Raw genomic sequence first — 72,089 nt, forward strand, 5'->3', positions numbered from 1 at the left:
AACTGAATCATTTGCTGTTCTTGTTATGCTAATTAGTTTTTAAAAGTAATAATGTTGTTCGAATTTACTGTCTTCCAAATGTACTTTTTAGATGATAACGTCAAAATATAATAAAACATCATATTTAAGGGTCATAACTTATATATAAATTCTCAATTGACGAGTTCAATCATCATCTTGTATGGGGGTCTTATAAATATCTCGTCCTTTAATTTTAGTATTCTTCAATTTCTTTTTCTTTCCTTTTTTCTTTGGGTATTCTGAAAATTCTAATGCATTATTTTACTATTAAATTTGTCTGCAACTGTATATTACTCTGTGCAGCTTTCATTTCTGTAATCAGTATTGTAGTACCTAATTCTTTATTATCCACAGATATTTTCTATACTTTCCATCCCCATACTCTATTCTTTATTTTTCTTCTATTAAAGTTTTCGTATTTGGTTTTGTTTTGGTATGAAAACATAAGCAATTTTTTTGTTTAGCTTTCCTTTCAATTCACCACTCGGCACCAAATAATTGCAAGTTCACACTCAATCTTGTTTTTTTCGAACGTCACTAGTTCACTAGTGAGCCTTTTTAACGTAACGCGCATCTGGTGTCGCAGGCACTTGTCTCTAATTTTTTTCCTATACACTTTAATATAACACGGTATATATTAAGGTATATAGGAATTTTTTTTTCAGAGACAAGTGCCTGTGTCTGGTGTACACATTTTTAATCCTGGACTCGAGATATCAGAGGCGGATTTAGGGGGGCAGGGGGCCCGGGCCCCCCTTTTGAAAAAAATTTGGTTGCTTATATAGGGAATCACTGAAGCGTGACTATAGCGGCCCCCTCTTAGGCAGTCAGTGGGCTCCCACTTATGAAAATTTTTAGATCCGCCAGTGGATATGATATGATATGATGGGTCTGAGACTACCAGTTGTATATTGATATATATATTAAACTCAAGTTATTATTAGTCTCAGGATGGGTTTATTTCTAGATACCTTGTAATGGTCCGCAAGCTCAATCAGAAATTAAAGGTCTTATATTTTTCAATTTTTACCTTGCATACGTTACAAAAATTAATTATCCACGTATCTTATTATTATCCAATATATTGGTCCCAACATTATAAATAATTTCCCGCGTAAAAGTTAATTCGACATGAGTATTGTCCCTTGCTTCAAGCATACACACTTCCTGTTGGTTCACATGGCGACAGATACACAGTAGAAAAGAACGGAAGGAATCTCAAACAATTAAAGGGAATAACAACGATAAATGGACGACTAAAGACATCAAACGAACATTATAATAATCTGTTTACAAAGTTAAAACTGTTAAACGATCTGTTTTATTGCCATAATCTAACGCAAATATGAGTTTTAAGGAGATTAAATATGAGCCTCGTCAAGATTGGCAACAAACCTCGACTGGCGTCGGACATCATCACAGACCTGGCTATTATTTCCCTGATTCAGAATTCCAGGTATACTGTCACCATAAATTAACTTAAGGGTTATGTTAAGTATTGTAAATTCGGCACTGACAGGGAATAGAGATTGATTGGTTGTTGTTTGGCCCTCATTTACTTTCGAGTTTAGGGGATAGGTTTAGGCTAGATTATATTTAGTAAATCTCTACATGTATATAAGGTTGGTTCCCTTAGAATATCTGTGATTGACGTGTAGAGATTTTAAATAGGCTTTTTTACACAATGTCAACGTAGAAGAGTGCCATTGTTACATGTATGTCTTATGAGCGGTGTTCCTGAGAGTGTTCTTGAATGTCTCTACTACAGAATCAGCATGCACATCCTTATTTGATAGTTGGTTCCAACTGATGATTTTTTCCACACAGAATGAGTGGTTATATTGTGGCTTATTCATGTTATTAATAAAATATGAAACAATATTATTACTCTATCGATCAGTGCGTCTACATACATTTGTATTTGTCTTTCAGGGCACTTTCCTAAGCAGAATATGGGATTACTTAAAATTAAATAAGATAATAATTTGTCAATTTTAATCTGAGTATTGCTGATAATTGATACATTGTTGCATGATCATCAGATAAATGTACAATGTTAGTTAGTTAGTTATCACATTCCACTTTTTAAAAACATGTTCTGTTTGTATAAATACATAATGTATAAGACTTCAAATATAAACTTTTTTATATTTTAAAGTAATAGATTTTTTATTTTATTTCAGACATTAATAAGAGAACCACTTCCTCCTCCACTTGCCAAGCAGGATGAAGTCACTAGAGATCAACACTTTGAGACCACCACTGGGAAAGCTCACGATAACAAATATCCATATGGACCATTTCATAATACTGTCCATACTAAAGCTCCAGGTCACTGGAAAGTCAACTATATCAAAGATTTAGCAGAAAAGGTACTTATTTGGGTTAGAATTAATATTAATAAGAAGCCTGGCTTACCGAAACAATTACACTTTATAAACATTTATATACTATCTTTATTTAAAAAAAACGATGTTAGGTGAAGTTCAGTCTTGACTTTTAGAAGACGCCTAAGCTATGTTAAGAAACAAATATTGGTAGATTTATTTTATATGAAAAAACTACTTAAATGTGTTTAAGATCATTTAAATATATTTTTTTGGTATTGACAAGATGTGAGAACTGAGAGGTATACATTGTACATTAATGAGACAACAAGTTAGCATACAAATAACACAAAAAAGGCATAAAATAAGATCTAAAATTCAACATACATTTTTGTAACAAAAATTACATGCATTCACTTTCTGTTGCTTATTGAACTCAATCACTTTGTCATTTTAGTTGGATAAAGGAGGTTGGAGGAAGCCTCTGTCTGCTGGCAATCAGATGTCAGAGACTAAAGAGGAGTACAGAAACAAAGCAGGAGTAAGACAAAAATACCATTTTGATGATGCAGCTGGTCTGAACATCCCACAGACATACAATCAGTGGGATCATCATGTGGAAGGACCTTCAAAGGTAACTTCTGACTTAAAATAGTATCATTTTTATGCCCCACCTACGATAGTAGAGGGGCATTATGTTTCTGGTCTGTGCGTCTGTTCGTTCGTCCGTCTGTCCCGCTTCAGGTTAAAGTTTTTGGTCAAGGTACAAAATGTAGTTTTTGATGAAGTTGAAGTCCAATCGACTTCAAACTTAGTATACATGTTCACTATGATATGATCTTTCTAATTTTAATGCCAAATTAGAGGGTTTACCCCAATTTCACGGTCCACTGAACATAGAAAATGATAGTGCGAGTGGGGCATTCGTGTACTGGGGACACATTCTTGTTATTTTCATTTATGAAAAAAGTATGCATATAAGAGGAAAAATTGTCACAATATGAATTTGAAATAGTAAAACTACATGTAGCTGTTAAGTTGCATAATGCATTTTCATAAATGTTATCACGAAAGTGGTGAATATTTTCATTTAAAAGGGTACAAAGGACTAAAAATAAGGATTATGATGATAATGGATGGAAGTTCAATGATATGTCCAGTGACAATTAGTTTTATGCATATTCAGGAATACACAACACACTAATAGACCACTTTCGAGTTCATCTGTCATTGGAAAAAACTCATCAATTATGCACGCCTTTATGACGTCATTTACCAGATAGAAGGGATCACCTGTATCCCTGCACTATTATGTTCATCAAGCGTCTAAGTGATCATCATTGTGCAGGATGATCTAGAAATAATGTTTGTTTTGTAAGTACTTAATCACAATTTCCTAATGACAGCAGTGCTGATTGACAATTATGAGAATTAAATTTGCCGAATAATTCATGCAATATAGCATTACAATTTTTCCTCCACTTACTCAACATTAGAACGGAAGTGTCGATGGTCCTAATGGCACGAATGAGGTTAGCTAAAACCAGAGTTTGACGGAAATGTATCGAATTCGAAACTTGTCTATTTTAACATGTACAATCTTTGAGGTAACATCGATTTGTGCATTAATCTAAATTCAGGATAAATGACTGACATATATACACACATATTGTGATGATGATATATTTATACCATTATCCAGTTTTAATATAATAAGATGATACTATTAATACCGTAGTTTTAAATTTAGGAAAAAAATGATCCAATTTAAATTATATTTCTTTTAAAATTAAAATATTTGTTCCTTTTCCAATTAGTATGGTCAAGGATCCACACAGAATCCAAAACTCCAGGCAAAACCATTCTATGTGAGAGACCAGGGTGTGCTTACACTAATGGACCCTTACCTCACAACAACACAAAAGGACCACAGATCATTTAAACCAGATGAATTGAAAAAATACCCGAAGAAAGATGTAGCCACTTACTGGGATTGTGAGGACTATCCTAAAGCATGGGGACATGGAAATAAAAACAAGTAAGATATATGATAGTAGCTTAAAGTTGCAGTGACATAATGGATTTCTTAAACAATGCTTTATGAGGTCTATTTTTATGCTTTCATAAATATTTACCAGGAACTGAGCCTTTTATTGTTACCAATGACTGTCATTCTGTCCTTCCTTTAAAAGTAAATTTACATTTTTGGATTATCTATCTTTCAATGAATTCAAGGGCCCTTTAAATATGTCAGGTGAAGGAGATACATGTATATCAAGTTGTCCTGGTCTGCATAATGCATTTGGAGATAATAGATTAGTGGGATGTCAGATGGGAGACAACTCTTAAATTCCTCATAGAAATATTCTTGACAGAAAAATAAGAATTGTTCTAATTTGTCTCAAAATTGCCTTTTTTGTATTCTCACATGTCTCATGTATTTCTTCAATCATTACTATAATTTATAATGTTATGTTTTATTTATTAATTTACATCATCTTTCAGTCCAGTACCAAAGGATAATGTACGTAGAGAACAGTTACCCATGATTGATCCCACATGGTTTAAATCAAGGACAAAAATACCTCGCCAGCCTAAATCTTTACTGCCAGTGCCACATGGAGGCCTCAAGTCACTGTACACAGAATCGTTTATCCAACCAACAGATGTTAAAGCTAAAGAAAACTTCTATTGTCCTGTAGATACTCCATGGGTCCTTCCACGTAAGTTTAACTGCATAATTGAAATTAATTTTATGTTTTTTATCATTCTCAATAAAAACTGGCCACCATGAAATAGCCAAGCACTGAGTGAAAGAAGAAAAATCAATAAAACAAAAACCATCTATCAATCAGTTTAACTGATGTAATATTTGCAGGATATGAAGCAGTGAACCCATACAATAGGATTATAATGCTTTGTTGATAGTATAAAGATTTCATAATTTTGAACAAATAATTGATTCAGTGTCAAATTTGCATTAAATGTCTTTATGGTTTTGAAAAGTTAAAAAAGTTGTTATGGAGTACATATGTATGTACCTGGTATCTATGAATTCCTGTATTATAAACACAAATTTAGCAGCATCATGTTACATAGCTGCAGAACCGTAGCTCTTAGGTCCTTATGTTATTTTTTGACTATTTGCGGATCTATGGTCCGCAAAATAAAAATAAAATAAAAAAGGACCATAAGAGTTACAGTTTCGCAGCTACATGTTACATAACATTCAACTAATTTAGTAATATAGATTTGTAATTGATTTTGAAAATAAATAAATAATGTGAAGGTAAATTAGAGTACTCTACTTATCATGTTCTGGTTGATGTCATAATAATAATTATTTATATATATATTTGTTAAATAGTGAGAACCTCAACAGTAATATGCATAATGTTCTAATCAAATGTTTATCTGGTTTCCAGTATATTTTTTTAATATTATCTTTAATCTATTTATAGCACCAGGAACTAAATCTGTGATGACAGCACCAAAAATGTACAACACAGAATACCAAAATGTTGGCAGTGGAAATCCAATTACTGTGTAAAGAAACCACTTGATAATAAACACTATATTGGAGATTTGATTTGTTTGAGAAAGTAAAATCATGATAAATTTCAATCATGGATTATTAAGATGGCCTGATTAATTCATATTAAGTGCAATCAATGTGTATATCAGGCTATATTTAAAACAATAAGACAATATTTGCCATAGCATGATTGGACATTGAACAGTTGATAAATAAATTCATAAGAATCAATCATAAAATAACAATTGAAAGAAAGTTTAAACAAGAATCTTTTATCAGTATTTTTATTAAGTTTTCTATGTATTTGTCAGGCTATGGCAACCAAATTAAAATTTATAATGGCATGTATAATCATGTATATGAATCAGAAAAACAATCTAAGGTTTAATCATGTTAACAACTCTAAATTTAGTTTACTATTCAGCAAGACTATCTTGAACACTTTTTACTTTGTTTGTATTTTTTTCGAGCAAGCATCCTGTGATATAAATGCTTTTTATGAATTTTATATATATATATATTGTTGTCTTTTAATTTCATTGTTTTCTATCATCTTACATCATATTTTAGACAATTTTAATTCTTTCTATATTGCATTTTAGAGCAACATATTGCTTTATTAGCTGATGTGTTGTTAAGTTTTAGATAAATCTATAGTCGGACAGATTATTTAGCTGTCTGTGTCACTTCATGTTTTATGCCTTTGTATCATCGATAAACTGTTTTCAACTTGAGACAAATTGAAATATTTGTGAAGAAATAAAAAGAAATAAAGTATTATTGATTTTGTTGTTAATTTGTATGACAAGATGTAAATTGTTCAGAGATATTTGGTTCCCTTGAAGTCTTAGATGTGGTTATTTACTATAGTTAAAGAAAGCGAGGTAGACTCTTGTTGTGTAGATTTTATTTGTCCACTTTAGACCTTTGCTTGAAAGTAGCCTGTCATTGTTTCAATTGTTTTATAATGCCCTGCACCTGATTTATTCAATACATAAAGATAGTATTATTGAAACCTAACAAAAAATTCATCTTAAGACATGCTAAAAGGCTATCTTGAACTTACAATACACAAGTATATAACAATATAGCAAACTTTTAATGTTACCCTCTGATGAAATTAAACATGTTATGACATAGGAACCAAAAATCAAACATTTAAAAGACAATTACAGAACATTCAGTTTATACAAATTAAACACATAATAAAAAGAGTGATAGAACAGATTGCTACCCTGATAAAACGTCTTCAGTTGAGGTCAACCCAAAAACCTGACAGTTAGTCCAATTGCTGAGGTTTGACGAATTAGATTTTTTTTGGAAATCAAAACAACTCACTTTTATCAGTTTTAACCAGATGCTCTGCAGGGCACAGCTTTATACGACCGCATAGGTTGAACCCTGAACGGTTGGGGCAAGTATGGACACAACATTCAAGCTGGATTCAGCTCTAAATTTGGATTGTGATTAAAAAGTTGACACAGCATAGGTTTTGGACACAGAATGAATGTGGTCTAATGAACTTAAAATATTTTTTTTGTCTTTGAGCAATCACTATGCTGTTGAATATTAATCCTCTCAAAAAAATATTTGAAGAAATTTTCTTTTTATTTATGAAATCTGAAATGAGAAAAATTAACCCCCCCCCCCCCCCCTACCATTTTTTTTTCACATCCCCCTTTCCCTTTTTTCAAAACTGATCTCAATTCAAATTTCTAATGGAGTTTGCAACAATAACTACTCATTTAAATACATCATAAAATATTAATATGTAACAAAAAGTGCTTGTTATCACTGAATGGTAAAGAGTGTTTTAATTTATCAGTTGGTAGTAAAAGTGAATATACATTGTGTATTGTATAAAACAATGATTTAAGTTGATTCAACTACTATTCTGGACAAAGAAAGATAACTCCAATCAATTGAAAATTTCTTGCTATTGCACAATATTGTGCAATTAGATATTTCTTGCTATTGCGCAATACTGTGCAATTGAAAATATTTGCTATTGCACAATACTGTGCAATTGAAGATTTCTTGCTATTGCACAAAACTGTGCAATTGAACATTTTTTGCTATTGCACAATACTGTGCAATTGAAGATTTCTTGCTATTGCTGAATACTGTGCAATTGAAAATTTCTTGCTATTGCACAATACTTAATATAATAATTTTGGATCCTGATTTGAACCAACTTGAAAACTGGGCCCATAATCAAAAATCTAAGTACATGATTAAATTCAGCATATCAAAAAGCCAAAGAATTCAATTTTTATTAAAATCAAACTTAAGTTTAATTTGGACCCTTTGGTATTTAATGTAGACCAATTTGAAAACGGGACTAAAAATTAAGAATCTACATACACAGTTAGATTTGGCATATCAAAGAACCCCAATTATTCAATTTTTGATGAAATCAAACAAAGTTTAATTTTGGACCCCGATTTGGACCAACTTGAAAACTGGGCCAATAATCAAAAATCTAAGTACATTTTTAGATTCAGCATATCAAAGAACCCCAAGGATTCAATTTTTGTTAAAATCAAACTAAGTTTAATTTTGGACTCTTTGGACCTTAATGTAGACCAATTGGAAAACGGGACCAAAAAATTAAGAATCTACATACACAGTTAGATCCGGCATATCAAAGAACCCCAACTATTCAATTTTTGATGAAATCAAACAAAGTTCAATTTTGGACCCTTTGGGCCCCTTATTCCTAAAAACTTTAACTTAACTTCCAATAGTCCAAATATTTGACCATAAAAACATAGCAGTGAGTACGCTAGCACAGCACTATATATATACGGAGCCCGGATAGGGAGAGGGATCGGTACGTCGTGTCACGGTGCTTGTACTAACTGTGTACTAAATACTCAGCAAAAAAAGAAAATTATAAAAGCTTATTTGCTAGTTCTACAACATTTATCACTCATGTTTTACACGGACTTTATGAAGATAACAATAAATACATAGATATGTCAAGTCACTTAGATATTAAATTACAATCCTAGTTATGACCCCTTAATGTTATTCCAACTCTTGAACTAATTCATAAACTTACTAGTCTTCTGTGCACGATTTTATCATTTTTTTCGCAAAAATTTCGTATATTCGTCATTTTTTTTTCAATCGGTCATTAATAGTTATCCCATGATGACGCGGTGTGTCAGTGTAAGATCACTCCGATGGCCGGAGGCCAGAGGGTGATCTAACACTGACACACCAAGTCCGAGTGGGATAACTATTTTACATCCCAGCTGTTTTAGATTAGACGAAAAACCATTTACAATTCATAAAATCTAGTTTAGAACGCCACACAACCATTATAATATACTTTATACATTACCAGATGATTTATACCCTTTTTGACCCCCCGAACACGATGAGTAGATATCAAACAATGTCAACTCGTCCCACTGGCCAATCGGCCCAACCTATATCGCCACTTTATGAAAAAAATCGCCCCACTTTTGTTTACCGACTCGCCCCACTTTTGAAAAAGTGTATAATCAAACTTAACAATCTCTGCAACTCACTTATTAACGAAAAGGGTTTAAACCCCACTGAATAAAGGTCTGCCAACTCGCTCCACTTATAAAAAACATTTTGCTTCCTTTAAGTATGTTAAATTACTGATAGTTCGTATCCAGTCGTCCTGGTGTAGTGGATGTGTCGTAGCTTGATATGCTAAAGGTCTTGAGTTCGAATCCCAGCATATACACTGGATTTTTTCTACGTGAATTTTGATAGATAGTCGTTTCCGTGTAATTGTATATTTAATTATAAGTTTTATAGTGGATTTGACATTCCCGCCAAAATGTTACAGAACAAAGGAAAGCATGCATAACAAAGAAACTCAAACTAGGGTGATCTGGTAGGGGTGATCCGGCTCAGATCACCCCTGTTAGAACAAAGGAGCTGGGATGTAAGCGTTGTTGTGAAAATATGACAGGTAATTAAAGTTCGTGTTTTGAAGCTGAAGTTTAAATATAAACGATTGTCACCTGTTTGTCAACAATCAACAAAAAGCATGAATATTGAGCATGTATTTAACATGTACAATCAGATAATAGTTTATTTTAAGGACATTCATGCGTATTGCGATCACCGGATTTTTACGAGATGGGTCACACTGAGGTCACTTTGCATACGGAAAATATGTCGGGGAATTGCTTCCTGGAAGGAAGCAATGAAAATAAAGTAAAATTCTTTTAAATATGAACAAATTAAAGAATTTTCTTAAGAAAAAAGTATATGTACATAATGAAAACTATCCATTCAGTTATAAAAAAAAAAAGCATATGCATTATTTTTTTTTAATTTGAGGTTTCTTAAGACTTTTTAAGAAATGAGCCCGAGCGAAATTATTTTCTCTGTGTCAAAATATTACAATTTTTTATTGTATAGGCAGCGCACGGTAGGTTGTCTCTTGAGTATGCATCTCCACGTAAAAAAATGTGTGTTTTCGCTACTTTGAAAATATTTTTAATTGTTCCGAATGGTGTGATAATTTTCAAAATAGGGGATATCTAGTCTTACCGTACAAGACTAAGTTTAGTATTAATGTCCCAAACTTGCCCCCCCATTCTGCTTATTTCCTGCTACACGATGTCTTTTCCCAGTGAATATAGGGTTTTTGTATGGACAGTTTTGACATACTACATATAGAATACAGGGGCGGAACCTGGATTTTGCAAAGTGGGGCGAAGTTTTTTAAATTCGCCGAGCGAAGCGAGGCGAACAAATTTTTTGGACCTTTTTTTGGCTAAAAAACATAAAATAAGTGTAAAATGCACTTTTTAAACGGTTCTTGACGTGGGGCATGTATATTTAATAGTTGCTGTTAAGTGTAAGAGTTGGACATTTTTGATGTTGTATTCTCCCCGTAAATTGTCTATCATAAAATTATAGTATGGGTCAAAAGCTATGAACTGATATATTTGATGTGGGACTTGTCAGTAAAAAATAGACATGGAAAATTCTCGCTTGTTGTATGTTAAGTTAGTTTAAACAATATTTATTCAGATAAATCGACATTAAACATATTATACAATGAAATAATATTAAGGATTCAGAAACAAGCAATTTGCTTTTACAAATCTGTCTCCCTGTTAAGTTAGCATAAACTCACAGATTTCTTGTTGTAAACAAGATACACGCCGCGCTATTCGATGAATTTTACAATACGAGCGACACGAGTTAAAAAAGACAAACAAGCAATTTTTATACAAATGTTTGGTTGATATGTTTTACCCAACACAATTGAAAATTAACCAAAGGCTATGAATGAGTCTGAAACGACAACGAATTTGTGAATGACGGTCGACAAATGGAGACATAAAGGCCACACCAGCAGGCAGGTTGCAGTCTGATCTTGATAAAAGTATTCGATATAGAATGAAATTCAAAACAGTGTGGCTGTGGCCATTGATTGACACTTTAAAATCATCCATTGACTGGGACAATTTACGTGAACGTGTGTCTGTAACGACCACTGTTCATGACGTACCTACGATAGACATTTAAACTGTGGGGTCACCAAAGGTTTCTTAACGCCTTTAATTATAAAATAATTCGAAAAATTAATCAGGAATAACCTTTATATTTTGATTTATACAATTGATATAAATCAAAACATCGTGTTATTCCTGATTACTTTTTCGAATTACTTTCTTAAGGTGTTGAGGACCTTTGGTGGACCCATAGTTTAAGTGTCTTTAAAAAGTACATAGTGAGCAGTGGTCGTTACATAAAAACGTTCACCTAAATTGTCCCAGTCAATGGATGAATTTAATGTGGCAATCAATGGCCACAGCCACACTGTTATGAATTTCATTCTATCAGTTCATGCAAACCCCCGTCCCGAAAAAAATACGCCCGTTTTTTATTTATTATGTTCATTTATATTCTGTTGGAAATTTTCGTTTCTATTAGCCAAAAAGTGGACAAGATTATTGTTTTCAATCTAAATACGGCCAGACTCTCAGATCTCAGACTGCCTCCTCAAACAATGGCTCGAACCTTCCACTTTAAATCTATCCAGAGCTTATACTGACTGGGGATAATTATTCAGCTATGTTATTTTAAGATAGGCGCGGGCGTTTGGGGTTAAACATAATTTCGTAGGTAAATAATTTTAATGTGGAACTTTTTTCATGAGATTATAATAGAGTATAACTTTTTTTGGTTGAATTGTGAAATAGAAGTCAATACGTTCTTGCTCACTCCTTTGTCGCTTTGAAGGTGTCATGATTTTTCATGCTCAGAATTGCAAATGTGTTCCTGTAATTTGAATTTCAAAATGACTGAGTGACGTTTTTTCGACGAACTGGTCAACTCAACCATACCGAATAACTCTACTGTGATGTGACTGCCATATAAATATAAGTTAGAGGTTTAGCGCTATAAAACCAGGTTCAATCCATCATTTTCTACATTTGAAAATGCCTGAACCAAGTCAGGAATATGACAGTTGTTGTCCATTCGTTTGATGTGTTTTATCATTTGAATTTGTCATTTGATTAGGGACTTTCCGTTTTGAACTTTCCTCGGAGTTCAGTATTTTGTAGTTTTACTAAAACAAATCTGTATATGAAAAGAAATGTCTCATAAAAATTAAATACACGGGAAATGGCAAAGTTTACGAAGGCTAGTCTAAGTCCAAGCAAAAAGGGGGGCGTACGCCACTACACGCAGTTACTGACAGCTTGTTCAAAGCCAATAACAACTTATAAAAAAATCAAGCATCTAAGACTAAATTCTTACCAAGATTTCTGTAAATCAGTGTTGATTGAGACCCACTGGAAAGAAATGCACCACTATTATTCTGTGTAACAGATTGTCATTGTTGCGTCAACCAGATTGATTTCTTGTTTTACTTCATTTGAATTTTAAAAGTGTAAGAAAAATTGATTTCTTGTCCAAAATTACCGGGTGTTGCACTTATAAACATTTCTTCCTGTTTTTAAAACATGCTAAATGTTTATAATTACATGATTGTGTAAATTTACATTCAAACATTAGATGAATTGCATTTATTTCAAACGTTCCAGAAAACATGCTCATATTCGAATAAGCTGACAATAATTCAAGTGAAACAGGGATGGGGATATACAAAGTACTGTAAAAGAAAAGTTAGAGTATCTATACTAATAAACGAAAAGACCTAATTTTGTGTGTCGCTTCTCTTCCTTCTACAATGAATTAATCATCATGCCTCTGCGTTCTATATAGGTATAGTCGCATTTGTCATCTTTTCTTATGATTATTCAGTTTGTGTTATTTGGGAGGAAATCGAAAATAAAGGTGTCAAACCACCAATTAAAAATCCCTATCTGTTCAACCGAATCTTGCAATTTTCACAGCTATCTTAATATTTTACCTTAAGTTTCAAGGAAACCAGGTATATCCTGAATTGTACATGTATCACCTTTCTACATGCCAATTTTCAACCAATGTTTAAAGTCTTATATGAAATTTCTGATCTTGAAAACACAGGTACTACCAAAATAACTCCCTGTTTTCTGGAAATCTTAAATTAGTGTACTATGAAGCGCATTAATCCTGAATTTTTAACGCAAACTCATAGACCAGTGAATTTTGACTCAAAATCGTCTAAATATATTTCCCTTTCACCAGAAGTTTCATTTCTGCATATTTGTTGGTTAGTTTAAGTAAACAATGACATCAAAAGTACTATTTTGTGTCAGAGTTCAATATACTGTCGAGACCGCACTGTTTTCCTCATCACAATTATGTAGAAATAGTGGTGAGCTACAGTGATCAACAGTTTTCACACTTGTTTTAACTGGTCGGCAGATATCCAAACTCAAACACCTGATTTTCGTTTTGAAGGTCGTCTTCATGACTGTTTTCATATTCATTTTCAAAATCCTGTAGCATTTATTCAATTTTAGCAAACAAGTTCATTCTCCTAGAAGATACATACTTTCCGTCAGATTTACCGTTGTCCCATTGAAAAGTCGCCGGTTGAAATTTTAACATTGCAAAATCTGGTCAAAGGGACGTAATTCGTACAAAACGTCGCAACATTTCGCGGAATCCGCTAGACGGCGTTCATTTACTGTTACTTGACCTTAATAAAGGAATCCAAAGAGCAAAAAAAAAAATATATAGGTCATCGTGCTTGTTTTCGAGATATGAGCCATTGAAATTTTAGCGGAAAATATTTTCTCTTGACTTTTCATAGCTTTATCATTGTCAAGTTAAAGTTCTCAAAAACTGTTAAGGCGAAGTGTACGTAATTAAACTACACAATGGATTTTTTAAAAATTTTACATGTAGATTCTGCTTGTAAAAATAATTCGGAAAATAAAATAAAAAAAGGGGGTAACCGTTTTCGTTTTTGAGATACGAGCTGTTGAAGTTAACAGTATCATACACCAAAATTACAAAGGATATATAGGAAAAATCGTGAAATTCGGCAGGAATTGTTACATTTCAAAGATTTTCTATTATATTAGACAATCGATTTTTTTTTAAATTTATGAGACGATTCTAAAATGTCTGAGGAATCGATTGGTGCAAAGAAAGTCCTTAGCAACCGTGCTACTTTTCAAGCTATACACTGTTAAAGTTGAATCTTGAGTGTAAAAAAAACAAAAAACAACGACAACGTTATTGACGTCGCAGCAACAGTTACGACGCTTCATATAGTTCTATACTTGTATGAAATATATACAGTTTTGTTGGAGTTCGTGTTGCTCGGTCTTTAGTTCTTTATGTTACGTTTTGTGTATTATTGTATTGTATTTGTCTATTATATTCGGGTGCGTGCGGAGATCGCCAAGCTAGAAATCGGTTGACATTTTTTCCATCATAAACTAGAACTATTTTTTACCTTAATTGGTGCCTTATTTTTGTTAAAATCTAAACACTGCGACGTGTTTTCAAAATCTTTGTTCCCATAAAACTTCATTTTATCAAGGTCTCTTCTCAGAATATCAGCCATCTGTCTGACACAGGATAACAAATCAATATTTAAGTAAATTTAAGTTGTGTGGTAATTCTTAGTACATTTGGGTAAATTAATCTTATCTTTGTGCCGCATAATCATCTCTATAATTCAACAAATCCCTGAGCCACGACATTATATATTTTATGCATCGCAAGCGCTTCTTTTTATCACAATCCAGACCGGCTAGTAACCGTTGTATAACTTTACACGTCTGAAGACGAATATTTGAGTGAAACATGTTTGTATGATTTTTATTTCTGGAAATCAATCTGAAATCTACAACAGTCCTTTTCCGAAAGTCGGGCTGGACCTTTACTTTTATGTGCATTCGGGATTTACACAAATTGTAACCCGAATAATTCAGTCGTATTATTCAGCTGATGTACGCATGCTACATTTCTCGTGTGGGAGAAAATCGGACATGGAAAGGGCTTGAATTATTCGAGTTACTCAAATTGAAACTCGGGAATATATTTCTAGCTGTTCGGAATTCGCGGAAACAAATGATTTTTTTCGGCATTACGGTATTGAATCAATATGAGTCAGGGGCGTAACTAGGTATTCAGTCAACTGTGTACACATGACATTCGATAATTATAGAGTTTTGACAACTTCACCGGCTTTCATCTACAGATAACATTGTTTATTAATTTTTTTTTAATAAAACAACAAAATGTGAAAAAATTATGTGTAGGCACGTGCGTAAAGTGCCTAACGGCAGCTACGCCCCTGTCCAGAGATACCAATTATTTCTTTTAACAAATTCGAATACCAGTCAGTTTATAGGACTTCAGTTTGAAATAGGGGCGGCAATCTATTCATTTTATCCAATCAATTGGGGGAGGGGTCAACATTGATAGTCAAAAAGCCTTGAAATATTCGATAAAAAACGTTGAATGTAAATTATATGAACTCCAAAGTCTCATATTATAAGACTAGCAAACCACAGGCTTCTCAATTCTTGTATGATCATGAACTAGGTAAAAACCTAGAGCTTACCGAGTGTGAGATCCTCATGGATAATCATCGAGGTAGTTAAACACCCCTTGCAGTAAACTTGGGTTAAATTAAAAAAAAAAAAAAATCGAAATGTAATAGTCTGAACACATTTCACCTCTCATTCCACTAAATATAATATTAAATTGCAGTTACAAGTTTCACAAAACTTCCCGGACCTCTTTTCTTTAACATAATAGAGGGAGGAGGGAAGGTGGGATCCAGATCCCGAAATCCCGGGCTTAAAAACACAAAATCCCGAGGTCCCGAATTTAAAAAAATTTAAATCCTGACTACCCGAAATTCGGAAATAGAATTCCCGGATCCCGAAAAGGTCAATCCCGAAATCCCGAGCTTAAAAATCACCCGATCCCGGAGTTCCGATAAAGGTCCTACCCCCACCCCCCCCCCCCCTGTAATTCTATATTCTATTCATTCATAATCTTGAATTGAGACTTGATACTTCAAAATTACATTCTCTAATTTTGAATGATGCACACAGGCACAATAAAAGAAAACAGATTTAGCTATATCTCTCTTCGAAATTGGAATTTGTGAAAGAAGAAATGACATGTTATATTTTATCTTACATGTGTACTTTCAATTTCAATATGGTTCTAAATTTAGATTTAGTTTTCCCATAAATTGCGGACGGAATAGAAGACACCTGTTTATTTTCTGCACATGTAGAAAAAGTTGAAAACTGGGAGTTGAATGACATAATTTTTACTTATTTTAAGATAAATATTAGAGTGAGACAACTTTTAAGTTACTGAGTAATTTTAGGGCCTAATTTGTTTATTTTTTGTTTGTTTTCCGTCTTTGTTCTTTCGAATGGTAAGTTTTGCACTAGTGGCCAAATTATTCTCTTGGTATAGTCTGATTTCTTATATGAATATAAATCATGTCGTTAAATTTTCAATTACACAAAATACGAACTTTTCAACGTCTTTTTAAATTAAACAATTAAATCCACACGTCTTTCATTAATTATTTGTAACAGGCTATTATAAAACTTTACGTTGAGTACTGTGTTTTTCGTTCAAGACTACGGTTTTTTTTTAAAACGATATTGTTGGGTCAATTCAGGTTTCATTTTAATTAATTTGATATCAATAGAAGAAAAATTGTTACATGTTTATTTGTTTATTTGTTTATAATTTTGTTGTGAGGCGTTTTTTTCTTTCTGTTGATATCATAAACACGAAATGCCTTCTCCTACGCGTCTAAAACAAAAAAAAAAAAAACAGTGTTTTTAAGTCAGGCTCCACACAGAACAACGTACAGAATGCTGTGATTTCTAATTGGAGTTATTTAGATAATTTCTATGAGGTTTAAGACAGCACAGGCGTGCTTGTTGGATTCATTATAGACCGCAGAAAGTAGTTTCTCTTTCGTGTGTCCTTTCTTGGAGTAAGGGAGATAACTTGCGTAACTAACGACGAACGTTTTTAATCCCGTATTCCGCTAGAGGCGTGCAATTACGTACACTTCGCCTTAAAAAGTAATTAAAATTTTATAAGACTTTAATTTACAGATTATCGGTTTATCATTATACATGTTAAAGAATTTCAAAAAGAAAAATGGGGGTCACCGGGCAAATTTGTTCAAGGCATTCAAATGGATAAAACCAGAGGATTCTGAAAATCTGACAAAAAATCCAAAACCTGACAAGCCACCTTCCTTAACAGCTGTATCATGATACGTGATGTATCTGTAATTTTCCGAATTTTTGATCGATAGTGAACCGTTTCAGTATTTTTCTTTAATTTTTTTTCGTGTAGCCGCGTCCGTCTCAGTGTTATTCAGTTTTTGTACGAGAACACATATTACAATATTCAAATTTATTTAGGGGCTCAATGAAGCAGAGGAAGTTCCCTTTTTCTTGGAATCTTTTATGATATCGGAAATTCGTTACCGGCTGAATCAGCTGTTGGATCATTTTTGTTATTGTCTCCCGATCTTACGAGAGTATTATGTTCAATACTTTAGTAGATAAACACTCCCATTCGTTGTAGCAAGAACTTTCTATACTAAGTATATACTATTATAGAAAGTCCCTGGTTGTAGTTATATACAAAATGTACATGTCTGTTCAGCTTTCAATAATATTGAAATTCAAGGTTCTCGATAAAAAAAAATCTTGCGTTCTATGATCTTGCTTTACGATATGTATTTTTTAACTTACCAGTTTGATTTCTAACAAAAAAAATTTAAATACAGATAATAATTGTTTGCATAAACATTGCTTCCAGGATCCAGCAATACTGATGTTTCTTTAAGTAATGAAATCGAACGAAAACGGGTAATTTTTAGCCACTGATTTTATTGAGAAAAAAATCAGCGGTCATTATTAAATGTATTTAATGTTAATAATTATAGGTCAAAGTACGGCCTTCAAGACGGAGCCTTGGCTCACCCCGAACAGCAATCTCAGCTTAAGTTGTTCTTGCTTAAAAATTGCTTCCAGGCTCAAATAATACTAATAAATATAATAATAGTACCCGTCCACGTCCACTTGTATTTTAGTCCATCTGATGAATTTTAGTCCATCTGATGAGTTAAGCCTTTTTCAACTGATTTTTATAGTTCGTTCATATGTTATGTTTGACACTGTCCCAGGTTAAAAAGAGGGGATCCCGCTATCATGCTTAAACCCGCCAAATGTATGTATGTGCCTGTCCCATGTCGGCCTGTAATTCAGGGGTTGTCGTTGCATATTTGTTTTTTGTTCAATTTTTACATAAATCAGTTCGTTAGTTTTCTCGTTTGAAATGTTTTACATTGTCATTTTGGGGCCTTTTATAGATGACTATGCGGTATGGGCTTTGCTCATTGCTGATCGAAGGACGTACTGTGACCCATAACTGTTAATTTCTTTGTTATTTTTGGTCTCTTATTGAGAGTTGTCTCATTGGCAATCACACCACATCTTTTATCTATTTTATGCTTTCCTAATGCCCTGATGACTATTATATTTTTTGGATGATACAATAACAAATGAACCGCATAGCGTTATAAAATATGAAATAAAAATATGCATATACTTTTTACATTTCCATAATTGATTGTTGTTTTGCCAGTGGGTTTCTCCTTGACAAAAAAACAACCTAGACACACACAAGAAACTTTCACAATGCTTAACACAATTTATACCTGTTCATAAATAACATTCAAAGATACTTATAATTTCTAGTAAAAAAGTCCCAATGAATGTAACTGTTTTTTTTTTTTTTGTATGACTTCATCATTCTTCAACAATAGCAAAAACAGACCGTGCATGAAAAAAACAACCTCCGCCAGTCAATTTTCTAATAAAATCAAAGCAAAAAATTTCTTAAAACTAGATTGGACACTTATCATGCTTACCTCACTAAACCTCATTACTATACTAACAAAAAAACTGATAATTATTCCAAAATATGATGGTATGAATGTTCTTCCTGGTTTTGAAAGAACGATTCTTTTTATAGACATGAACGCGGCTGTCAAAGAGAGCACCCCTTTTCCATTATTATCTTAAGTCTACGTTACGTTTACGTTACGTTTGCAATCACCTTTGTGAAACACTAGCAGGTAAAATCTTACGCTTAACATAAGTTTAATCGTAAACGTAAGTCGTACGAATCTTTGTGAAACGATAGCCTGACCTCAACTCCCAAAATCAATCCCAACCTTCCTTTTGTGGTCATAAACCTTGTGTTTAAATTTCATTGATTTCTATTTACTTATACTAAAGTTATTGTGCGAAAACCAAGAATAATGCTTATTTGGGCCCTTTTTTGGCCCCTTATTCCTAAACTGTTTGAACTAAAACTCCCAAAATCAATCCCAACCTTCCTTTTGTGGTCATAAACCTTGTGTCAAAATTTCATAGATTTCTATTTACTTTAACTAAAGTTATAGTGCGAAAACCAAGAAAATGCTTATTTGGGCCCTTTTTGGCCCCTAATTCCTAAAATTTTGGGACCAAAACTCCCAAAATCAATCCCAACCTTCCTTTTGTGGTTATAAACCTTGTGTTAAAATTTCATAGATTTCTATTCACTTTTACTAAAGTTAGAGTGTGAAAACTAAAAGTATTCGGACGACGACGACAACGTGATAGCAATATACGACGAAAAATTAAAATTTTTGCGGTCGTATAAAAATGTTGTTTTAGTAAAACAAACAAACAAACAAACAAATATTTTATTTGCCAATCACGGCGCCCAGAATGAGCAGAATAATTATAATATAATTTTCAAACATAATGTAAAGTAAATTCAAAATAGGTTAAACAAAGTACATAATATGATTGATTTTGATTTAGTTGATTGATATAATATTAAAGAAAATGAAGTAGGCAATTTGTAAATAATAAACATATATAATACAATATGACCAATAGTCTGTTATTCTGGTCCCTTTATTGGACAGCACACCTCGTAGTATATACTAATAATTTATCAAATGTAAAAGAAATAACTTATGTAAATGCATATTTGATCATACATAATTTTATATAGAGAAATCTAATTTAATATTGTATTTCTGTTTATATTTAAAACCTCTAATAACTGACAAATTATTATCAAAATGTTTTTATCTTCATTTCCCATTAGCCAAATAAAAAGAGATTTGTTATCAAGTTTTGAAATATTTTTATTTTTACTATATATTTTGCTTAGAAAGGGATTTCTAACATTATCCAGAGTTTTACATGTTAAAAGAAAATGCATCTCATCTTCTATTTCCTCATTACAGAGTTTGCATATTCTATTTTCTAGTTTAATATTAAAATAGAACGAAATTCATAACAGTGTGGTCGACAGTATTAACGTTTATTAGTAATTGTACTGAAAAGTTTACCTTTAACTTGTTTGTCGTGGGCGATGATTTTATGCTCACTCAGTCTATCGGAGGCCTTCAAGTGGGGATTTAAATAATCATTTGTTACACATTTTGATACATAAAATGAAACTTTCTTTTCACATATCATGTAAGGAATTTATTTTAAATAATTGTTATACCATCACTTACAACAGTTTCACTTTTAAGAATATTAATGTCCAGAGCTGATATCAATAAATAATAATAATAAAAAAAAGTTTATTCATGGTAAAAAAAAACAAACTTTTAAGTTAATAGGGACCCGCGTTATTTCAGAAAATATCTTATTGATTAAGAGAACAAAAACTTCTACGTTGTCATCATTTAAGAGTGGCCTTCTATTTATTCAATGCTAACCATGTGGGCTTTGTTTTTTTTATATATACCATAAATCGATTCGTTCATTCAGATATTTGTCAGTTTGCCTTGGCTCTTCAAGTCCAACACACAACTTCTCACGAAATTGGTATTTTTCTTACAAAAATTACATCCATGTGATGTATTCTTTTCATGGAGAATGAATGTTGCACCTTATTTTATTTGTTATCGTTTTTTTTGTGTGTATCATTGACGTATAAGACAACCTGAATCTTCTTTATTCAAATTTAAAACATACGAGATGGCAATTATGACACAAAATAACTAAATTAAACTTACAGCAGAAGAAAGATAATGAACATCGCTTTTATAGTCTTCTAAATATCGAAGACGCGTGGTCTTTTTAAAAATGATGTAAATTTATAAAGGAAACAACAAACAAAATAGTTCGAATATTTATATTGGAAAAAGTAACGGTGTGTAAATCATAACAATTATTTTATTTCAATGAAAATCAAACTGTTGAATTTTTTCCGCTGCGAGCAAATTTTTAATTTTGGTCGCATTTTGAAAATCAATCTTGTATTCTTGTTGGAAGCTGCACTGTGTAGTTTATACCCGTTTTTTTCAATGCCACACAAATCCAACACAGACAAAAAAAAAAAATGGTAGGTTCAAGAAATAATTGATGCAAACTATACTTTATTGTAGTTTTAACATGGGTAGGCATTATATTCGTGATTATTTTTGCCCGAGCGATATCGAAAAACTATTATAAAAAGTGTCCTAGTTCAGTGAAAATGTACGTCATACTTATTTCCTAAACAAATAAATAAACAAACATTAATTAACATACAACACTACCAAAGGCCAGAGACTCCTTACTTGTATGATTTTGTAAAAAAATGCATCTTTTTAAAACAGTCGAAAACAAAATTGTCTGTCCAATGGAAAAGTCGAAGCCCAAAATAGATGAACAGTGCATAATATAGAAACATAGAAGCTGGTTGCAAAAGTTGACGACAAGATCTATTTTATAACTTGAGTATGTCCTAATACTATTAACCTGAAATAAATATATTTATAGCAATTCCCTTGATACGAAAGATCTACATGTTGCCTTGGGCTTTTTTTTTCTTTTTTTTTGCTCTTTGGTTGGGTTTTTGTCTCAATGACAATTCAATTTTCATTCTTATCATAGATATAACTGCATGTTAAAATAAGAACATGAAGTGTGATAGACAATCAGACACATTCTTTCCAGGGACCAACAGGCGTTATCAAGCTATAGGTCCCCGTATGGCCTTCGACCATTAGCAAAATACACACTTTATAGAATGAAAGCTCCAAGAGGTCTTGGGATGAAAAAAACAAACATAAAAGATGAGCGAGAAAAAAAATATGGATACCGCATGGAAATTGGAAAATGGTCCGCAACATTAATTTAGTCAACTCACTTAGTTGAAATTAAAGACCTGGCGAATTTTAGCCTTTTGCAATGGATGTGATGTATGTTTTAAAAAAAATCATGGTTTGTTTGGACATTTTTATAAATCAAGTCTTGTTTTTAAATTATTTGCAAGTAAGTTTTAATTCATGAACAAATAATCACTCACAGAAAGACGTCAAATCCATCAACAAAAGAAAAAAATTAATAGACGACCGACAACGCACAGAATATCATGTATGTGTTCCGGACCATATGAGTATTTGGACCATACGCATATATCATGACCATAAGGGTATACTAATATGGTCCAACCATACACGTATGGTCCAAATACTCATAAGGTCCGGAACATATTTTATTTGCGATCACAAATACACGAAGACGTCCATTTCTATGTAAATTGGGTCGATTTTTTTATATAGATAAGATGAATGCGTTTCTGTTGCCAAGTGTTTTTCACAAGTATAGTAGCAGTATAGCAGAACGGTTTAAGTTTCCTATATACACCAAATGATACATTTTGCCAATACAATAACGTAAATGCATGCAAATTTCACAAGGTTTAATCCAAATAGCTTTCTTACTATCCAAAAACTTTCAAGTACGAAAAAGACAGGGCAGAAGTATATTTTGTCTTTATGTTTCGTATTTGCACAACTTTTGAAAGTGGATTATGCATTCGTTCTAAAACAAAATTAGACCAGATAAAAGTTAAAAGATTACATAACTCGACAATCGCAATTGTTAAATCCGAAAAAGATAATCAATCAATACATGCATTCAGTAAGTCATTCTTTTTTCTGAAAGAACATGGCTTTGCGATATCTTATTATGAAAATTGATTGTCGAAACATAACAAAAACACAAGTAAAGGAAGTTTAATTAATCAATATAAATCAAAACACAAATTCCTGATTAGTATTTCGAATTATTTTATATAGGCGTTGAGAACCTTTCACTGTGCTTAAACGGCTGTGGGTAACTTAAGTTACCCACAGCCCAAGATGGAGCCGCCTGGCTTCGGTTAGGAAGTTTGCTCCTATATAATTACAATACCATGAATACAAAAGAAATGTTCGGTAATTAAAAAGTGAAATAAATCTTTTAGGGAAACTCTGCAATGTAAAACGTGGCTTGTTACTTCAAAATAAACGATTACAGCACGATTTGCCAAATCACTGATGATGTCCGTAACTTCAAAACAACTTGTCCGTAACTTTTTTCCTTATACCAATAAGGATGTCCGTAACTTCAGCATGATGTCAGTAACTTTCAAAAAATCTTTATTCATGGATGTAATTATTTAAAAAAAGAAATGATAAATAACAATAATACCGAACTCCTAGGAATATTCAAACTGGAAGTTCTTAATCATGTTTTTGGAATGGCAAAGCCATAAGTTCAATTTAACACTCCAAATGAATGGAAAACAACGGTCATATTCCTGCCTTGGTACAGACATTAAAAAGTAAAATTACAAAAATACTGAACTCTGAAGAAAATTCAAAAAGGAAAGTCCCTTATCAAATGGAAAAATCCAAAGCTCAACCAAATGGATAACAACTGCGATTTTTCTGATGGTACAGGTATTTTCTTATGTAGAAAATTGTACTGTACGGCAAAATTAATGTATCTTACATTCTACTGGCTTTATAAATAGATTGTTAACTGCTTAAGTTTTAGATGATAAATCATGACATGCAGGTTATAAATCTCACCATTTCCATCTGTAGAAATTACATTAATAGTGAACATATGAAAATCACCTTAAGAGAACAAGTTCGGAGGTCAATCCTTAGCAGAAATACATAGATGAATCAGCCCAAACCTCTAAAGAAGATAGGTATGATTTGATACCCGATCTTATTGAATCCCTGAGGTCAATGAAACTTTTAGAATATTTTAAATCTACCTTTATTGCTATAATAAACTGACCCCTGATCAACAATATAGCCTTCCATCTTCTCCGTAGATATTGGCATTTTTTTTCTCACAATCAGCAACGTCCATTTAAAGGAAAGGATATCAATTTTTTTCCGCGGCTACACAGGCCAAGGACTCATCAATGAACAATCTATTAAGCTAGAGGAATGTTAGATTAATTTCGCCGTACCGTCAGGTCCCGTTTTATCCCGGGAACAATTTTTAAAAATTTAACGGAAAATCCGTGACACTCTGGTTTGCTGTTTTCTCTTGTTTAGTTTGAAGCATATCGTTATTGTATAAATCTATGTAATAATTAAGGGGTTTGATAGTGTTTATTGTCCTTTAAGTGTTGAAATTGTTAATCTTACAATTTTGAAAAAAAAAGTTACCCACATCCGAAAATAAAGTTACGGACACTCTGATTATTTTTGACTTATAAGTTACGGACTTCTTATGCACTTTTTAAATATTGGCCCTGCGCTAAAGTGAAGTCAAAATTAAAAAAATTGTAGTGATGGTAAGTGATTTCTTTATTCAAAAATCCTATCAATATTTAAACAGATCATGAAAAACGCTGCCAAAGGTAGATTTCGTATCAACTATCATCTCAACAAATTTAGAGTCCGCCATATTGGGCTGTGGGTAACTTAAGTTACCCACGGCCGTTTAAGCACAGTGACCTTTGGTGACCCCACTGTTTAAATGTTTATATTAAGGACGTCGTGAGCAATGGGCGTTATAGACGAACGTTCACCTAATCTGTCCCAGTCAATGGGATATTAAAGTGCGCCAATCAATGTCCATACCCACACTGTTATGAATTCGATACTAACGACCTTTTTCTATTTCAAGTTTGTGAGCTCCAATTCTAAATCTTGTTAAAACACATCTTTGAATATATGGTAATTTCAATAAGTAAGGCTCAAAATTAAAATTTGGTTTAAATAATCGATAAGTTCTAAGTTTATTTCCAGAGGTCTTATTTTGTCTTTTATCATTAAATAATTCTTTCTTCCATATGCTGCAATACTTTAAATATAATTTCTTTTTCACCATATTTCTAATGTTTATTTTAGATGAGAGCACCTGATACTCTTTTAAATCAAGTAATTTTAAGATAGCATCAATACTACTAGCCCAACAATTCTTCCCAGCTTTAGATAATGTATTTGAGAGAGAGTATGCATTTGTTAATAAAATATTATTTTTAATATGAATTCTTTTCCAATATTTAATCATGTTTGTTAAAATATCTATCATTAGAGAATAACGACCTAATTCGCCAACTATGGCTAAATTTGTTGCGTGCTTATTCACTCCTAATGTAAATCTGCAGAATTTTAGATGCACTTTTTCATTTTTTAGATCTTTACATAATCTATAGAAATAATTAAGTTCTGTGTCATTATTTAACTTTTTTGAATTAAAACAGCCCCATATTTCTGAACCATATAATAATACAGGTTTCACTGTGTGATCAAAAATGTGCATTAGAGTGGAGATATTAGGTTTATAATTAGTAAAATATTTTGTATATTTAAAGAATGCTTTTAAGCCTTTTTTATATAACATGTTTTTGGCTTCTGAAAAGCTGCCAGATGCACTAAAAGTTACGCCAAGATAAGTATAATGTTGGGTACTTTGGATGTACGTGTCTTTATATGAAAGCTGTGCATCTTTAATACGGCCAGATGTATTAAAAACTACAGACTTTGTTTTTTTTAAATTAACTTCTAACCCCCAATTTTGACAATAAATTTCCAGCTTATTTAATGCATTCTGTAAGCCTTTTTTAGATTCAGAAAGCAGTACAAGATCGTCAGCATAAAGAAGACAATTTAATGAAACATTTGATAGCAATACTGGGTCACAGGTTTCATCTAATAAAGATTTAAAATCATTTATAAATATTTTAAAGAGACTTGGGCTAAGATTATCTCCTTGTCTTACTCCAATATATGATCTAAAGTCTGAAGTTAACATGTTTCGTGTTTTTATACATAGTATGTTATTAGAATACATACTTTTGATTATATTATGAAAATGAGTTCCTACTCCAATTTTACTAAGTTTATAAAACAGTCCTGTGTGATTAACCGTATCAAAAGCTCTTCTAAAGTCAACAAAACATGTGTATAATGGTTTTGAACCTTTTTGTGTGTGTTTATCTATTAGAGTTTTTAAGACAAAAAGATGATCACTAGTCATTTTACCTTTAGAGAAACCAATTTGTTCTTGGGATATAATGCCATGCTTTTCTAAATATTTTTCTAATCTATTATTTAATATTCTAGTAAACAACTTTCCAATATTACTAATTATTGTATATGATTTATGCATATTTAAATTAGCCTGCAACATGAAACAATTGATTTTAATCTGATGATTCAAGTTCAATCACTCGGGTACAACAAACTTTAAAACAAAAACAAAAAAAAATCAAAAGGGAAATCATCCATGCCAGTCAAAAGGGAGATAACATTTACCAATCAAAAGAGAGTTAACTTTTAAAAAATTAACAGCATAAACTTTAAAACACAATTTTAATAGTTCATGTACATTCAGAACAACATTTAGCATTAATAACAACAATTACTTTTATTAGTGGTTCCAAATAAAGTGTAAATTCAGCTATAACTTTAATTGCTACTAAAAGAAGGAAGCAATAAAAATATAACTGTTTTTATCTGCCATTATTCAACATCAAATCAACCATTAACATATCATAACTAAGGAGTGCAGTAGACTTCATAATAACATGGTGAAATCAATGTTTGGTTCATACATTAAAAAAATAATACAATAGATATTTCTAAAATAGTGATTTTATTGCAGATAATCAAATTTGAATTGTATAAGTAACAGAATAACCTTCAGTTTTAATGCGTTAATTAGTTGGCAAATATCAGACTGAGTTGAACTTTATTTATGTCTGTCTAATCTCCAATTGTCAGCAGTAACTTTCAACTACAGTAATGTTTTTAACTAAAAATAAAATTGAATATATCAAAGAGAATTATGGATGACCCCATAATAAGAATTCCTATCACAGATCTATATCACAAACTTTTTCTTCATCAAACATGTTAAAAGTACATTCATATAAATCTCTTTTTTCTAAGAGTCAAAATCCAATCATTCATAAACAGCTTTAATTCTTCTGATGCTTCAGGAACATTGTCTTTATTTTCATCTATATAATTCTTCAACCTTTAAAGAGACAATTTAACTGGTTATTCATAAATTTTAAGTAGTGTCCCAGCTGAGGGACGCCTCCGGGTGCGGGAATTTCTCGCTAAATTGAAGACCTGTTGGTGACCCTCTGCTGTTGTTTTTTATTTGGTCGGGTTGTTGTCTCTTTGACACATTCTCCATTTCCATTCTCAATTTTATTTAAAAAGGCCAACAACTAAACTCGTACAGGGCTTGATGATTTAATCAGACATCAAATTTTGTGGTCTGAAAATGTTTTTCTAACCAAAATTTGTAAAACACATTTATTGTATTTTGTGTAAATAACATTTTTTGTTGACTTCCAGGCAATATATGTTCATAATTTTTATATAAATTTTCTTGGGTGTATTTATATGAGGGAAGCCTCAAGTGTTACAAGTCTTGACAATATATACTGGTATTTGCTTTATTTTTCTACTGAAAGTCATTAAAATAAATCATTGCTCATTCTGGTCAGGGAGAAAGCAAACAAATCATATTTTTTTCTATGAATTAAAAAAAAAATCTTCTTTACTTTAAAATACAATTACCTATTGATTTCATCCAGAACAAATTGTATTGGTGGTATATTTTCCATTGACTTTAGTGACATTAATAGATTTCTCTCTAGAGAGTCATTTAGTCTGAACACTTGTAGATCTTCTTTGTCAACAACATTCCTAAAAATCAAAAGAATGTAAAGAAATTCAGATCTTCATCACACAAGTTAAATAGTAATCTAGTTTTCAGTAGTTGTTGTTTGTTGATGGGGTTCATAAATGTTTCTGGATTCTTGTTTTTTTTATATAGATTAGACTGTTGTTTTTCTAGTTTGAATGGTTTTACACGTCACTTTTAGGGCCCTTTGTAGCTTGCCGTTCAGTGTGAGCAAAGGCTATGTGTTGAAGACCGTACTTTGACCCATAATTATATACTTTTACAAATTGTGACTTGGATGAGAGAGTTGTCTCATTGGCACTCATACCACATTTTCTCATATCTATATATTATAAAAAAACACTACCACTTTACAGATCCAGATATTTTGCAGGTAACCTTTTTTGAAAACTCCTTTTTTTAAATATTTTAATCTATAAAAACAAATACTGATGCCATAACAAAGGCAACTGAATCTTCTAACCTACATGAAGGTCACCTTGGAAATAGAGGAAACTTGCCTCATAAGAAAGATGACCTTTACATTCATGTTAAAATTGACTATAGGTATCACTACAGCTGGGCAAGACAGTGACCTGACAAGAAATGTTTTGTTTAATAGAGGCAACCTTTATGGCAGGTTTGACTGTATAAGGAGACATAATTAACCAGGTGCTCTGCAGGGCACAGCTTTATACGACGACAGAGGTCGAACCCTGAACAGTTAGGGCAAGTATGGACAAAAATAGCTTGATAAAGCTCTAAGTTTGAACTGTGATCAAATTTTAGACATAATATGGGTTACTTACACAATACAAATGTCAAGATCTAATAAATCTATTGCAAAATATTGTGCAATTAAAGATTTCTGCTTCAAACTTTTCAAAAATTTGAAATTTGAGAAATTTGGAAAAACAATATTGAAAACTACTACAACCCTCCTTTGTTTTGCAATTAGCCCAAACCTGACATTTCTTTAAACATAATTTACAAGTAGTGTAAGGGAGGTAAATCTGAACATGCCCAACATTGATTGTTAAATGTTTTTGAATTACCTCCCTTACACTGATTTTAAATTGTCTTTTGACCAGAAAACCTAGTTTTCCCCCTTTTTTTGCCCCTAATTCGAAAACATTTTGAGCCATAACCCTCCAAAGTCAATATTAACCATCCCTTCATGATATGGACACTTGTGGTATAATTTCAGAGAGATTCATACACTTAAATACAAGTTATTGTTTGAAAACTACTAAAATGCTTATTTTGGGTCCCTAATTCCACAACTATTGGGACCATAACCCCTAAAATCAATCCCAACCTTCCTTTAGTGGTATTGAACCTTCTGGTAAAAAAGTTATAAAGATCCATCCACTAAAACTAAAGCTATTGTCCGGAAACTAAATGCATCTTCGGACAACGACGCAGACGTCACTGACAACATGATACCATTTATGATGCAAATTTTTTTTGCAGTCGTATAAAATAATAGCAGTGTTAACTTCATATTGTAAAAGAATGATGGCTCCAATGAAATGAAGCTGTATACATACTTTGCATTCTGTAAGAGTCGAATAATTATGTATCCCAATTTTGATTCTCTTTCTGTCATCTGAAGATCATATGGTTTATCTTTGGTCCATTTCTCAAACAATTTTAGTCCTTTATTTCCTAAAGCATCTCGTAAATATTTATCTAGACATAAACTGAAACAAAAAGTCAATTAGAAACAACTTGCTATATTTAAACATAAATCTAAAATAAAAGTGTGTTAGAATCACAAATAAAAAGCACTCATACATTGTCACATTTTTTTCATAAGAAAATGAAAACTATTTCTAGAAATTTGTCCTTTGCTTATTGGAGGAAATTGTCTCATTTACAAATATAAACCACATCCCTTTATTTCTTTGCATTATATTTTTTTACAGACATTTCTACTATTTGTATGGTTTAATTTGGAAATAGTTCCAAAATTAGACAAATGTTACAATATTTATGGTCAATTTCTTTCCTCCGAGGATTATAATATAGAATTCTACTTTTCCATTCACAATAACTGATAAGATGAAACACTCCCATGTGAAATGTCACAGAATTTCTTTTGGTTTACTTGTTTGAATTGTTTCCCCTTTTGTTTTGTCAAGGTTTTTTTTATAACATACTATACTGTATGGGGGGTTTGATCATTGTTAAAGGCTGTACAGTGACCTATAGATGCATCATGCTAATCATTTGGTTTCTGACGGAGAGTTGTCTCATTGGCCATCAAACCACTACTCCTTAATTTCATAAGGATATGTGAAATTAATTTGAAGACACTAAAATCCTTTGGCAGTGAAAGTCCAACCATAGATGTGAATTCTACACGTTGGAGCAATCAATCTAGAACAAATTCACAAGATGCTTTTATGGCACACTCAATTTTTTCCTGTAGTTCTCCCAGGAACTAAGAACCTGTTGCATACCTGTTTAAAAATAAATTCCTTTTGGATAAAAGTTGTTTGAAAGTGTCAGAAGATCCAACATATGACGATTCTTGTAAAAATAAAGTCTCTACACATCTATGATCTCCTGCTAATAGTAACTCGCCATATCTGTAAACTTCATGTACTGTATAGTCTAAAGTCTCTCTCTCACTACTCTGTAAAAGATTAATAAAATATCAAAACAAGTAACCTTGTTTGCTAATAAATAGGAACGTGATGCATAATTATATGTCATCTATAACATGTACTTTGTACAGATATTTTTAGTTTGAATATTTTTGAATCATTTATATTGACATCCATGTACGGCAAAAAAATATAATGCCAAAATATTTTCTTAGCTTCAAAATGAAAGCCATGTTAAGTATTACTAACAATTTAGCATTTTTCAATACTTGCATCTCATGCACATGTATTATATAATTTAAAATCTGCTTTTAAAATTAAGGATCAACATATTAGAAGTTCTATTTCAAGATGGTATAAAATTTCAACAACAAAAAAGAAGATGTATTATTATGATTGTTTATGAGAAAACTATCCGCAAGAGATCTTAGACTCTTAGTAGTTAGCAAATATAGGTTACTGTACGACCGTCAAGTTAAATTTCTGATAAGATATCAACAACCATTGAAAGGAAAGCCTTTTTTTTTTATCTAGTATACAGTCTACTAAAAATTAAGTACTATCATTGTTTTTAAAATGTATATATACACTAAGGAGGTTGTAACTCAAGAATTTATGAAACCATCATGTGATAAAATATTTGACACTTCTATTCATACAATACCTTAACAGTTTGAGGAGGTTGTTTATCAAACCCCAGTAATGACTTTGTATCAGCTTGGTATATAACAAACATGTCCATATCACTTTTCTCTGTATCTAAGTTGTACCTTCAAAGTATAATATTGTATGATTACATCATGTACAATCAATATCAAAATGATAATAATCAAAACCCCTAATGGACAAAACATTTTGATCAGGGTAGAAAGATTTTTTGTCTGAAAAAAAAGTTAAACATATCATATATTTTTTCATTTTATGTTTTGCGTCTTTGTGGATAGGTTTCTTTTTTGGGGTCAGGTATCAATTTAAACAGACATGCCGTGCTTTAGTCTTTTTACACTTTTGGAAGATCACTGCCTGGTACAAAAAAAGTCATAATGGTCATATCCCCTTACATGGCCAGTGCCATAATTTATTTGTTTAATATTTTATCTAATACAAAATATTCTATCCAATACAAAATCTATAGAAATTTTCATTCTTGATTGTATAAACAGCATAGAATACTTGTTCCTTAATGTTAAAAGAAATGTATGAAATATGGTAAAATATATAGCTTTATTCAAACGTCTGAAAATATACCTCTGACTTCCAAAAGGACATGCCAATAAAATATACCTCTGACTTCCAAAAGGACATGCCAATAAAATATACCTCTGACTTCCAAAAGGACATGCCAATAAAACTGTGCCTAATTCATTCTCAACCTTCTTTACCAACTGTGACCAATTTTCCGTAAAGTTTTCTGTATTACTTGCAGGTCTCATGAAGGGTGGTGGGAGTCTGCTTTCATGTAGTTTTACTTTTTCTTCTTGTTTTATTTTTAACTTTTTATAATAATCATCCATTTGTTTACAAAGTTCTTGGCCAGTTTCCTTATCAATTTCATGCCAATTCCTGGCTTTATTTAGTGGTGTTTTATCAATACAATAAAAGTTTGCAGTTTTTTGGAATGGAAGGCATTGTTCTCCAAATTGAGATGAGTATTCGGTCATCCATTTCAAATTGAAATAAAACCATGGTGACAGATCATCATCTTTTTTAGAATTATCGGTATTTTGTATTTCTTTTCCGCCAGCGCCATCGTCTGATTTCTCTGAATCAACATCAAGTTCTTTATCGCTATTTGCATCCATCATGTCCATTTTTGGTTCAGAATGCATCTCAACATATCCATGCCAACCATGGCAATTATTTACACTGAATATGATTATAACATTTGAAGTTTGAAACGCTGATGACAATATTTCTCTAGGCTGAATATGGGAGGTAACTCTGTTTCTGCAGGCCCATCTACTGTTGTTGATACAAGTCTGTAGTGATTTTATATTTGCACACTTGGCAATAAAATATCTAATTTTGTCCTTTACTTCCATGACTTCCATCTTTCATTATCCATAAGCTAAATTAGAAAGAAAAAAATACCAATATAGTGGTTTTTATGAGTCATATAAACACAGGCATCAGTTTTTGACAACAATTAACTGTTGAACATGTTGAAAATTTGTACTCAATAAAAACAAATTCATAATATTTATAAAAAAGAAGATGTGGTATGATTGCCAATGAGACAATTCTCCACAAGAGACAAAAATAACACAGAAATTAACAACTATTGGTCACTGTATGTCCTTCAACAATGAGCAAAGCCCATACCTCACAGTCAGCTATAAAAGGCCCTGAAATGACAATTTAAAACAATTCAAACAAGAAAACTTATGGCCTTATTTATGTATAAAGAAAAGAACAAAAAGGTAACACATAAACAAATGACAACACCTGAATTACAGGCTCCTGACTTAACACATTTGAAAATATGATGAAATTATAAATGAATAAAATATTTTATTTATTTACCAACCACTTTCATCCATATGTGTAATACGTACTAAAAACAACATTGCAAAGTAAAATACATAAACATTATATAATATTTTTTTTTCATTTTTCCACAAATAACCTGTTCCTTCATACATGTCATAAGAGCTTCAAACCTTTGTTTTGTTGTAAATCTTCTTCTTGATTACAGAAACCAGAACATGCAGAATGGGAGTGTTTATAAGCAATTGACCTTCTATACTTCATTCTAAGAGACTTTGTTATTTAAGTGGTTTACATGTTTTGTACAGACAACTATATCATGTATATAGCTATCAGTAGGTTTTTAGACCTCATAATTTCATAATTTCAATACTTTTATTGTGTTATTTTTGTTATTAGCTTACTCTCAAGAAGTTTAGCTAGCCTATACATTTAAAACTATTGCCTTGCTTTATACAAGTCCAAAAGAAAAGTCATACATTGTACCTTGTTGTAGTCCTTATCTTGAACGGCTATTTTATTTGTTTTAGCAATGAAGCCTAATTTTTTGCTTTGACAAGGCAAGCATTAGGCTTAAATTAAAATATTGTTTGTTTGCAGTTTACCGACCGACCCTTGAAAATCCTCCCGACTGTGAAAATTTTATTGCTTTAAATTTGAAGAATTTTTTTTTAATACTTCTATTGACGCGATCCGGACCTTTGGGTCCTTTCTGGAAATGATTTAAAGTCTGGGTCAATTACGCATTTCAAGTTCGGTTTTTCTTAGCTTCCCGTCAAGCGTTCATGTGACCTTTTAATGATAAAGCACATGGAAATTGTTTACAGGTATCCATGAAGTCACGGAGGAGTACTTTACGCTGTCGTCTCGTGTCAATTTTAAGACAAATAACAAACAAAAAAGTTTATTAGTAAACTGTTTATACAGATTCAGGCACATGTAATGATGTGTGATGATATCATCAACGATGATGCAGCAGATATTCATAACTGACACGATAACCATTCTGTCTCAAACAAATCGGGTTCAGAATCTGTGGAGCCTGACTTTATGGAACCAATTTCAGTGGTTAAATAATTCGACATCAGCTTGAAGTATGGCATATTTTCTACAAATCGTTGTGAAGACGACAAAGATGAAACCACTCCTCCGTGACTTAAATCTTCATGGATATCTGTAAACAGGCCTGTACGGAGTAAGGGCTCATTTGAAATTTTAATGGATATAGATCATGCCAAATCAATAAGAAGCAACCCTAACTACACAAAGATGTAGAGAAAATGAATGGTTAGCTTGAAAAATAAATATACTCTCTCTATATTAAATCTATCTTCGATTGCAATGAGTATGCTCCTTTAGGATAAGGGGGGCTGCCCCACTCATTGCAATTATTCTCTTTCTTACAATATTAAATATACCCAAACTGTGTGGCCTGTGTGAATTCAATTAAAACATGTCCTTAGGAGCTATGCTGCCATTTTTTTTATGCATTAAAAACATTTCAGTACAGACCATTTACTTTTAATGGGGTGCTATGGATTTCACCCCAAACTTTAGATTTCTTTGGTTTTCATTAAAGCCTGGCAAAAATATAACCTTATCACATATAATTAAATATTGTTAGAAATATGAAAACAGTCGGATGTCTTAATACTTTTTTTTTCAAGTTGCCTTTTTTTCAATTGAGGAAGATTCAAGGGTTATTTTTTTCTATTAAAAATACACTCTTTAATAATTGTCTTATAAATCTATAATATATACATTTTTCTGATGAAAATACTCTACTCATGAAAATATTCTAGTCAAGAAGCATACATGTCTGAATATATTTCTTTAAAACAGTTCTAGTCATAATGACATTCCTTGTTTATAAGTGTTCCAGTATTTAATAATTATACCATATTTTATGTCATAAATGGACACTATGTTAAAGTTTCAGTTTTGGTTAAAAAGTTTTTTATCTGAAAATGCCTGTTCATTTGATGTTGGTTTTCAGCATGTCCAGTGTTTGTTGTTTTAAAATGTTTTTTTTTCTTCACAAGAAACTTGGTTTAGTGTATGTAACTGCTTGTTTAAACTGTATTTTGGCTGATAAAATAAAATATTTTTCCTACCTACCGACCCTTCAGTCTGAAGGTACAGTCGGAAAACTGCAAACAAACATATTTTTAAGGTTGGCCTTATCATGATTATATTTAAAAGCCTTTCAATACATCATAATTAATTGGACTATGGATGTTTTTTTTATAAAGTCTATATTGATTTTTTGTTTGCACTTTTGGCAAATTAAAATACCTAGTTTAATTTGTCCTATACTATACATTTGTGAGGGGTGTAAAGGAGGGGTTATCTGCACAGAAGTAAGTGAAATTAAATTACCATTTCACGATAAATGAACAATTTAAAATTTCTTGCACATTGATCATGTTGATCTTTTTACCGATTTCACAAAACAAAGTGAATAACGAATATTTTTGACGGCTGCACATGAAATAAAAATGGCAAATCACGTTGCAAGAAAATAACCTGTTACCTACCTCATTTGTATATATGGTCCAGGAACACAGTTATAGTGTTTTCATTTTTGTTGTCCTGTAATATAGCCCCCTAGAGTGGACAGTGTGTTTGCCAATTTTTTTTTTATAGTTATACCTCTTCCAAATTTATTTCTTCATCATGTTCATCTTTTATGCCTCAATAGCATGTAGGGGGATGAAATTACACTGTAAAACAAATTGGGTCATGAATTTTAAAGTGAAGTAGTGATTTGCTCCAGCTGAAAAAAGCTGAAACATGTTAAAAATTAGTATTTAAGAAGCTGTCAAAAGTTCAAGACCTCCTTAAGCATGTTAAGATAAAACTGTAAATATTTTGATTTAGAGCTGACAAAACTGCTATAATTTTGATATAATTTGTCCCAACAGTTATACTAAAGTTAGTCCGAGATTAGAGTAATATCGGACTATACAACAGTCAACACACTGTATGACTAAAAATATTATACAATTGAAAAAGCACAGGTTGGATTTATACTATTTTCATTTATTGTCTCAATGAAATGCACTGCGAAATAACTGTGTTCTCGGGCCATGTATAACTTATAAGGGATCTTCTAAGCATCCAGCATACCCACTGGCACTTGTTCCGGTCACAGACTATATGCAGATTATAAGGGGGGGGGGGGGGGGGGGTAAACTAGTACAAAAACGTCACGGATACAAGTGAATTACCTGCATTTAAAAGTGTGAAATGTTATATACAAAAAGCAGATTTAAGGCACTCATTTTCTGCTATTACTTACAAAAGACGGTTAATTGATACACACTATAAAAATATTTGTGGTGAAATAATTGGGAGTCTAGTATGTATAGGGGAGAGCAACGAGTATATCTACGGTCAATCTTCTTTTCTGTATCTTCCTCTTGCACACGAGGAGCACATCTAAAAATAAAAGCCACACAGTCATTCCCAAAAAATGGGTACAATTCGAAAGTAGACACTGTTAAAAAATAAATTTCAACTGAGCAGAGAGAGAGTGTTGTTTTCTTCTGTGTCTATATCTAGTCTGTCATTTTTTAAATTTTTACTTACACCATTTTAGTTGTTTTCTAGTTTTAGCATTTTTTGTAAGACAAGGTAAGTATGAACGTATCGGAGGTTAGTGTTGTATAAAGTCATCTTAAAAATTGAATTAGAGAAAAACACAAGATTTAAATCCAACCTCATGTGAAATGGGTTACATTTACCACCATAGCAAACTGATTTATACGTATTATTCTGTATATATTGAAAGCAAATACCAATTTTAAGGTCTGAATTAATATAGTGTTTAAAAAATAATTCAAATAAGTAGTTTTCATAACTTATTTAGTAATGAATTTAAACTAATGAAATGTTATGCTGTATAATATTTTAGTTTCATAATACAGCTTTCCAGGAAAAACCCTATTATTTATGTTTTGAATCACTTTTATGTATTTTTTATGCTTGTATTAATCCACACCCCCATCTTTGTTACGGAGGTTGATATCAAACCAGTATCTGAATGCTGATACATAGTAACACTTAACTCTTTAATGCTAGCTTTTCTTAACAATTTATTGACATTACAAACTAAAAAACTGTTTTCTATCAAGTTATATGTTTCTTTTAGTCAAATGGACTTGTTCTTGTCAAAATCTCCGTAACGATTCATGAACTTTCACTCAAAAATATGTTTTACCTAAACCGAATACTGTTCAACTTAATTTTATTAGCTCTATACAGATAATGTCATCTTCCTTCACACCATAATGTATGTATTATACTCAACTATGAAGTTTTGGAGTCAAAATAGTTTCATTTCGAAAATTTCTATCCTCCGTAACGACATTTAAAACCTCCATAACGGACAATTCCAGTTCTTACTAACAGCAAACATATAAATGAATGTAAATATTGGAATTAAATGACAAACAAGACAACAGAATTACACATTTTTCTTAGTAAATCGTTATTTAAAAAGAGTAAAGTCCTGTTAGGGAAAAAAAACTTTTTTTCCTTAAATTTCTATCCTCCGTAACGTAAATCAATGATGTCGTCTATGATTGACATCACCTTTTAATTTTTATTAGTGATAATTGATGAACTGATTTGGTATCTATACCAATGTACAAGAATTTCAATTGGTATGATCGTTTTTACATGCATCTTTAGATTTTTTTTATTTGCATAACCTCCGTTACATTGATGAGTCCTAAATAATCTTGAAAATGTTTGCCATAAACCGCTGTTAAAGTTATGATTGTCGTCGTAATTACACAAGTTGTGTTGTAGACTATTTTAAATCTAAGAAAATGGCTGATATAACGTTTATTAAACGTTATAATGTTGCTCACATAATAGGGAAAAAACAAGTTAACATACCTTTCTCAAAACAACATTTTTTTTCTCAAAATCTGTATTTTGTTTGTCTGTTTTCTTTATAATAAATGATGTCTGCTACAAAAATGACTTTCGGCAGTGTCGGCAGCCGCTGATACTGATAAAAAAGTCTGACAACTAAAACTGTAAATAACTGCGTCACGGAGGTTATTTAAACGGAGGTTAGTTTTATTTACATTATACATGGAAATATGTAACAATATTGTTGAGTTGCTTTCTCAAAACTGATTATTGAGAAGCTTTATGGGTGCTTTCAATGAAATAATCATCATTTTGATTTGTTCTTGGTTAGTGCGTTCCAAAATACGCGTTACGTAGGTTGGATTCTTATATGCGACAATCAAAAAAAAGAGAAAGAGAAGATTTTTCTTTATTTTTCGTTTCATTGCAATAAAAGTTAAAAGCAGGGTTTTAAAATTTGATGTATCAACTTTGCTTAAAGTCACTTTGGGCATGATTTCCAATCATATAAATATGTTTTGACTGTACCTAAAGATACGTTACGGTAGGTTATACGGTTATCCGCGACATTGGTTTAATGGGTAAATCAAAGTGTATATTATAACTTTTGATTCTAAAATATTTTTGTGGATAAAAATCAATATAGTGTCAAATAAAAAAAGCAAATCTAATCACGATTTAAATGAAATAAAGTATTTTAATTCACACCGATATTTGGAGTTTTTCTTGGCGACATTCGGAATTCGTGTGATTTCCGTATTTTGAATAGAAAATCACACAAATATATTTACGATATACATCACAAAAGAATATAATTTTATTTTAGTATACATATTAATCACTTAGAACACGAAAAAGATTATCTGTGACATATGTTAAGCTTGCATTTTGTGGTTATTTCCCGGCGACACTGAAATTTTGTAATTGTACCCATTTTTTGGGAATGACTGCACAATGTCCAAACGGAAAAATTTAAATGAGGATTTACTCTTTTTAAATGTATTCCACATATTATATCACTAAAAACTACTACTATTGAAGTATGTACTGTTTGATACTATAGTATAGATGTTATTTAAAAAAATATGCATGCAGCTGTAAAAGGTAAAAATTTCATACTAAAAACTGCATACTGAAACTTTTTAAAAGCTTTTTTTTTAATTCAGTATCACTAGAAACAAATGTTCAACAACCAGGGGCGGATGCAGGAATTTTCGAAAGGGGGGGGTGCTAACCCAGGGCACCCAGGGCAAATGGGGGGGGGGGGGTGCAAAACATATGTCCCGATACAAATGCATTGATCGGCAAAAATAAAGGGGGGGGGGGTGCATGTATTAGAATTTTATCGAAATAAATGTATTAAACATTTAAAATAGATAAACAAAAGTCAAGATGTAAAACAATTCAATGTAAAACGAACCGCAGGTATAAGTTAGCATTGACCTTATCATCTTCCATTTTAATGTTTCCGACAATCAATAAGGCAACAACTGTTACTTGTGTAAAATGATTATTTCTATGGTCGAAATTTTAACTAAACGCTTTCCTCTGCAATGATGGGAAACTCTTTCTGGATGAAAATTGTTCCTTTGATCAGTATTTTTGTATTGGGTAGGTACACATAGTTTCTTGTCTTTTAATACTGCAATCGATCATTCTTTTATACAAATACAGATTGACTATATATTGACTATACTAAGTTTTCAGACGAATCAGTCAACCCATCGTTGTGTTGATGCACCTGAAATGATAATTTTAATGAAGTTGTGCAGTTTATGTTTACTATCTTATATAATTATAGATTGAGATAAACTGTAAATTACAGCAATAATGTTCAGCAAAGTAAAATCTACAAATGCGTCAATATGACCAAAACTGTCAATTGACCCCTTAAAGAGTTATGCCCTTTTTACAAAAATCCTCTCCTTCAAAACTACTTCAGACAAATTTAAGCAAACTTGGCCACGATTATTATTAGGGGATCTAGTGTAAGAAATGTGTCCGATGACCCCTCCTGCTAACCAACTATGATATGACTAAAAATAGAAGATAGGAGTAACAAGCAGTTTTTGACTAATATCTCTGAAAGAGCAAATTTGACTTTGGTAAAAACTTAGTGATCATCAAGTTTCAATCTAACTGCCTGAATCTAACGAATCAGACAAACTGTTTTTGGGATGCTGCCCCATAATTGGTAATTCTATTGAAATCTTGCGTTTTTTGGTTATCATCAGATATAGACATTTGAACTGCATTTGTTTGCACCTGTCCTTAGTCAAAAACCTCATGTTTAGTGGTTGTCGTTTGTTGATGTGATTCATAAATTTTATATAAGTGTTTCTCGTTTCTCGTTCTTTATATAGACCGTTGGTTTTAAATGTCCTGTTTGAATGGGTTTACACTATAGTCATTGTTGGGACCATTTATAGCTTGCTTTTCGATGTGAACAAAGGCTCCCTGTTGATGACCTTACATTGACCTTTAATGAGGGGGGGGCAAGGGGTTTAGCTGTTATGGGGCATTTTAATTCTTTGTTATCTGTTATTCTGAAAATATATTTGCTGTTAGCTGTTATTGTCTTATTCATTGTTAGCTGTTATTGGGCTTTTAGTTTTTTTGTTATCTGTTATTGTGAAATATGTTTTTGCTGTTAACTGTTATTGAAAATTGGAATGTTAGCATTTTTTTGACAGCCAAAATCGGTAGAAGTTGATGATCATTAGATATTGTAGTCTACCACTACTAATATGTTGGTCCTATATTCGGAGAAGGATACCATTAACATAATTATACCCATCACAGAAGTGAGGTCCAGGACAATTTCAGTATACACATGTATCTTATGATTATCCTTTGTAATTAATTCCATTTTTTTTTGGAACATTTATTTAGAATTATCTTTTTTTTTTGTATGAGGAGTAATGTTCCATGTTTCCCGTACGAACATATTAAATAAGAACAATTCTTAATATGACAAAAAGGAATATCTAGCAAGATACAACCAGTTAACCTTTTATACTATATGGTACATAGACTCAGCTCTTTTTAAAGCAGAACCAAATACATTGTACAATGAAAGTTCCCACCATGTTCTTGGTTTCGACGCTGCACATAACTTCAAGCCATTGTTCCCCTATTAAGCTACTATGTATTCTACTAACTAGTAGACTTGGTACAATCAAAAACCTGATAAAAAAATGTTCAAATAAGGCCTTTAGAAATAGTGGAATAAATTACTTTTGGAGTGTCAAAATTGGTTCGAGGTCATGCTTTAAATATAATCGGTGCTTTTGATTTTTCTACCCTATATACAACTTTGCCTCATAGTCTTATTCAGAAAAATTCACACACCTCATTAAATGGGCATTTAAAAAAGTCAGAATGCCAATATAAATATTCAAACTCTTTTAGGTCATATTTTAGTAGCAACAAGCACAAGAACTATGTCAATTGGACCTACTTTGATACCATAACTGCCCTTGAATTCTTACTAGATATCATTTTTTTTTCTTTGACATATTCCTCATTTCCATTCTCAATTTAATTACAGACTAGTTAAATTACAAGCATGTGTGAGTTTCCATAACTGTACAACAATAAATGCATGAGCGCATGATACGCCCATCGCCTTTTTGAAATATTCGATTACTTCTCAATGTCATATCAGATATTTATCAAAATCAAAAGGGAGCTTCAGTCAATATATATCATGTATATAAACAATACATCAAAGTTTCATGAGAACTGCTGAAAAAAAATTTGAGTTATTGTCTGAAAACTGGAAAATACATTCTTTTTTAATGAATAAACCCCTTAACTGAATAACATAAAATCGAAAATTAATAAAAATCGAAAGGGCCCTTGTAACAATAGATATAAACAATTCAGCAAAGTTTCATGAGACCTGCTGACAACGTTCTTGTGTTTATGTCAGAAAACTAAAAAATCCCCCCTTTTTGATTAATAAAACCCCTTAACTTGGAAACATAAAATCTAAAATTTATAAAAAATGAAAGGGAGCTCATGTCAATAGATATAAACAATTCACCAAAATTCCTTGCAAATTTGTGAAAGGATTTTTGCGATAATTATTATCAGAAAACTGAAGAAAAAAACCCCACCATTTTTATTGAATAAAACCCCATTACTCAGAAACTTAAAATCTAAATTTTATTAAAAAAAAAACGATAGAGAGCTGGCGTCAATAGATATAAACAATTTCCCAAAGTCTTATGTAAATTGGTTAAAGAGTGTTTGAGTTAATGTCCGACATGTTGACAACGGACGGACAAGAATATACCAAATATTTCTCTAAAACTCTTAAAGCCATGTTCATAGAAAATGGAAGTCATTTCAAAGGATTATACCCGTAATAAGAAATACTGGATTTGTCAAGGACCTGACTAATTTTAATATTTCATTTACTGTTATCTGTTTTTGTCCATTTTAATTCCTTGTTATCTGTTATAAGCCAAATCAATTTGCTGTTTTGCTGTTATTGGGACCCCCCTTGCCCCCCTCTTTAATGGTTTACTTTTACAAATTGTGACTTGGCACTCATACCACATCTTCTGATAACTTAAAACTGTGAACAGACTCTAGAGGATTATGGATATAATTCAATAGCAATTTTAATCAATTGCGACGTTTTGTTGTACACTTTTGGAAATATTATCAAAATGAGCTATGTTATTTGACTACACAAATCATTAGATTACTCTAAGTATTTAAGCGGTTATACCTCATATGCAGTATTGTTGGCAGACATGCAATAATTATATTACTCGTGGCCTTTTTCGAGCAACTATGTCTAACGGTAGTACAATTTCCATGCATTAGTTTATATTGTAAAACAGGAAATGCATGGCCAACTGGACATCATATGTGGCTGAAGTTTCGGAACAAGCAATACATGTACGTCGAAGAGCCAATGACATGGATGGACGCTCAGGTTGGTCCTTTCTTAAATAACCAAGAGTCCAATTATTGACGGTTTTCAGATATTTAACCAAGTTTGTCATCAACAAATGCATATGATCACGAAATATATTTACTCGAGGGAATGATGCCTGAATAAGTAACCAAACATATAGGATTAACCAAATGCTATGGACCACAACCTATTTTCAGTTATTTTCGGATTTGGCTAGACTTGCTATAGGTCCCTTCCTTATTCATGTTATTATGTTGTTTTTTTTCCAATTTTGCCCCTTTTATAATTTTACTGCTATAACTAGATTACCATTATACTGACATCTGCAGGAGGGCAATCAGTAGGCTGGCAGTTATCACTAAACATATAAATTACTAAGAAAGAAATAATAGAAAGGGAATTGTAACAAGTCTAGGATTTGGCTTATTATCTTTATTATTTTTATGTGCAGATAGTCTGCTCAATACGAGTAAAATCATTAGATAAATATAATAAACGTATTACGCAAATTTGAAAATATCGATGACACCTTTATTGAAAAGGGGGTGTATATATAGTGCACTTGGTGCCTGTGAAAAAGGAAACACACACAAAGGAACAAGTTAATTTTCAACTAACAAGAAAAGCAGGGCAATCAGATTATATATTGACGTACTGAAATTGAAACTTGCTGCTCTTATTCGATAAAATAAGTTGTCCTCACGTGCGGAACAAGTGCAGAGAACTAATTGTAGTTTAGATAACTCTTATTCAGAATTTAAATGATAAATGTTATTTTTAGAGTGTATGTAATTCGATTGGCGGATTCCTAGCGACAGTTTCTAATGAAAAAGAAATGAGGTTTATCAAGTCTATGACAAGAGGTATGCATAATTATATACTTAAATAGTAGACGGATAGAACTATATTTAACTTGAGCGTTCGTTGAAAGTTTGTTTAATCACTTCAATCTCATTTAAATATAGGTCTCTGATTTTGTTATCCTCATAATTCGACGCAAGTTACGATAGATCTGGTATTGAATTGGATTGTAATCACTTTAAATTATTTTCATGTGTTGTAAAGTTTCTTCTAACAACGTATGGATTGGTGCTACGGACATGTTTGCTGAAGGACGCTGGGTCTGGATTGAGAATTTAGAGCCGATGTCGTACAACATCTGGTACCCTGGAGAACCAGCAGAAGGGAAAAGGGCAAATTGCTTAGTCTGGTACCATTACAAAGGATTCTACTGGCACGACACTGAATGCTATAGCAAACGCATGTTTATCTGTCAACGGTAATTACATTTTCTTCTTCTGAAATTAACAGTATAAACAGACGTTATTCTGAAAGTGGAAACATTTTGTTTTCTTCTTCTTCAATGTTCATTTAATTTATTGTTCAGGACTCTATTGGTAACTTAAAACCTTAAGGCACAATTTAGATACATGTATGCTAACCATGCATGATGCAAATGAATAAGTTAACAGGCTATAAATCATGATGTATTTACATATTTCTTATAATTATTTTTTAGTTCTGTTAAAAGAGGAAAAAACTGAAGGATGAATGCTGATTTATGAGTTTCACCAAAATAAAATCATATGAAATAATAAAACGTCCAAATATACTATCTTTATTTTATCAGTCTAAATACACCTTAAATTTTACTAGAAGAAATTGCGATGTAAACTTGAAGGTACATGTATGGTCATGCAACCGCCCATAAACCTTTTTAGCCCCATCACATTATATGTGTGTGTTTGTCCATAGTCAGGATGGTTGTTATTTAGTACCGTATATCACAGTTGTTTTTCATTTAGTTTTAAATCAGGTCGTTATATATTTCTTATTCGAATTGTTTTATATTTGGCATGCCAGGGCCTTTTATAGCTTGCTATGTGATATGGATTTTATTTAATGTTGAAAGGCCATACGATGAGCTATACAATATTTCTAGGTGATTTGGTCTCAAGTGGAGTCCAATGACAATCATTCCACACATTTTTAATTCACAGAAGCCAGATCATTTAATGTCACATTCCCATATATTTATAATATTCTGTCTTTTAACAATCCACATTTTTCTGATTGGGTTCAATTAATGTATCCCTCAGAACTAGAAATTAAAGAAACAACAGACACGGCTTCCTATGTCTCATTTTAGACCAATTATACCTCGAATTTTGACAAAATCGGTCATCTCAGTAACAGAATCTATGACAAATAAGACGATTTTAATCTCCTTCACCTTAGTAGCAATGCACCAACTGCACCAGCATATGGGATATACATTTCCCCAACTCTTACGGTATTCAAAAGCTTCCAGCTGCTACGGTGTCCGAGTAGAAAGTTTAAAGTATAGATTCTAGATACTGACGTTGTTTATAATCTATATAACGTGAAACAGTATTCTTTTACTTGTCTTCATAAAGTATTACTTTCAATGTTTAGTATATTAATGGTAAAATCAATTTGACGTGGCTCGGTACTTGCGCATCCTGTCATTGTGTTATGGAACATTTTTGTGTTGTTGTCTTCCGATTATGCTATATGCCTTTTTGTTTTTCTTTTTGACATATTTGTTTGTTCTTATATTGATTAAGATTAACACAATGTTGACTTCTGGCCTCACGGTCATAAAACTTTCGAGCATGATTTTTGTAGTCAGACTCGAAAATCAACCAATCAAATTGCTGGATTTCATGTTTCGAGCACGATTTTTGTGCTCCGAGTACTGAGCAAAGTTTTATGCCTTCAAGGCCAGTTATCCCATTTTTGACATTATTACCTTTTTCTAATGTCTGTTTATTTTGTTCGTACATCGTTGTCATACGAGTGAGAGATTAAGCTATCTATAAAAACAGGTTTAATCCACCACTTTCTACATATGAAAATATCTGTACCAAGTCAGGAATATTACAGTTGTTGTCCATTCGTTTGATGTTACCGAGCTTTTGATTCTGCCATTTGATTAAGGACTCGTTTCCATTTTGAATTTTCCTCGGAGTTCGGTATTTTTTGTTGTTTTACTTTTTTATATGTAAACTATAAAATGTGTCGCCGTGAGTGATGTGTATATTTTACAGTTATTGGTTATTTTTTTATTTTTGCTTGTGATAGAGCTGTCTACTGTTAGTTTTTATTATAACATTTGTTCTATTTCTTTATATTTTAGTATATCCACCCAAGAACATATATATAGATATTAAATATACTCTTCCAAGATCAACTTCATTTGATTTGTGGTGGATAATTATACCACATCTGCTTATTTTTGTAGTACTGATGCAAAACATAGGTTGTAAATTTCGTCGTTGTAGTTGTAGTTGGTTGGTTGATGTACATCCAGTTGCAAATATTTCATGCATGTATTTTCAGGACGAGAACAAATTAACAATCCATACAATTGGTAGGTTCTGTTCTGAGTGCGGGATTAGGGTTGGAGAAATTAAGAAGTCCACACGAATCAAATGAGGGTATACTGGATAGGGACAGAAATATTACCTTGCAATACGTTACCTAATGAGCCCTTAAAGAGTTATTGCAAGTGCAAATTCCTTCGTGAATTATGGACAAAAGTAAAATGACATATTAGGAAAACGACAACGATACAGCATCCGAACAGCACAACAAACCACACAATATCTAGAGGCCAATATATGATCGAGTGTATGTTATTTTAAACAAACATGTAAAAATCGCATGTACTCTTTAATTTAATTAAGCGATTGGGGGTTCATACACGGGATTGTTTAACCCTTCAGTATTCTGTATATATGCCCGTCTCAAGCCAATAGCCTTTCAATCGGTGTTTGTCGTTTGTTTTCTCTTTTGAAACGTTTTGAATTTATAATGTTTAGGCCTTTTACGGCAACGAGTTTTGTTCAATGCTGGAAGCTGCACTTCGAAATACATATTTGCTATTATCCCTATCTTTTGGTCGCTAGTGTACAGCTGTAGCTGTCGCATTGAACATCATACCACATTACACACATGTACCTTATTTTCATACTGTTCAAAATGATTTTGTTGTTTAGTTGGGTTTTTTTCAGGCTTTCTACTCGCCCATCTAGTACTCATAAAATTAAAATAAAACAACATACAAACAAACAATATATAACCAATAATTTCGTGGTTTTAAAATGATAGAATGATTAAATACAAACACAAAATACGAAAACACACAATAAATGTTAACAAACTGTTGTGTATTGCCCTCTTTTCATTAGGAAAACCTTACTATCAAAATCAAACCGTGTTTCGAATGAGAAACATTCAACATTACCTCTCGCAATTTTACGTCTGGAATAGAGAGTACCTAAAATTTTCTTGTTACAATCAGACGGTTTTTTCAGTCTACTTTTTGTTTTTTGATGCAAAGCTCCGATTGTTCCTGAGGCGTCTATCGTTGTTACTTTGTTTTTTCTAGCGACAAATGCTAAATAATTATCCACAATTTCTCGGCCTATTGCTAAATTAGGATATATTTTCCAAGGAAATTTACGATTTACGACAAAATAATCCTCGGCATACCCATATGATATATGGCTTTTCTTAAATGCTCTTTCAACTTCTTTTTCTCCACGTATATTCGTTATTTTGTGAACGTTTAGTAATAAATCACTTCTTTTACCAGAAAGAAGTATTGGGTTTCTATAAATAGCAGTATTGTTTACTACTCCTTCCAGAGTGGATAAAAATCCTTGATTAAATAGTATATCCGCATTTGCATAAGCGTATAATTTGCTATTAACTAACCTTTGTGCCGTCAAAAACATATCTTTCAAAACTGGGGTTCCATTACATGATTTTAATCCAACACTTAGCGTTAAGTCCCATCCAATACTGCTAACATATTTCCTAAGTTTCGAGTTATCAGAGAAAAATATAAGAACTACTTTCGGTTTCATCTGTAACCAGTTATGTATGGTATTGTTGTAAATATAAAATTTCTCCATGGTGGAATTAAAAGATGTAAAGAGTGTTAAGAAATGCTCTTCGGAAGTAAACCGAGACTGTGTGGTGCTATCTTGTGCTCTCATGGTCTCCAATGTCGACATATTCAATGTTTGTTTAATAGAGAAATAGAAATGGCTGCGTTTTTGTCTCCCTAATATGGAGACATGGTTGACATTGGTTGGGGCAACGTGCAACTGGGTTACCATCAGAACGAAAATTGTCGGGTAGAACACACAAAAAAATCCAAACAGATTTTTCATTTTCATTTAACTGTTGCATTAGTCCCCTTTATTCTCTTTATGATTTGGTTGGTATGTTCTTTATCAGTTTCTCTTCTTCGGAAAAAACCTGCAAAGAAAAAAAAACATCCTTCAAGAATGAGTCAATTATACTTCAAAGGATCTAAAAATCAGAAACATGTTTGAATTGAGTGGGTGGAATGGACAAGAATAGTCACAATCACCAACTTATAACATGTTCAGTGATTTACTTTAAGAAATTATATTTCTTCATGTCATACTCTATGCTCATTTTAACATGGGTAGGCACTATATTTACCGATATTTTACACTGAGCTTAATTGAAGGAATTATTTGGATTCGAATAGGACAAATACAGTATTCTATAGGTCGAAGCGTATGAAAATACTTGTAAAGTGTTTGGCTGTTCTCGTTTCCTCCCCGTGCAGTCTATACATTACATTTTCACGTCATATTATAATCATCTTTTATACTTATAGAATACGCCATATCAACAGAAAATCAATCATACATTACTTCCTATGTGTTAAAACTCATCATACACACATTCCGGTCCAAATTTAACCCATAAAAAAACATAATTCTGAACCATTATACACTAACCAACAGAAAACAAAACACACATTCAGGACCATACATTAACCAACAGAAAACAAACACACATTCAGGACCATACATTAAACAACAAAAAACAAAACACACATTCAGGACCATACATTAACCAACAGAAAACAAAACACACATTCAGGACCATACATTAACCAACAGAAAACAAAACACACATTCAGGACCATACATTAACCAACAGAAAACAAAACATACATTCAGGACCATGATTTAACCAACAGAAAACAAAACACACATTCAGGACCATGATTTAACCAACAGAAAACAAAACATACAGAAGAAGAAGAAGAAGAAGAAGATGCTTTATTTCCATAAAATGGGCTCACAAGGAGCATAATATAATATCATTGTAATATAATATTCTTTTACAAATATAATAAACAACACATAGTTACAAACACAAATAAGAAACAACAGTTATCACATATTAGTATATATATAAAACCTTTGTCTCAGGCACACCTCTGGAAAGTAACAAAAAGAATACTGTGAGTAGGCTAAATATATCTAGCTGAACTGCAAGAGGCACCTAGGGACGGTGCTATATGGCATGGTGGGTGCATATTAAAATGTGTTTAGGGACATTAATGATATGGTAAGATATTGTAAGAAGTTGCACATAAATGGTATGTCATCCTCGTGCCTGGTGCAGAGGAGTCAGTACTATTTAAAGTGACACAACTGCAAGAGGCACCAAGGGACAATGCTAATTGACATGCCAAAGTGCACAAATTACAAAAAAGATAAAATATTACCAGTTTAATAAAAAAGATAATAATATCGCAAACAAGAAGGTAATAGAACTTGTACGATGTGTCCTGTACCCCACCATGCCAACCTTGTGCCTAGTGCAGAAAGCCTGATTAAATATTTATCTTTAAAGTTATATTTTATCTTCATCAATTAACTCACAGACAGATATCAAAATATCAAGATTCTCTACATTAAGAAGCCATATCAGTTTTTGGCTAGGAATCAAATGCTTAAAGTTTGAGCATAGTAAGTCAATAGTGGAATTCAAATAATTTCTCTTATCTTGTGATGATGTACATGAGAATAAAAAATGTTTTTCATCATCAACTTCATTTGAGGTGCACCTGAGACATATTCTGTCTTGTCGGAGAGGACCCTGATAGCGACCTTGTTCAATTCTTAGTCTGTGAGAAGAAATACGCAATCGAGTGAAATTTCTCCTCTGCTCAGGTGATTGTAATATAGTAAGGTATCTTTCAAGACCAAAATGAGTCTTAAAAGTGCTATAGCTACAAAGCTTCCCATCAGCACAATTGTGCATTTGGTTTCTCCACTGTATTTCATAGTGCTCATACAAAAACTTTTTAATTAAAATTTTGAATCTAAAGTTGCTTGCAAAGGTTAGACTGTCAACCCCATTAATTTTTTTTTGCAAATAGTTTAAAGATCCATACCAAGAGGGAATTTTTGATTCAAATAATAGCTTTGACTCTAAATATGCATCTTTTAGTAAGGGAAAGGATGAACCCAAATTTTCAAGCCGGTGCCAGTATCTGATCATAGATTTGGTGATATCAAAATGTAAAGGAAATCTCCCAAGTTCTGAAAGAGTGGCAAGGTTTGTTGCTCTTTTCCCCACACCTAGTAATAATTTACAAAATTTCATATGTAATCTATCTGAAAAAAGTTTAGGATACGCTTGATCAACTGTAGAAGTCTGAGAATTTAATTTTTTTTTGAAAGGATTAAAAAAGCCCCAAATTTCCGAACTATACAAAAGAATGGGTTTAATTGTATGATCAAATACATGGAGGCTGTTTTTAATATTGGGATTCAGTGATAAAAAGTCCTTTCGTAGCTTGTAGTATGCTTTCAATGCCTTATTGTACAATTCCTTCTGAGCAAAGGAAAAAGATCCTGATGCACTAAATGTTATATACCTAAATATTTACAATGTTGAACACAATCTATCAACATGTCATTAAAATAAAAATTATGTTTTATATGCCTGCCTGCTTTGTTAAATACCATCACCTTAGTTTTTTTTAGATTAATTTTCATACACCAATCTTTACAATAATTATTTAATTGATCAAGTTTACACTGAAGCCCCTTTTCCGAGGAAGAAAAAATGACAATATCGTCAGCATATGATAAACAATGAACTGGTTTTGAGTTAACCAAGACTGGATCAGGTGACTTTTCTAGATAATCAGGGAGATCATTGAGGACCATGATTTAACCAACAGAAAACCAAACACACTATATCTGGCCTATACCTTTACCAACAGAAAACCAATCACACATTCTGCTTTAAACTTTCGTTTAGTACATGTACTATGTTAAATTAACACTCATGATTCATCGGTTTAAACAAAATAACCAGTGATATCTGCTGCTGGGATTTAAGAAGTCATACATCGTTAATCATAACTAAATTTCTCTTCTATACATATCATTTAAGGCTTAAAAAAAATAATATGTGTTTCCTATTACATCTTTGAAAAAAATAAGGTAGGTAGGAATGGATTTTTTTTTATTTTACTTTTTTTTTTTTACATTGAGTCTATGGGAGGGACATTCTGTCGTTAACAGTGCTTATTGAAAAATGACAAAAAAAAAAAAACTTTTATCGGGGTAGGCTATTTTTTAGCTTAAAAATAGGGAGAGTACCGTAATAGGAAACACACATTTTTTTTGTCCTTATTGGAATCAGTGAAACAAGTTCCAATTAATATAAAAAAGAAGATGTGGTATGATTGCCAATGAGACAACTCTCCACAAGAGACGAAAATGACACAGAAATTAACAACTATAGGTCACTGTACGGCCTTCAACAATGAACAAAGCCCATACCGCATAGTCAGCTGTAAAAGACCCCGAAATGACAATGTAAAACAATTCAAACGAAAAAACTAACGGCCTCATCTATATAAAAAAAAATGAACGAAAAACAAAGATGTAACACAAAATGGTTATGTACAACGTTAACGCCTAGACTATGACGACACAATAAATATAATAACAATCTAACTTACACGTTTATTTGTTTACATCACTTGTTTAGATGACAATCGACACATCTTTATATATACTTGAACTATTAAAGTAATAAAGTGCACGCTCTTCTACCACCTGAGAAATTTACAGTTTACTTTGTTTAGATTATCTGTCAATAAGTGTCGTAAAACATAGAAGAGCAGAAAATTACCGTCACGTGGTCAGTTCAAATAGTCTGTACTCAAAGACATTTTGAATGTACTTGTATAGGTACAAACAAGAGAACATATCTATGTAGCTTTAGCATACAGTTGTGAACATTCCACGTTTAATAAATGTAATTTCGTTATTTATACTTCTTGTTTCCCATGGAGCACATTCTATATTTCCCCTCGAAATCATCTGGCGGGAAAATTTGGATCCAATAATTTTTTTGTTACAATTTCCCATTTTAATTTTTATTCTGTGGTCAGTCTTTTGGTGAAGAGCACCGATTGTTGCTGATGAATCGATTACATTTATATTTCCATTTTTTCTGGCCATATAAACGATGTAATTATCAACCATTGATCGTCCAATCACTACGTCACTGACTATTTTCCATGGAAACTGACTATTTACAATGAAATAATCCTCTGCAAATCCATACGACATGGAACTTTGTATTATCAAGTTTTCAATATCGTCATATCCGCTAATTCGCTCTGTATTTAGTCTGTCAATGTGAAAGTCCATTCGTTTCCCACTAACTAATAAAGGATGATAATATAATCTATGAAACTTTGATAAATAATGTAAAGTATTTAGTAATCCACGATCAAATAAAATATCTGCATTAGCATACGCATAAAATTTGCTTTTAAACATTGATTTAATTTTAAGAAACATTTCTTTCAAAACAGGCGTCCCATTGCATGCTTTAAGTGGTATGCTTAAAGTGACATCCCATCCTATACTTTTCACATGTGTCCGTAGTCTGTCGTCCTCAGAGAAGAAGACCAGTTTCACATCATTGGATTTCAGCAATTTCCAGTTATGTAAAGTGTTATTATAAACAACGAACTTCTCCATATTGGGATCAAAGGTAGTAAACAACGTTAGAAAATGTTCAGTAGGATATGATTTGACCGATCTGTTTGATTTGGCCGCAACTTTTTCTTCATCATCCCGTAAACTCAAAATCTGAGAAGACTTTGAACACATATTATACGGACATCGGTATTTTGTTGCTCTATTATATTCATATGGGACCAAAACAGCGACATGGTGCATCACGAATATCACAATGAAAACGAGGCATGGTAAAATGATATGGGTGTGATGTCTCATACTTTTATTCTATTATATGTTATTCGTGAATGCACCCATCAACAGCAAGTCAATATTCTGAAATAGACAACAGCTTATCGAATTAGCAATTACAGTTTGTGTATTTTTGTACAAAATCAACTTTACATGTGTTTCACTCATTCTTGAAGACTGTTCGTTGATCTATAGTTGTTAATTTCTGTGTCGTTTTGTCTTTTGTGGAGAGAGGTCTCATATGCAATCATACCACTTCTTCTTATTTTTGTATTATACTTTCTTTCTTTCCCCAAAAAAAAACAATTTCAGTCTTAGTCCTTTTGTGCAAAAAATATATTTTCTATGTGTTGGTTTACTTTCTGTTCTTTTGACTTATTTCCATTTTAAGTGGTGACAGTTCATCTTCGGCTAATGGTTCTATGTCGTCCTCTGATACTTTTTACATGTCAATCCTGCTTTGATTGGTAGCTATATACTGTCACAGTGAATTTGTACAATCAGGGATTATGTAGAATCCCTGATTTTTCAGGGAATATGTAGAATCACTAAAATCATTAGTAATTATATATAAACCCTGAAAATGACCAGTGATTTTACATAATCACTGAACATCTTAATAATTATTCTACAAATTCCCTAATATGTTTTCAGGGATTATGAATAATTTAATGATCCTTTGTTTGATAAAAAAAAATATTATAGACAAATTATATTTTTTTCTTTCAATAATTTCTTGCCAGATGAAATAATTTTGCTTTTAAACACAGAGGATGATCTAAAAGATAAAACCAACACAGGGTTTCGAGATAAAGTTGAAGACTTCAAAATTAATGATATCAACATTCCCTTTATAGCAATAGCTTTACATGTATTGTTTGTTTATTAAAAGCCAGCGTCAAATGAATATTCAGGTATAAAAGAAGATGTGGTGTTATTGCCAATGAGACAACTGTCAACAAGAGACCAAAATGACAAAGAAATTAACATCTATAGGTCACCGTACGGCCTTCAACATTGAGCAAAGACCATACCGCATAGTCAGCTATAAAAGACCCCGAAATGACAATGTAAACAATTCAAACGAGAAAACTAACGGCCTTATTTATGCTCTATTTTTAAATCCACAAAGCATGTTATTTGTGATACATGTAAAGCAAATGGTGAAGGAGATTATGGAGCATCTGTTTTGTGTGGTTTTTGTTTTTGTTTAAATGAACAAGACATTCAAACTGTGAGAACTTAGGCATCTAAATGTAGGAAAAACAGGCAGAACTAAGGATTGACACATAGAAACAAATTTTAGAGGAAGCTTGCATTTGGTGTAATATTCTCATAGCAATTCCACATGGTAAAAAAGGAAAGGAAAACCCGAAAAACATAATGACAATTGTTTATAAAAAAAGTCTGAAAAAGAATATCGCCTGACTACAAAACATGGTATCTTTCTTGCTCGAACCGGTTCACGGTTGCAAATTCCCATCTTTTGTTGGGGGGTACCTTCAGATGTTTTACTGAACATTTTATTATTACACTTAGGCGTGTCGTTAAAATCGGATTCGATATGTGCAGGAAAAGGTTTTCTAAAATGTGGATATTGTGGTAATAACAGATGTGAAGCATATTACTTTGATATATTGTGTTTCACATTTTCATGTAGTGTGCCTAACATTTTAAAAAATTTGGGTTATCATTTTGATATATTCTGCTAAACATTTTACAATTATGTTACTTTTATACAATGTTGTTTTTATGTGATTTTATAGAATAAATAATTTCAATTTTATTCATTTTCTTTATAAATAAAACTATTTCTTCATTTCAGTTATTATGTAGAATCCCTGATGTTTTTTCTAGTGATTATACATAATCCCTGAAAATTTCAGTGATTATATATAATCCCTAAACTAGCCAGTGATTCTACATAATCCCTGAAAATTTCAGGGATTCTACATAATCACTGATTATACAAATTCACTGTAACATATATAATATGCTATCCTTTACAAATTATTTTTAATAAAAAAAAAAATTGTGTAGTCATTTTGTCTTATTCTTTTCACAATATATATATAATTTTTTTTCTCGTTCATATGTCTTTGGCGTTTCATTAGCAAACACATTTCAATTAAGATTACTAGATTACAACTTACCTTAAGTTGAGTTCTTCTGTACTTATCTGACCACCTTCCACTTCACCGAGCGTCCTTTACGAACTGTCGTGTATTGTTCACGAATGTGTCCAATCATTTCGCTGGACAATCATTTCGAGTATTTGAATACCGATTTAATGATGATTTTATAATTGTCAAAATAAAGTCAAAAGTGGTTATCATTTGTTATCTATTTTTATTGCCTCCTGATTATAAAGACAATTTTCAACAAAATATTTACTAGTACATGTAGTAAATCCATGATAACTTTTAATACTTGTATTTATGACTATTCATTTTGGGTATTGTCACACATTTTCGTAAAAGTTTGTTCTTCGTATGTTACAAAGTCCGATCGGAGAGGCTAAATCAAAAAGGTATATAATAAGGAAGACCGTTTCAGCAGTAAATCCCCCCTGCAAATGTTTTTTGACACGTTAATTGTATGACCTAACCGGAAAAATGCTCTAATTTGGTTTATGGTTATGGCAGGCGGAGTTATCCGCCCGTCTGTCTGCTGTCCAACATCTTTTGAGACATTCTTTCACCTTGTCGCCGTCCTTGTCTGAAGATTAAAAATCATTAAACATTTGCTACTGGACGTAAAAAAGGAGCTTTTTCTGACATTCTCTTTATACCATGTATAATATACGCCGATGAAAAAGCAATCCAATAGCACAAACCTCAAAAGATATTTAGAGGCTAACATACGCGAGGGTGTGGATAGAGGTTCAAAGAGTAGAGAAACATAAAATAAAATATGAATAGAGAACAACGAGGTGCTTAAATATAAAGAAAACAGAATAATGGGCAAAAACAATATACAAAGAATAGAAAAAAATGGCCTAAAACATTAAAGAAAACAGTAACGAAGGACCTCATTCAGACCCTCATACTCAGCCAATGCAGAAGCACTCTATTTTAATAAAAAAAAAATCAGTTGATAACTTTCTCCTCTATTAAAAAAGTCTTTACAAGTTTAATAGATCTAGTTTCTACTTTACAAGGTATATGGAATAGGTATTCAGTAATCGGAATATGCAATATATTTTAGCGAAAATGTCCAATCTGATTATAATTCAAATCTTTACCAACTCGTATTCTTGTAGATACCGAAATCCGACACACATTTTAATAAGATTGGGGATATTTTTACAATAGGAATTGCAGTCATTTAGGAGGTTTAGTCACGTTTCTCCAACATTTGATAATTAGACTAAAACAACATAAGGGATTAGGGGGTCCTCATAAGGACTGGCATCGTGATAATTACCTGTATTTCACCTATATCAGGTTTTAACTCAAATATTGTAAAAAGGGGGATATTGTTAAAAAATATTTATATCAAAACATTAACAAATCATATATTTTTGGTCGAGTATAACCAGAAACGGTTACGTAATTATTTTCATCCGCCGTATTTGATTTACAAAATTAAAAAGGTTATTCAACAAAAAAAAATCCGTAAATAAACAAGGGAAATTCTAATCAAACTGAAAATTTCATAAAAAATTATGAAGAAATAATCTCGAAATTATTTTTTTTTAAAGATTTTTTTTTTTATTAAAAGTAACATGAAAAATCGAAATGTTCACTGACTGTACCTCATTTTAGTAATGTATTCTATTACTTGATATATTTTTGTATTTCTGTTACATGTAGATGTTAAATCTAAACCGATGCAAAACAGCCAAGTTTTATTTATGTAAAAAGTCACCAAAAGCGATTGTCTTCTAGTGCGAAGAACCGTATATCTACCTAGTCGTTCTGTCTGTATATCACTAGAGCCGAAGCCAGTTTTCGTGGTATGCTGTCTTAGTAGATAAAATAGTCAGTCGTATATCTGTTCACTTTTTCCTCGAAAACGGAGCTGATACAAATTGGGTACATCACGTCGCGTCATGATCTATAGTGTTTAACTGTGGGAACTGGCTTGGTGAATATTGTGCACTACTAGTATTTTCGATTTGTTACTTAAGCTTTGGACAATTAATGCAAGTTGACTAAGAATTTTGAATAAACTGGATATGTGATAATAAGCTGCGTTTTGTACTTTTATATAAGATTAATGAGGTAACCATTTTTGAAATATAATACTAGTGTTTACTTAAAGATTGACATGGGACGCTAGTTGAATAAAAATAAAGAATAAATCTACACTCTTCTTACGGGTTCTACAAAATTTCTCAGACAAGATATTGTTTTTCTGTATGCTTAGGGAGCTACCATTTGATTTTTATGGGGTGCTAGGATGAAATTTGAAAAAAAGGGAGGACAGGATTTTGAGTAAAAAAAAAGGCAGGATGAGTAACTGGGCAAAAAAAAGGCAGGATGACAATTGTTGTAAAAAAGTCAGGATAAGCTAAGAAAAAAAAAGGCAGGACCGAATAGACTGAAAAATAAAAAGGCAGGACAGAGATTACAAATAAAAAAAAAGGCAGGACACAATTTTTCTTCCTAGCCCCCCCCCCATAAAAATCAAATGGTAGCTCCCTTAATTAATCCTATTCATACATTGAATACGATCTTTACGTTTTAAAATAAAAATATGTACAATTTTGCATAAATCACCTATAAAAGATAAGAAAAAACTTACTTTTTATGCCATAGTCCGTAGTAAATTAAATTAGAAATCAAGATGAAATAATCCGTAAAATTCTCCTCAGGTGTAAATCAATCTCGACATTCTCATTCTTTCCTCTGGTATGACATTTAAAATAAGTTTATAGGTCGAATTAGAATAACATCTTAAAACTTACAAGTATCAGGTTTAATTCATAATGAAATAAAGTAAACATGGTACAGCTAAAGCATTTGGGAAATGTGACGTGCACTTGAATTTATCCGGCTCGAGGCATATTCTATATCAGCATTTTTTAAATATAAAAAACAAGGATGTGGTATGATTGCCAATGAGACAAAATGACACAAAAATTAACAATTATAGGTAATCGTACGGTCTTCGACAATGAGCAAAGCCCATACCGCATAGTCAGCAATAAAGGGCCCCGAAATGACAATGTAAAACAATTCAAACGAGAAAACTAACGGCCTTATATATATAAAAATATGAACAAATATATAACACATAAACAAACGACAATCACTGAATTATAGGCTCCTGACTTGGAACAAGCACATACATACATAATGTTGCGGGGTTAAACATGTTAGCCGGATCCCAACCCTCCCCATAACATGAGTCAGTGGTATAACAGCACAGCATAAGAACGAACTATAAAAATCAGTTGAAAAAGGCTTAACTCATCAGATGGACAAAAATACAAGTGGACGTGACCGGGTACTTGTACATCCCAACAACAAAAAGACACTAGGAACAGATCTGAGAGTATTCGTTTAAAGCTTATTTTATGAGAAAAAACATAAACGATATATGTATATGACCAATGTTTTGGGAGGAGAAGTGTTGAAGAAGAAAGGTTGCAAGGAGGATAAACTTTTATATTGTATATTTATAAACATTCACGTTCGTCTTTTATTACAATGGCAATGGTTTTCTTAGCAAAGTTTAAACCAAGGTAATTTGGTTTACCGAGAAAAAAATATAACCAATTAGTCAAATTCAACGTTTTCATTTTCAATTGAAATTGAATATGAATTAGTTGGCATCAGATTCTAGCACATCTACATACGGGTAGTGAAGTATTGTAATGTACAATTCTTTATCACTTGCTGCGGAAAAAGAAGCAAACTATCTGGTCTAATTTTGATCCCTTCAAGTTCAAGCTGGCATGTTATAACTTATTTCTTTTTGAAGTTTTTTCAGGTTACTAGGTTACCATTTCATAAATAAAAAGAATTTGTATCGGTCAGTTTTAATCGACAACAAAGATTAAGTCGGTAAGGAGAACATAATCCGTTTACGTTTAAGCAATTGTATTTGTTTGATCACACGAACCATTATCTCCATTGGCTGTCATCGGAAAACACTTTCAAATTCAATTGAAGGTTTTTTTTAAGTTTCATTTCTCAAAAATATATAACAATCATTAAATTATATGCAAAATATAGATATAAACTAGAGAGTCATTCTACAAAATGGCAAACTTTTTTTATTTATGTTTAAATTTTAGGACGTCTTAAATTTTGTAACACTTGAATAACACTTGAATGTTGTTATTGACTTGAATAAATGAAAGTTTTACAGAATTCAGCCAAGGACTCAGATTTTTTTAATTTTCGGTTTCAAAATTTGAGAATTTGTCTTACCTTACAAGTTTATATATTAAGTATTTAACATCATTCTGTACAACGGCTAGCATCCTCTGAAATTCCTATTATATACTATAAGAAATAAATGTAACTCCCAGTAATTTATTTCAATTAAAGGAGACACTAATAGTGAGCATGAAATTAAAAAAGCTGATGCAGCAAATAAATAAAATAATAGAATTATAATTTTGGATACTGAATTATAAAAGTGAAACAATATTTGAACGAATCAATCAGCCAGACAGGATGTATAGGATGTATACTGCATAAGTTTGATTGAGTTCTTGCCTTTGCAAGTCTTGTGTGTCCTTAATTTTGATTTTTTCAAATGGTCTATGCTGGTTATAAAATTTTAAAATAAAGTAATTATCAGCTTTGAAAGGTTTAACCTGACGGACCATCTAGCTTAGAACACATGCTGATATAAGCAGTATAGCCTTAGTATGATTATGAATAACATTAAAGAGGTCCTATATTTTGATGAATCATTAATATAAAAAGGAAGTTCATTTCAAGTTTATACAATGTCACTTCATTTACTAATCTCTGTCTATCGAGATCTTTTGTAATATTTTATGAGCGTAACAGCGAGAAGTCTTTCATCTTCACTCGTCCAATTCAAATTAAATGGACGTCTTCTTAAAAGGAAAGTATATATACTACATATAGAAGTTATTTTTAAATTCAAAACGGGATGAAGGTTATAAAACTGACAAAATCAAACTTTAGGGTTTACCAGCCAACGGAACAAATCGAAAACAGCTGTCACATTCTCTTGACCACTTTGCACCTACTTTTGTATTCTAATTTACAACTCTAGTCATGCATACTTGTAAGTTAATATATTCCGATTCAAACATTTTCTCGGTATTTGTATATTGATTTGTAAATTAGAATTAGGGCTTAATATATTCAATTAGAGTAAAAATTAAAAAAAAACAACATTAAAAAAATGACTCTTTCTATGAATAGTAATAAAACTTGTAGCGATTAATGGACAAAACGCGAATCGTTCACTAAGTGTTCATACCACAATCGCATCATTCAGTACGGTACATTTTCAATAATTTTTGCTGCCATCATTTTGTGAGTTAATTGTTTATTACATACACAAAAAAACCTGAAACGATCATAAACTTTATATCAAAGGGTAAAACCACTAATTAAATAAAACACAGTTATATATGACGTAAATAATTAATACTGCAATTGACCTGATACTTTGACATTGAGGATCCTGGTCAAGATCTATGACAGTCAATCGATATATGTGTGATAAAGAAGAAGCTTTTATATATTACATATGATTTAAAACAGTCCATAATTATTATCTAATTCCTTTAATTTTGTATGTTATTCCTACAAACACTTCGAAAAAATCTTTTAAAATAACTGTGCGGTGTCTTTGATTCGAAATGGCGGCATGCACACTTTCATTAAAACAAAATATAAAGGTAGATATACAGCCTTGACCATTTTTTTTTAATAGTCATTCAACGATTTTTAAAAACTTTATTTAATTTGCTTCACAATGTTTACACACCTCGTTTTATAAGGAAGCCGTAATTTTACTGTAGTTTTGCACACTTCAAGACGGATTCTTTAAAACACACGGAACCGTAGAATACAAACGGAGCAATACATATTGCAACCGAAGACGTAATGTGTAAGCTATATAGACTTGAACAGCATACGCAGGATATGAAAAGTTCATACAAATACAAGGCATATACTTTTGATTTTTTAGTGTAACTTTACTTTAACATGGTGCGATCATTCTAGTAGCAACCTTATCAAAAAGTAAAATCACAAAAATACTGAACTCAGAGGAAAATCAATTCGGAAAGTCCATAATCACATGGCAAAATCAAGTGCGTTTTATTACAATGACCGATTTAATAAGACATTATTTTTTTAAAACAAATATTTACATTTGCAGATGTTTTATTTATCAAAGTATCATTATTCCCCAATTTCACTTGTATTAAAAAAAGTTAAAAATGAAATTTAATAATAAAAAAAAAAACCAAAAAAAAAACCCCAAAAAACGATGCTATAATTTGTCATATTAAGAACAAACCTTGTCAATAGACATAAATGTTCCTGGACACTATAGGAAAACACATATAAAGCTGCTGGCTACGGACAAAAATTTTAAAGATTAAGCTTACGACCTACCTGTAAGATGTACATGTATTGTCACAATAACTGTATTACTCATATTCAATAGACAATCCTTTCAATACAATAGTCCCGTCTGACCATTTTAAAATTTAGTCTGATTATATCAAAAAAGGTAACCAAAGTATTATGTACAAAACACCACGAAACTCGATGACATCAAGGATTTATATAGTAAATACCTTACTATATAAATCCTTGGTGGTATCTATTAGTCAATTAATAAGACATCCTCCTGTTTAATAAATAAAAAGAGAATGTTACCATGGTAACCAGGTATAACCAAATGATATTTTCCCCACAGTAAATCAATTATTTATTGTAGTGTATAACCTACTATTAAATACAAACTTAATTACGTATATGTATATGCAAGGTGTTAATATGCTGATGGTACGGAATAATTGGCTTTATCAGATACATGTAGTGTATTTAGTTTATTGCGAATTACTTTCTGTTTACAGATAACTGTGATTCCATAAACATAAAACAAAATACTATATTCAGACAGTAAACGACCACGCTAATTTAGTGATTTAAAAAGATTTTCATATCAGGGCAACGTATCACGATAATTGCTTATTTATGAACATTTAAACCTAAATAAAAGTTTAAAGATTAAAGATAGTTAAAATAGCTTTAAGATAAATTTATGTAAATGTCTATATAAAATAGAATAATAAGAAGAAAATTCTTAGCCTAAACTTTTCTGTAAGTGCAACCTATGCGCTTTATATGCCACCTGATCTACATTAAAAAAGAAACGAAAGGTACATTAGAGACATTCAGCAACCCATAAGCCGAAAAAGAACTGCCTTGACTAAAAGAAAACAGACAAACAGACATTCAAACAACATTTCATTAAACATTTAAATAGAAAACTAAATACTGAGCTTCACGAATACCACAAAACACTTGGAATGATCTCAAGTGCTTTGGAAGACGATTAGAGCTTATAATTCTAAAATGTTTCGCATTGGACTTTCAGACTAGATGATTTTGTAAATTGGTCGACCAAAATCAATGGGTGTGGTTGTTTGGGACGAAACAATAGACGTGAAATACCAAGGAGCTCTCATTATACTTAACAGTAGCAACGACAAGGCAACAGACAAAAAATGATGGAAAGACCAACACAAGTCCACAAAAACACTGCATAGGAAACTAAGGACTTAGCAACAGCAACCCCACAAAGTCGAGATAATTTCAATAGTATCCAGCAATTCTCATACTGCAATTCTCACAGGTGCAATTCTCTTAATAAATTGCTGGATAGCTTGAAACTGTGGTAATTTGATTTGTACTTAAAAGGAAAGTAGATCTTACTCCACGTGTGTTTGTATCCGTCGTGTTGCTCTGAAATTAACAAAAAAAAGAAATTTTATGAAAGACTTTAAAAATGTTATTCCTGCAAAGTGTGGGTTATTTGATTCGTAATTTTTACAGGGATTGATTAAAATTTCCATTGACAGACGGACGCGGAATCAACGAAACGACGGTATATCGAATGGACCAATGCGCCAGGTGAGCAAAAAGTACCAAGAATCAATTCATTTTCGAATGTCGTCTATTTCTTTTACACTCATCAGTAATAATCTGTTAGTAAACCTGATGATATGATGTGTGTGTATGTGTGTGTGTGTGTTTTTTTTATTTGACTTGCTCTAATATACTATCGATAAACCTGACTTCCAACTATCATGTCGTGGAAGTTAGTTTTATCGATGGTGTAATAGAGCAAGAGCCGTGGTGTAGTGGTTAGTGCATCGGACTACTAACACAAAGAATCCTGGTTCGATTCCCGTTCTAGGATTAACATTTCAGGGACTGAATTTTCGGCTCTCCCTCGACACCATTTGCGAGAATGGTCTTCAGGAAACGATGATAGTCCGTCGGAAGGGGACGATAAATGGCTGACCCGTGTTAAGAGAGAGCTATATCTCTTACACGTTAAACACAACCTTGTAGACTTTGAAAAAGAGCAGGCTAATGCCGCTACAAGGCAACACTTGCACCCGCAAAGTAGAAAGGCATTAATATATTAAAGTTGCAAAACTTGTTTCCCAATCCACTGTAATTAAATGTGTTTAGACTAATAAAATGGCATGTTTTATTAGTCCGAGGTTTTCGTGTCATACATTTGTTTTATTGTATCTATGTTTAGCAAAAACGTGAGTTATAACAGCTGCAGTATGATACACATTACGTAACCATAACGTGACACATATGTTAAGGTCTACGTAAAGCTAATAAACTTGATTGTTTGTAAATGGCTAATGGCGTCCAGCATGTCCAGAACGGAGAGTAAGTAAAAATGTAAAACAATCAATTGAAATCCAGATCCATCGATCACAACTGGTGTGCTCACTTTATAAGAAAAATCAAAATCATAGATCCATGTTTTTATTAGATTTGTTAGTAAAAGAGTAATCCAGAAGGTCCAACTTCCCTTGCCTTCATCTCACAGGAGGGCCATTTAAAAAAAACCACTTTCATTCTTTAACTAAAAAATATTGTGGCACTGCTTCGCGAATAAAAATGATCTTCTTTGTGTTCAAATCGTTGTTGTCTCAACTAATTTTGTGTATATACTATGTCTATAAATATAGGAAGATGTGGTATGAGTGTCAATGAGACAAATCTCCATCCAAGTCAAAATTTATAAAAGTAAATCATTTACAGCAGATTTCAGCGAGTATGAAGCTACAGGTAGATTCTTTGGTTAACTTCCTTGTTAGCTCAACCATGAAATGATTATAACCTTAAAATTGGGAGGAGCATAGCACTAATTCATCATCCAATGAAAACACTCATATCAATGGCTTAATTGTTTATAATATGCATGTTTTATACAAACATGTTTACCTAAACAACTTTGCAAATTAAATTTTATTTCATAAAGAATTAAAAAATTCTTTGTATTACAATAAATCAGAAGCAGATTTACGGTTTATGTTTTGTTCAAGGATGATAATATTTAGTGTTGATTTGATGCTAAACAAATGGAAATAATTTTATAGAAAATCCACAGCATTCCCCTTGTACTCTCGTAGTTGGCAATTTGATGTTTGATAGATGGAGGATTGCAAGTAGTGCTAGCAATGATTTCCTTAAAACAAGTTTATAATTTTATTAGATATTGTTTAAAACAAATGTAAATATGGACCAATTCAAGTACACCTTCCAGGGTGCGCTCGACTTTTGTGACTTTTTAAAAAAAAATGAAGGTTCTTTAGGACTTTTTGTAAACAATTAATGCTAGTCACACCATAGAAAATCAAGTGAGGAATATATATCTTTGACTGTCCCTCTGGTATCTTTCGTTCCTTCTTTTCTATGCTAAAAATTGTATAACAAAAATACCTTTTCTGAAAAAACTCTTGAAATAAAATTGGCAAATCAAACACACCTTCAACATGTTATCAATACATTTTAAATTTAGATTGAAAACTTATTTTTAAACTGACTTGTAAAACTAGTTTTACAATGTTTATATTATGTCACTAGTTCTGATTGGTTCTCTTTTTAACTATTGACTCCATCCAAAGGCTTGTTTACCTTACCTAATAATCATTTCATGGTTGAGCTAGCAAGGAAGCTAACCAAAGAATCTACATGAAGCTTCAAACTCGTTGGAATTTGCTGTTATATGATACCCATCTATTGAAACAGGAAAATGAAAGTCAATGTATAATGTAATTAATTGATTGATTGTTGTAAGATAACATTTATCTCTAAATTTCATTTTTTTCAAGAAGATATTTTTAGTTACAGGTCAATACGATACTTAATGTTTATCAACATAAAAACTAATCAAACTAGTTCCCACGATATAAATACTAAACTGCACATTGCTTTGTGTAATGCAGTATCTAAAACAATTGCATAATTTATTGTATTGTCATAATTGTTCAATTTCCACATGTTTTGATAAGGCAGCAACCATTTGATTTTCTGGGGGGGGGCTATGGTTTTTTTTTCTGGACAAATTTTTTTTTTCGCCTGTGGCGAAAAACAATCTATTTTTTTCGCGACAAGTCGAAAACAATTTTTTTCTTTCAATTTTAGCATTACATATAGTGGCAGCTGAGGGTGAAACAAACAATTTTTTTTTCTCAGAATCAAAAACAAATTATTTTTTTCTCCAAAAACTGGAAACAAACTTTTTTTTCCAAAAAAAACCATAGCCCCCCCCAGAAAATCAAATGGTTGCTGCCTAAGTTATAAACGGGTCGAGTGTATTTTAAGTTCTTGTAAAGTAGCTGTTATCAATAAAAATACTATATCATAAATTAAAGATTGGCTGATGAGATAATTGACAGGATACTTTGAAACTATACGTGCCTCATATTAACTTTTAGCACATTTATAACTTTTAGAATTACAAAAAAAGTCATGGCAAATTACCACCGTTTTGTTAATGGTACTGTTTTTAAATGTTCTCACAGTCAGTGACCAAACACTAATGTGTTTTTGTAATACAGTGATTGTCCTAATTAGTCAGGAATATGATGTTCAATAGTTGTCGTTTGTTGATGTGGTTCATAAGTGTTTCGCGTTTCTCGTTTTTTTATATATAAATTATACCGTTGTTTTTTCCCATTTGAATTGTGTTACACTGGTGATTTTGGGGCACTTTATAGCTTTCTGTGCGGTGTGAGCCTAGGTTCCGTGCTGAAGACCGTACTTCGTCCTATAATGGTTTACTTTTATAAGTTCACTTGGATGGAGAGTTGTCTCATTGGCACTCATACCACATCTTCTTATATCTATGCTTTTTTTCTAATATGGTGTTTTTATATCCCAACTCGTTCGCTATGCTCGTGTCTGCAGTGTTTAAAGATTTAAATGCACAGAGGTATAGGGGAAGGTTGAGACCTCATAAACATGTTTAACCCCCGCCGCTATTTTGCGCCTGTCCCAAGTCAGGAGCCTCTGGCCTTTGTAAGTCTTGTATGGTTTTTAATTTTAGTTTCTTGTGCATAATTCTGAGTTAAGTATGACATCCATTATCACTGTACTAGACTGTATACATATTTTTTAAGGGGCCAGCTGAAGGACGCCTACGGGTGCGGGAGTTTCTCGCTACATTGAAGACAAATTGGTGGCCTTCGACTGTTCTCTGCACTATGGTCGGGTTGTTGTCGCTTTGACACATTCCCCATTTCCTTTCTCAATTTTATTATCTATGTATTAATAGTAAATGATTAAATCAGGGATTTCGATACCACACATTACTTTATATCTTTACTAAATTCATCTATAAACACAAATATTTGGTTTGCAACTTTGTCTGTACCTTTAGACAACTTATGTCAAACGGAATAGCACATCCTGAACTTTACGGTGATGTTGTTAACTGAGCCCGGAAATTCAGACACGATCTGGGTAAACTTATCAATCCTTCAAATGAACTTATTCCAAAAGTTTATCAATTCAACATTGTAATTATTAATAAATCTTTAGATATTGTTTTATTAGTACAAATGTTGATCTTTTTATCAGTTAATTTAAATCATACTGAACCTTATGGTCATACTACAATCCTGAATCCGTCGTTACCTTTATCTTGGCATTACACATAGTAATGTTTTCCCTAACTATTAATGACATTTTTTTACTAAATTAATTTAATGTGTACTGATTGATATTTTAGTCTTAGATACAGGTTTTATTTTAATCTAAAGTTGTAACTCTCTCTGAACTGCTGTCTGTAACTGAGAGTTCTCTTTGGTTAGGGATGAGGGATGGTTAAATACCCTGCCATGTCCAGTGCGTGTTTTTGTTTATTTTTTCTGCTTTGTATCAATCTGATGAGTTGAGCCTTTTTCAATCACGTTCTTTTATAAGTATGTTGTAATTTCAAAGATTGATTGTTGTATGAATACTTTTTTCTCTATACTAGTATTCACTTTGTCAAGAACTTTTTTTGACATTTTGAAATTTTTATATGAATTAAACAGGATTTTTCTCAATATTGCAAAAAAAATAAATCCGCCTTTTAGTCTAAAATGACAAAGTCGCGTTAATAAATGCACGCAATAATTTCTGAATTTACAATATTCATTTTTTCAAGAACTTTTGTTAAGTGAGAGGTCAATTACATGCTTAATGTTTATCAACATAAAAACTATCCAAACTAATTCCTACGATATAAATACTAAACTGCATATCGCTTTAACTTATGCATATTTAGAAAAAAAAACCTTGAACGATAACATGTCATTGATTTATTTTCATGTCTCAATTGTTAAATTTCTGTGTGTTTTATTTTGACATAAACGGGTTGAGTGTATTTTAAGCAGCTATTTGCAAGTAAATACCATATCATAAATTAAAGCTTGACAGATGAGACCATTGACAGAATAATTGAGAACTCTACGTGCTTCATTTACTATTTTCACATTCATAACTCTTTCAAATTTATGTTTAAAAAATCATGGCAAATTATGGGTAATTTACTAGTGTTTTTAATGTTTCATACGCAGACTTTACATTAATGTTTAGAATTTGTTGTTTTGATAAATACGTTGTTTATTTATCCGAAGTCGTTCGCTATGCCCGTGTCTGTAGTGACCTTTTGGATTTCAATGAGCGTCATCTCGTAAATTTTTGTTATTGATTTTATTGCAATATTGGCTGCACCTGTAGCAAATTTATTTTAAACGGAATAGCACATTTTAAATTTTACGATGATGTTGTGAACCGAGTCCGGAAATTCAAATATAATCTGGATAAACTTATTAATCCTTTAAATAACTTATTCCAAAAGTTAACCAATTCAAAATTTTAATTAAATCTATAATTTTTGTATTATTTGTATAAATATCAGTAAATTAATTTCACTTAATCATTATTATTATACTACAGTCTGTCAAAACATTACACAAGGTGATGTTTTTCTTAACTTCTTTATACTAAATCAGTTAAATGTTGGATGTGCACTGATCGTTATTTAAGGCCGTGTTCACACCAAACGCCGTGTAGAGTAAACATGTTTACAATTAGTTTAGTGTAGTGTACACTGGTTTCACATTACATTTGTTCACATCTATACACCTTGTTTAGCTACCTGTACATAAGATTTGTTCCCACTTGTAAACTATATGTCATTTAAATGTTCATTACGTAGAACTGAATACAAAATTTTTGGAAATTTTTTCTAGCGGTAAGGGAACAACCGATTGACTTCAAAAGGGGGGCGGAGGATGGGAATGGAAATATTCCGATCTCCAATTTGATAAAAAAAAAATGGTCATACAGATGATAAAAAAAAATGTTCTGAAAATGTAAGAGTGTCCCCATACATTATAGCGTTAAATATTGAAAAAAAAAAGTATTTGATAACCAGCATCGAAAAAAAGGAATAAAAACGTACGCGCGAAAAAAAATCTGACTCAGATAAAAAAAATAACTCTCCCCCTTTTTTTAAGTTAAGTGGTTGCTACTTTAAGAAAGCCATTTTTATAATTTGCAGTAGTTTGAATATACGCATTAGAAAACGTTAGCTGCAACAGCGTGCTTACAGCCGAAAAAAAAAAGGATTGAGATATTAGGGATCACTACATTTTTATCTTTTCTGTTCGTTTCAAATGGTATTTCTTCTCCAATGAGTATTTGGTAAAGGAATAGGGTAGCGTTTTTTTTTATATTTATTTTACGTGTTATTTAATGGATCTGAGATACTAGACAAACATATCATTTACCTCACACTTGTTTAAGTCATGCATTTATTCGTGAATCGTTTTTTGAGTAATGACCAGTGGCGAATATTTCTGTGTACGTCAAGTCAATTCGGGAAGACCTTTTCAAATGAATTAGGCAACAATTATTTACTTCATTTTTTGTGGAGGGGGAGGGGGGCGTGAGCTATTGATTTTTTTCAGGACAAATTTTGGTGACAAGTCGAAATCAATTTTAGCATTATATATAGTGGCAGATGAGGGTGAAACAAACAATTTTTTTTCAGGGCCAAAAACTGGAAACTTTTTTAGTTTCCAAAACAAAATCCATAGCTCACCACCCCCACCCCCCTTGCCTTTATGTTTTATACTCAACTATAATAGACCCCCCTCCCCCGAAAATCAATTGGTTGCTGCCTTATGGGTTCGGCAATGATGCTGCTTTGAGTCTTGATTAGGGATTAATAAAGTACGTTAATTTTTTTTAACAAAAAAAATCTGTAAAAATTTAGACAACTTATAATTATCAAAAATATCAATTTTACTCAAAAATAGTTTCCTCCTTAAATATATACACGATAAAACTAATGTCCTAAATGCCTAGTTTTGTGTACACTTAACCTACACAAGGCCTACATTGACTATCGACTGTGTGTAGGTAAAACATGATTTAAACTACATGTAAACATTGAGTTTTATCAATGGGAACGCAATTGTGTTTAGTTTACGTGTGAGTTACACTAACACAACACCAAATTTAGGTCAATGTGAACACGGCCTTAGGCCGTGTTCACACCAAACGCCGTGTAGAGTAAACATGTTTACAATTAGTTTAGTGTAGTGTACACTGGTTTCACATTACATTTGTTCACATCTATACACCTTGTTTAGCTACCTGTACATAAGATTTGTTCCCACTTGTAAACTATATGTCATTTAAATGTTCATTACGTAGAACTGAATACAAAATTTTTGGAAATTTTTTCTAGCGGTAAGGGAACAACCGATTGACTTCAAAAGGGGGGCGGAGGATGGGAATGGAAATATTCCGATCTCCAATTTGATAAAAAAAAAATGGTCATACAGATGATAAAAAAAAATGTTCTGAAAATGTAAGAGTGTCCCCATACATTATAGCGTTAAATATTGAAAAAAAAAAGTATTTGATAACCAGCATCGAAAAAAAGGAATAAAAACGTACGCGCGAAAAAAAATCTGACTCAGATAAAAAAAATAACTCTCCCCCTTTTTTTAAGTTAAGTGGTTGCTACTTTAAGAAAGCCATTTTTATAATTTGCAGTAGTTTGAATATACGCATTAGAAAACGTTAGCTGCAACAGCGTGCTTACAGCCGAAAAAAAAAAGGATTGAGATATTAGGGATCACTACATTTTTATCTTTTCTGTTCGTTTCAAATGGTATTTCTTCTCCAATGAGTATTTGGTAAAGGAATAGGGTAGCGTTTTTTTTTATATTTATTTTACGTGTTATTTAATGGATCTGAGATACTAGACAAACATATCATTTACCTCACACTTGTTTAAGTCATGCATTTATTCGTGAATCGTTTTTTGAGTAATGACCAGTGGCGAATATTTCTGTGTACGTCAAGTCAATTCGGGAAGACCTTTTCAAATGAATTAGGCAACAATTATTTACTTCATTTTTTGTGGAGGGGGAGGGGGGCGTGAGCTATTGATTTTTTTCAGGACAAATTTTGGTGACAAGTCGAAATCAATTTTAGCATTATATATAGTGGCAGATGAGGGTGAAACAAACAATTTTTTTTCAGGGCCAAAAACTGGAAACTTTTTTAGTTTCCAAAACAAAATCCATAGCTCACCACCCCCACCCCCCTTGCCTTTATGTTTTATACTCAACTATAATAGACCCCCCTCCCCCGAAAATCAATTGGTTGCTGCCTTATGGGTTCGGCAATGATGCTGCTTTGAGTCTTGATTAGGGATTAATAAAGTACGTTAATTTTTTTTAACAAAAAAAATCTGTAAAAATTTAGACAACTTATAATTATCAAAAATATCAATTTTACTCAAAAATAGTTTCCTCCTTAAATATATACACGATAAAACTAATGTCCTAAATGCCTAGTTTTGTGTACACTTAACCTACACAAGGCCTACATTGACTATCGACTGTGTGTAGGTAAAACATGATTTAAACTACATGTAAACATTGAGTTTTATCAATGGGAACGCAATTGTGTTTAGTTTACGTGTGAGTTACACTAACACAACACCAAATTTAGGTCAATGTGAACACGGCCTTAGTCTTATAGTGTGTGATAACATTGTATGAGGGAATTCGATGTTTGATGTACCACTGTTCACTCCAGTGCAATTTATGACAATACCACTGCATCAATCAGAATTATTTTTTTTGCAGTCTTTTAAGAAATGATTTTGCTGTGTTGTCGCGTATTATTTGTGAAACATTCAATGTTTTAAAAAGGCGAATTTTCTTTATAAAGTCAATGATTATGTTGACTTTTGAAGGCCAAACTTT

General features: G+C 32.0%; 3 protein-coding genes and 1 long non-coding RNA gene across 6 annotated transcripts; 2 read left to right on the plus strand and 2 right to left on the minus strand.

The window, feature by feature from the left end:
• Positions 1 to 1,181: 1,181 nt before the first annotated feature.
• On the plus strand, positions 1,182 to 6,663 carry LOC143083093 (stabilizer of axonemal microtubules 3-like). Its single transcript, XM_076259307.1, has 6 exons — positions 1,182 to 1,477; positions 2,205 to 2,393; positions 2,806 to 2,982; positions 4,166 to 4,386; positions 4,854 to 5,071; positions 5,810 to 6,663. The coding sequence occupies exons 1-6, from the start codon at positions 1,367 to 1,369 to the stop codon at positions 5,896 to 5,898; spliced, it is 1,005 nt and encodes a 334-aa protein (XP_076115422.1). The 5' UTR covers positions 1,182 to 1,366; the 3' UTR covers positions 5,899 to 6,663.
• Positions 6,664 to 27,232: 20,569 nt separating this feature from the next.
• LOC143083094 (uncharacterized) lies at positions 27,233 to 36,774 on the minus strand. 3 transcript variants are annotated; one of them, XM_076259310.1, is made up of 7 exons: positions 36,696 to 36,774; positions 32,156 to 32,975; positions 31,572 to 31,677; positions 30,761 to 30,936; positions 29,846 to 29,998; positions 28,190 to 28,318; positions 27,233 to 27,410 (listed from the first exon to the last, which is right to left on the minus strand). In XM_076259310.1, exons 2-7 carry the CDS (start codon positions 32,956 to 32,958, stop codon positions 27,407 to 27,409), a joined length of 1,371 nt encoding a protein of 456 aa, XP_076115425.1. In that variant the 5' UTR covers positions 32,959 to 32,975; positions 36,696 to 36,774; the 3' UTR covers positions 27,233 to 27,406. The 3 variants fall into 3 exon arrangements, with proteins under 3 accessions (XP_076115425.1, XP_076115423.1, XP_076115424.1); XM_076259308.1 differs by having other exon boundaries at positions 27,233 to 27,635; positions 36,696 to 36,773; XM_076259309.1 differs by having other exon boundaries at positions 27,233 to 27,635; positions 32,228 to 32,975; positions 36,696 to 36,770.
• Positions 36,775 to 39,746: 2,972 nt separating this feature from the next.
• LOC143081717 (uncharacterized) lies at positions 39,747 to 44,825 on the plus strand. The gene is made up of 5 exons (XR_012980049.1): positions 39,747 to 39,889; positions 43,135 to 43,229; positions 43,993 to 44,074; positions 44,277 to 44,490; positions 44,731 to 44,825. It is a non-coding gene; the product is annotated as an uncharacterized LOC143081717 (long non-coding RNA).
• A 3,180-nt stretch (positions 44,826 to 48,005) lies between these two features.
• Positions 48,006 to 53,143, minus strand: LOC143083095 (uncharacterized). The gene is made up of 2 exons (XM_076259311.1): positions 52,054 to 53,143; positions 48,006 to 48,503 (listed from the first exon to the last, which is right to left on the minus strand). The coding sequence occupies exon 1, from the start codon at positions 53,084 to 53,086 to the stop codon at positions 52,316 to 52,318; it is 771 nt and encodes a 256-aa protein (XP_076115426.1). The 5' UTR covers positions 53,087 to 53,143; the 3' UTR covers positions 48,006 to 48,503; positions 52,054 to 52,315.
• Between the last annotated feature and the right edge of the window lie 18,946 nt (positions 53,144 to 72,089).

Source organism: Mytilus galloprovincialis, chromosome 7, assembly GCF_965363235.1.
Source record: "Mytilus galloprovincialis chromosome 7, xbMytGall1.hap1.1, whole genome shotgun sequence".
NCBI lineage: Eukaryota > Metazoa > Mollusca > Bivalvia > Mytilida > Mytilidae > Mytilus > Mytilus galloprovincialis.

Bases quoted from the DNA above. Each gene is read 5' to 3' on its own strand.
- LOC143083095 (XM_076259311.1), bottom strand. From the start codon at position 53,086: ATGGAGAAGTTCGTTGTTTATAATAACACTTTACATAACTGGAAATTG.
- LOC143083094 (XM_076259308.1), bottom strand. From the start codon at position 32,958: ATGGAAGTCATGGAAGTAAAGGACAAAATTAGATATTTTATTGCCAAG. The intron at 31,678-32,155 runs GTATATTTTCAG...TATACTTTGAAG, and splicing joins TGTCCTTTTGGAAGTCAGAG to GTACAACTTAGATACAGAGA. The intron at 29,999-30,760 runs GTATGCAACAGG...TTTTTGTTTCAG, and splicing joins AGGAATTTATTTTTAAACAG to TTTATGTCTAGATAAATATT.
- LOC143083093 (XM_076259307.1), top strand. From the start codon at position 1,367: ATGAGTTTTAAGGAGATTAAATATGAGCCTCGTCAAGATTGGCAACAA. The intron at 2,983-4,165 runs GTAACTTCTGAC...TTTTCCAATTAG, and splicing joins ATGTGGAAGGACCTTCAAAG to TATGGTCAAGGATCCACACA. The intron at 4,387-4,853 runs GTAAGATATATG...ATCATCTTTCAG, and splicing joins GGACATGGAAATAAAAACAA to TCCAGTACCAAAGGATAATG.